We start from the raw sequence: 72089 nt of genomic DNA, 5'->3' as shown, positions 1-72089 counted from the left end.
TAAAAATGCAATAAATGTTATTTCTAAATTTTCAAAGAGTCACTATAGTCCTGTTCGCGTTCTTCCTGCTTAAGTGCAATTATTCATGTATTATAATAAAGTCTATGTTGGATGACCGAAACTTGCGGGAGTCCCCCCTCCCATAAACTATTTGAAATAAGAATTTTATCAGACAGTGAGCTGTATGTACGGAAACCTATTTTACGTCTCAACTTGCGCAATACTGAAACAAAGGGTAAACGACTACATACAATTGCGCATCTCGGAAATTGCGTTGTACGTTTATGTAAATCTTACAAAAGCGGTATGAGACCCATTACCGGTTAACGTATATGATGCAAAAAAATCGTCTAGCAATGTTGACCCATGGGTAGCTTCATAATTTGTTAATGTAGAATGCTAGATTGCTTTATGCACATTTTAAATACAAGATGTCTATTAGAGTCCATGATTGGAATAAAAGAGTAGTGCATCTTGAAAAACAATGGGTCGACTACGACTTTTATTACTAATGTCTCTTAGATATGAATAGCAAAAGGATACCGAGCATGAAAAAACAATTTGATGACGACCAGAATATTTCTAGATTGCCTACGATGGAATTTAAGACACGGGAAATAAATTGCAGAATTACTAACTTGATGAAATGGAATCCAATCCTCGATGGAGAAGACAATCCCATTGTATTTCAGTAATGTTACCGGCGATAAAAAACACCTTTAAATACAATAATTGAATAAGGTAATGTGCTATAGAATGGAGTAAATTCAAACAAATAGATTGGTTTGGAATGCAGACAAAGAAATTGCCACACAGCTTCACATTTAGGAACACAATCAAGGTCACTTAAGAAATACATTTCATTTTTGAAAATATATGAGAGCATGAACTGCTACAATTCACGCTAGCATACTTTAAAAAAACAAACCTTAACAACAGAGATACATTGCTGGATCCAGTAAATGTTCTACCAAGCCCCTGTCTCACAGAAATATTAATTGCTTTGAAGAAATACTTCAATATCACAACTTATGCGAGAAGTGGTTTATATCAATCTGGATTCTTAAAAAAAATTCCAACAAAGTTTTAGTAAATGAAATCACTACCCCCTTCCCCCCGCCCCCAAATCAACAGCATCAAAATGTATGACTTTTCTACAATTTACACGACCATTCTTTATAAACACTTTAAGGCTGTGCTTTTCGACATCATATACAGTTGCTTCGTTAATAAGAAACGGAACACGGAAATATTCATATCTTCTGATCAGTCGTTGAAAACATTACTTTCTTAAATACTACTCTGATTCTACGCACAGGTACTCTGAAGTTAATATCAAAACTGGAGCTCCTCACTGACAATATCTAAGTGGTGTTTGGAGATCATGTGTTCCAACAGTCTGTTGGAATTCCCATGGGCACAAATTGTGTTCTTTTATTAGTTGACCTGTTTTTATATTCTTATAAGGCAGGATTTATTCAATATCTTGCTATGGACTTCAACTCAACATTTAAAGAATAGATTTTATTTTTGAAACATACATGAGGTTATGAACTGTTACGCTTTACGCCTGCATACTTTATGTACGCGTGAAGCATTGCTGTTCATATCCTGATGTATTTTCAAGAGTGAAAGTTTCTGTTATATTTACATTCTATTTTCGTTTGTGTCGGATAATTAATGGCCATTAAGATAATGTACTAATGACTATCATTTCAATTGATAAAGATACAATTGGAAATGTAAATATTTATACGACGTTTTATCTAGTAACAATGTTCGTTTTCATTCATATGTTGAGTCGATTTATAGAGTGAACTCGAAATAAAATACACCACAGAATCTTCCATATTTGCATCATATTCAGATAATTTATTGATGATGCATGTTAGTGGTAAATTACCAGCTCGACTCTATGAAAACGAGATGATTTCAGCTTCTCCATCGGCAACTTCCCATATGTATGTACCAATATCTCATTATCACTTGCATATGGCGTTTATGACTCTCAATTGATTCAATGGGCGATAGTATGTTCTGTGAATGAACGATTTTTAATTCGAGGTAGGCTACTGACAAACAAGTTGATGTTGCAGGGGTTTCGTCAGTCTCGTTTGAAGTTAGCGTTTCACAAATTTTACATTCGTTATAATGATCTTGTTTGCAAATACAACCTCTCGTTAGGTTTAATGCCGTCTGACGTGTTTCATACCAATTGTTAGGCCGTTCTTTACATACTGATTTTGACTACGGATTACTCCGTTTATCTGATCAAGATATAGGACTCAAGCGGATGTTAATAATAATAATAAATTTATTTTGTAAAGTGTAAAATCCATATTGCTCTAAACGCTATTTAAATAACAATAGAATAAGTAAAATAAGTTGTTTAAGAACAAATGACTAGTAGGTGAAGATAAGGAGTCCGTTATGATTGCACAACATAGTAATCTTGACTTAGAGTTAATCTGCACAGACTAGTTGTAATGAATTGTAAACAGATGAGTCTTTAGTTTAGATTTAGATGTTACCGGTCACCAGGGGATGCTTACTCCTCCTAGGCATCTGATCCCACCTCTGCTGTGTCCAAGAATCAGTGTTTGCCCTTCTCTTGATTTTGTATTCTTTATGGGATTGATGAAATTGATCACTGTTCGTTATCGTCATTTTTTTTAATGAAATGTGATGGTGCTTCATGAACATTATGACGGTGTGAAGAGTTGCAATTCATGTTCTCGTATATTTTCGTAGATGAAAGTTATTTCTTCTATATTCATATTCTACTTTGATTTCATAACTTATATACAAATTTAACCGATTGGACTGAGGATGGGCACCTCACAAATAAACAAACGCAGAAGGTGGGGGGTGGCGAAGTTTGTAACGCTTATTTTCTTATTTATCATCCAATGCATTCAAAATTCGGCCCCGATTAATCTTCAGGAGGAAATTGAAATATTATTTCGTTTGGCGAAAATGAATCGGACAAAATGATAAGATCAATTAGCTGAATCTGGATACCAGCATATTTGACATAAGTTTTTTGAATGGATGTATGGTCTATATATGAAAATGTGAAGATAGCGAACAGTGATCAATCTCAGAACTCCTATAAAGAATACAAAATAGTGAGTTGGGCAAACACGGACCCCTGGATATACCAGAGGTAGAATCAGGTGCCTAGGAGGAGTAAGCATCCCCTGTCGACCGGTCACACCCACCATGAGCCCTTACCTTGATCAGGTATAGCAAAGATAATTGAATTTCAGCCATAACTTGAAAATAAAATTCCTTGACGTCAATAACAATAAAATACCTCGCGTCATCAGGTGAGTCCTTGCATATACAATATCATTGTATAACAATAAAACTTGGGACTTTTGTAGATGAGCACCTTGCACACATCATTAAATCCCCTGACGACATTAGCCGAGACCGTGCCAATATATTATCATTATAAACCTTGACCTCGCAGTATCATTCATAAAACAATAAAACCCCTGACCGGTCAGTATAATAAACCTTGAACTCACAGTATTATTGTAAAACACTAAAACCCCTGACGTCAGTATACGAGACCTTGACCTCACAGTATTATTATAAAACAATAAAACCTCTGGCTTCATTGTAATAAATCTTGACCTCACAGTATCATTGTAAAACACTAATTAAGACCCGTGACGTCATTATACGAGACCTTGACGTCACGAATAACTGACGAGTTTACACATTACCACACGTATTACCAGTAATGGCTCTAGAACTGTCGCTAGCCGATTTGACGATCTCCGATTTTCCATTAAATCTTATTTCGGACCGGGGTATGTGTGTGATTAACACTTAAATAATGTTGATTTCAAATCTTTCCTTGAAGTTTCTGCCAGAAAACAAGCATACCCCAATTCAAAAAACTGTAGATAGCGAATGTATTCAACAATACTCGACTTAGGATGAATTACCATATCTACCTGCGTCTGGTCAAACTGGAATCCCCGGCTTTGTTAATTCCATGGATTGTAGTGGAGGACACAAATTCATCCAATTGTTTTCTCATTGCTACTGCCAGAAAGAGAATACTCTCAAAGCATCACAATTCCATATTAATACCTGATATCGATGTGCATTAATGTATTGACTAAAGGTTAGCTCACCGTTGATCAAATAATAGTATCAAAAAGCATCCCCAGAGATGGACCTCATTCGTTAACCTGGAATGGTGACAGTTTTTAGGAACCCTTAGATGTCCCTTACCGCTAGTCAGACCATCACACCTGTATAGAGACAATCACACCTGTATAGAGACCATCACACCTGTATAGAGTCGATCACACCTGTATAGAGGCAATCACACCTGTATAGAGACCATCACAACTGTATAGAGACCATCACACCTGTATAGAGTCGATCACACCTGTATAGAGACAATCATACCTGTATAGAAACCATCACACCTATATACAGACAATCACACCTGTATAGAGACAATCACACCTGTATAGAGACAATCACACCTGTATAGAGACAATCACACCTGTATAGAAACAATCATACCTGTATAGAGACAATCACACCTGTATAGAGACCATCACACCTGTATAGAGACCATCACACCTGTATAGAGTCGATCACACCTGTATAGAGACAATCATACCTGTATAGAGTCAATCACACCTGTATACAGACAACCACACCTGTATAGAGATAATCACACCTAAGATGAACATCATTTTATATTAGTATGTCCTTTTTATAATGATTGTAGAAAACAGTATTTAAAGAAATATTATCATAAACACCCCTCCACTTTCAAGCTTATCCAACTATTATCAACTGGAAATATTACCGAATTATGTAAACTTGGTAAATACCTATATAAATGTTCATCTATTAGATCTCAGTTATTATAAGATTATCCTCAGTATCTATCCTGTCCATGTACATCAGTATGATATATTATGTTTTGTTATAATTTCATTGTGTAAGTTGTTGTATATACTGGTCTATGAATTGTATGGTTCTTGGTCAATAATCAATACAATACAATATAGACAACCACACCTGTATAGAGATCGTCACACCTGTATAGAGACAGTCTCACCTGTATAGAGACAATCACACCTGTATAGAGAACATCACACCTGTATAGAGACAGTCTCACCTGTATAGAGACAATCAGACCTGTATAGAGACAATCACACCTGTATAGAGTCAATCACACCTGTATAGAGACAATCAGACCTGTATAGAGAACATCACACCTGTATAGAGACAGTCTCACCTGTATAGAGACAGACCTGTATAGAGACAATCACACCTGTATAGAGTCAATCACACCTGTATAGAGTCAATCACACCTGTATAGAGACAATCAAACCTGTATAGAGTCAATCACACCTGTATAGAGACAATCACACCTGTATAGAGTCAATCACACCTGTATAGAGTCAATCACACCTGTATAGAGACAATCACACCTGTATAGGGACAATCACACCTGTATAGAGACAATCAGACCTGTATAGAGTCAATCACACCTGTATAGAGACAGTCTCACCTGTATAGAGACAATCACACCTGTATAGAGACAATCACACCTGTATAGGGACAATCACACCTGTGTAGAGACAATCACACCTGTATAGAGACAATCACACCTGTATAGAGTCGATCACACCTGTATAGAGACAATCACACCTGTATAGGGACAATCACACCTGTGTAGAGACAATCACACCTGTATAGAGACAATCACACCTGTATAGAGTCGATCACACCTGTATAGAGACAATCACACCTGTATAGGGACAATCACACCTGTATAGAGAACATCACACCTGTATAGAGACCATCACACCTGTATAGAGACAATCACACCTGTATAGGGACAATCACACCTGTATAGAGTCGATCACACCTGTATAGAGACAATCACACCTGTATAGAGACAATCACACCTGTATAGGGACAATCACACCTGTATAGATACAATCACACCTGTATAGAGATAATAACAGATATAAAGACAATCATACCTATAGAGATTATAGAGATAATTAAACCTGTATAAATATAATCACACCTGTATAGAGATGCATACACCTGTAAGAGATATACACACCTGTATAGAGATATACACACCTATATAGAGATATGCACAGCTGTATAGAGATATACACACCTATATAGAGATATGCACAGCTGTATCTCGTATGTTTCTTTTAAAATGAAACACCAATTTTTTCCCAAATGCGTTACATGAATAATTAATCTCCTATATCAGGAGCTTTATAAACATTTGGAGTAACTGCGTTTGGGTTGTGATTTCTCTTAAGTAACTGTGGTTTCTACGATCCTGTCCATCTGAAAAGGTACCTGTAAAGTGTCATTTGTAGATGAAAATATACCCCGGTATATTGAAGGTCAATGCCATTCCCGACCCACGTTGCCAACAAGCAATTTGCGCTGCATGGAATGTTTCCTTACCATCCAGTGTAGAATCACTAATGTCTATAACAGCAGCAGTGAAATGTGTGTAGAATCACTAATGTCTATATCAGCAGCAGTGAAATGTGTGTAGGATCACTTATGTCTATATCAGCAGCAGTGAAATGTGTGTAGAATCACTAATGTCTATATCAGTGAAATGTGTGTAGAATCACTAATGTCTATATCAGCAACAGTGAAGTGTGTGTAGAATCACTAATGTCTATATCAGCAGCAGTGAAGTGTGTGTAGAATCACTAATGTCTATATCAGCAGCAGTGAAGTGTGTGTAGAATGACTAATGTCTATATCAGCAGCAGTGAAATGTGTGTAGAATCACTAATGTCTATATCAGTAAAATGTGTGTAGAATCACTAATGTCTATATCAGTAAAATGTGTGTAGAATCACTAATGTCTATATCAGCAGCAGTCAAATGTGTGTAGAATAACTAATGTCTATATCAGCAGCAGTGAAATGTGTGTAGAATCACTAATGTCTATATCAGTAAAATGTGTGTAGGATCACTAATGTCTATATCAGCAGCAGTGAAATGTGTGTAGAATGACTAATGTCTATATCAGTGAAATGTGTGTAGGATCACTAATGTCTATATCAGCAGCAGTGAAATGTGTGTAGAATCACTAATGTCTATATCAGCAGCAGTGAAATGTGTGTAGAATCACTAATGTCTATATCAGCAGCAGTGAAATGTGTGTAGAATCAATAATGTCTATATCAGCAGCAGTGAAATGTGTGTAGAATCAATAATGTCTATATCAGCAGCAGTGAAATGTGCGTAGAATCACTATTGTCTATATCAGCAGCAGTGAAGTGTGTGTAGAATCACTAATGTCTATATCAGTAAAATGTGTGTAGGATCACTAATGTCTATCTCAGCAGCAGTGAAATGTGTGTAGAATCAATAATGTCTATATCAGCAGCAGTGAAATGTGTGTAGAATCACTATTGTCTATATCAGCAGCAGTGAAGTGTGTGTAGAATCACTAATGTCTATATCAGCAGCAGTGAAGTGTGTGTAGAATCACTAATGTCTATATCAGCAGCAGTGAAATGTGTGTAGAATCACTAATGTCTATATCAGCAGTAGTGAAATGTGTGTAGGATCACTAATGTCTATATCAGAAGCAGTGAAATGTGTGTAGAATCACTAATGTCTATATCAGCAGCAGTGAAATGTGTGTAGAATCACTAATGTCTATATCAGCAGCAGTGAAATGTGTGTAGAATCACTAATGTCTATATCAGCAGCAGTGAAGTGTGTGTAGACTTACTAATGTCTATATCAGTGAAATGTGTGTAGAATCACTAATGTCTATATCAGTGAAATGTGTGTAGGATCACTAATGTCTATATCAGTGAAATATGTGTAGAATCACTAATGTCTATATCAGTGAAATGTTTGTAGACTCACTAATGTCTATATCAGTGAAATGTGTGTAGGATCACTAATGTCTATATCAGTGAAATGTGTGTAGGATCACTAATGTCTATATCAGTGAAATGTGTGTAGGATCACTAATGTCTATATCAGTGAAATGTGTGTAGGATCACTAATGTCTATATCAGTGAAATATGTGTAGAATCACTAATGTCTATATCAGTGAAATGTTTGTAGACTCACTAATGTCTATATCAGTGAAATGTGTGTAGGATCACTAATGTCTATATCAGTGAAATGTGTGTAGGATCACTAATGTCTATATCAGTGAAATGTGTGTAGGATCACTAATGTCTATATCAGCAGCAGTGAAATGTGTGTAGAATCAATAATGTCTATATCAGCAGCAGTGAAATGTGTGTAGAATCACTAATGTCTATATCAATGAAATGTGTGTAGAACCACTAATGTCTATATCAGCAGCAGTGAAATGTCTGTAGAATCACTAATGTCTATATCAGTAGCAGTGAAATGTGTGTAGAATCACTAATGTCTATATCAGCAGCAGTGAAATGTGTGTAGGATCACTAATGTCTATATCAGTGAAATGTGTGTAGGATCACTAATGTCTATATCAGCAGCAGTGAAATGTGTGCAGAATCAATAATGTCTATATCAGCAGCAGTGAAATGTGTGTAGAATCACTAATGTCTATATCAGTGAAATGTGTGTAGGATCACTAATGTCTATATCAGTGAAATGTGTGTATGATCACTAATGTCTATATCAGCAGCAGTGAAATGTGTGTAGAATCAATAATGTCTATATCAGCAGCAGTGAAATGTGTGTAGGATCACTAATGTCTATATCAGCAGCAGTGAAGTGTGTGTAGAATCACTAATGTCTATATCAGCAGCAGTGAAGTGTGTGTAGAATCACTAATGTCTATATCAGCAGCAGTGAAATGTGTGTAGAATCACTAATGTCTATATCAGCAGCAGTGAAATGTGTGTAGAATCACTAATGTCTATATCAGCAGCAGTGAAATGTGTGTAGAATCACTAATGTCTATATCAGCAGCAGTGAAATGTGTATAAACATTGGGTTTTAGATTTAATGGTAACAATGACGACTTCTCTCATCCATAGACTGGAGGCTTCGTTCTGCTAGACTGATTTACAGCACATCCTTATAACCAAGCGTATGTCCGGCACTATTGAACAAGTTCAAGAACTGCTCTGATCTTGTAGTTTGGTGTAAAGTACAAGCTAGGCCAATATGCTTCGGAGTCCATATTTTCCACCACTAACCCCATAGACAATATCTTGAGCGACACTCAATACATGTACTTTCTTTTGTCTAGTGCATCCCGGACGCTCTTCACTGAAAGGACTTTCAAATAGCTCTTGTCCACCATAAAGAAGATTTAAAGTCATAAAAACATTATGTCTGGAACACAAGCAATGGCATCGTCATCATTAACGTTTAAACCTTCAGCATGTCCATTTCTATTTTGTAGTTATGATCTTAACTTCAACACAACATGTACAAGTTCGTGGATAGAGTTGTGTGTAGGCGTGTAACATGACATAGTGAAAAATTTATCATCTAGGATATCTTGCCCCTCGTGAAATATTTCTCCAAAGCGAGATTCAGACCAAGTATGTGGCACTAGAAGCGTTTCGCGTTCAGAGACTGATCTGTTGAGGGAACGAAGAAACTGAAAGATACTTAGCACCTTTAATCTGTAGGTTCTCTTTGAATGTTGATCTGAGAGTTATGTAAGACTGAGGTATCTCAGGTCCAATCTACACTATCTGTTCCGTAGATCAGAGAGCTGTAAAATTACCAACAATAAAAATCAAAGTTAGATCCTCACCTTTGAACTCTTTTCCTGTTTTTCACGTTTCATACTTGAATGTATTTAAAAAAAATTTAAAAGTGTTATTTACCCTCTGCTGCAATCAAATCGCTTACGTCTCCTAATTTAACACGCAATGTGTTGTCATATTTGGCATACTGTATTGAAAGACCATGTCACTAACAGAAAAGGTTGTAATATGTTGAATAACGTTTGTCGATTCTGTTTTTGACAAAGCATACATAACTCCCAATCAACAGGAGAAAATGACTTTCTCAAAGAACGGGTCGTTGAAGAAGAGCTAGGCGTTTTGGCTGAAGCTGTAGATAGTAAAGGTATTGCATCTGTATTCGGCCTTGGAGTATGTTCAAGGACACTAGTTTTAATTGTTTCTATTGCTTTGCTAGATTTTGAATGTATAAATTCAATGTGACATTTCCTGTGACACTGCCTTATCAGCTGAAATCAACTGCTCTATTCTACCAATAACGTAATAATTACTTTTATGTCTCATACTATTTCCTTTTCAAGAGGACAGCTCACCGAAGCTTGTTTTTGCTTTAAAAATCAACACTGTAAAACTGTATGAGAATGAAATATGTCATTTATTTTAGACAACAAATGACGAAGATAAAGGTTCATACAAAGAAGGGGGGAAATCAGCGATCCACGAACACTGTCATAATCTTGCACAATATCTCAACCCATCATTTCTGATTTCCCCCATATAGATAATTTCACAAATAAATATGGCACTGACCAGTTCAAACAGGGGAAAATCAGTAGATACCTACAATGTAATTACATAGGATTTCAACACATCTGTCCTGATTTTCCCCATACTTGATTATCACAAATAACAAACAATGACTAGTTAAAATACAGACCTTGGAAACTTGTTCCAAAGTGTACAACAAGCAAAAAGATGGCGAACAAAAAGGGCAACATAAGATGACGAATAATTAAGCTACATTTTTATATATAGGTGGGATGTAAGATGGGGAGGTGGTGGGTTACTGGATTTCTCAAATTTCAACACGCTTTCTACAAGTCCAAACAGTCAAAACTTTCTAATAGATATTTTGTACGACGAGATGCCCTCTTCATTAATGTTTGTATCGAATGTCTGCCTTATAGCTCTTTTAAAAACGTCTGGTTTTTGTCCTGACATATTGCTATACTCAAATCAGTATCGTATTGATGTTTTCGTTTACGTGCTAATAATTCAGTCATATTGAACTTCCATCAATCAGTCTCAAACACTGGTTAAACAACTTTCTTTCGCATGGAGAAGTCACCATAGGGGATAAAGGGCTGCAAAATTTAGGTCTATACTCGGTGCGCTCGCGGCCTTTGAGCACGGAGTGATCTTTATCGTGCCACACCTGTTGTGACATACAATACTGTACATATATCGATAATGCAATATTTAAAAGAGACTTAAACCTACTTAGTCTACTTTAAATGATTATTCATACAGACATAGATGTAAGGTGAAGATAATGAACAGTGATCAATCTCATAACTCCTATAAGCAATACAAAATAGATAGTTGGGCAAACACGGACCCTTGGACACACCAGAGGTGGGATGAGGTGGGATGAGGTGCCCAGGAGGAGTAAGCATCCCCTGTTGATATAAACAATAAACTAACTTTCTATGTTAAAAAATTGCATCACCCGCTTACGCGCTATGTATTGTTTCTGCAACAGCTGCAAACCTAATTCCTTTACAAACAACCAAAAAAAAAAGCATTTTATTGTTTAAGGTAGCTCCATCCTCATGTGACTTATCAATATTAATGGTTAAAAGTGGATTTTTTTTTTTTATCAATTTCCACTCAATATAGTTTAATTTAATTAATAACTAAAGAAAATGTATATGTTGTCACCTTTTTAAAGATATCACACATACAAAAACAGAAGTATACGTCAACATCAGAACATCACACATTTTCGTGAAACAGAATAATGAAAATAGATAAAAATTTGTTGAATTGACAAAATTTGAATATCAACAGTTTTAAACAAGAGGTACTGTGAGCAATACTCACTAAGAATAGCCCCCGCTTACCCCAATCTCCCAAAGGGTGTTGGTAATAGGTATAAACTACCTCTTTTCTGAGTGTAAAAAACAAATGACATGACAAACCGAACCATATAGCTACTTCGATGTCCAGTGTGTATAACCTTTGACCTTTTGACTCCAAAATCGATAGGGAATATCTTCATCCCATGGGTAGTCCATATGTATGATATGGTGACTGTAGGTGTAAAGGATAACGCTTTAGAGCCCGGAAACCATATTGCTACTTCAATGTCCAGTGCGCGTGACCTTTGACCTTTTGACCCCAAAATCGATAGGGAACATTTTCATCCCATGGGTAGTCCATATATATGATATGGTGATGGTAGGTGGAAAGGATAATGCTTTAGAGCCCGGAAACCATTGCGTCTACAGACGGACGGACGGACGGACAGACAGACGGACAACCCGATTCCAATATACCCCCCCCCCCCACAACTTGTTGCGGGGGGTATAAAAACTGCTAATTCCTAAATATGTATAGATTAATTGTGGATATTAGGGAAACCAATGTATAATAGACATCCAGTAGAGGAAATTCCAGCATAGGAGTTATTGCCCTTGACAACAATTTTTTAATCATAAATAATTGATTATCTATGGAAAATATAAACTTTTCAGTATTAATAGTTTACCAGATTTTTTAATATATCAAGTGAAAAAAATCTTCAGAAAAATATATTTCTATCATACGCAAAGTTTAATTTATTAATATTTTTGCAAAAACCTATGACATCATATGAGGATCGATCAACCTTAAATGAATTATTTTATTCATTTCATGACGCAAACAGTACTTTGTACTTTTTAAAACGACTCAGAATAAAACCGTTTGAGGAATTGGTGAAATTCAGGCCCGCCATTTTGACACAATTAACGCCATTTTCAATATGGCCAGCATATTATTTTGTCGGAATCAGCGTACTCTAACCATATTTTAAAAAGTATGCTGGATAAATAATAATTAATTGTCGTTAAAACGTATTTCTAGCCTTCATTTTGAAAATCAGGACCAGATTAATCTCCTAAACTGAATTTAAGAGATCATCCAATCTTTTATACCGAGTTTCAAATTAAATTTTGAGAGTAATAATTTCCCCACAATGATTTAAGTGATGAAAGCAATAACTGAATTGATGCGCGCATCAAATCAATCACTGAACTCATCAATTGAATTGATGCGCGCGCAATACTTGAATGCGTGCATCAATTCGATTAATGAAAGCAATGATTGAATTTATGATATCTTTAAATATTGAAAGATATCTTCAATTACTTGAGTTTATGTTAATTTGGCACTACATAGTCCAGACAGCGAAAAATGAATACATTATATTTAAAGGAGCATGGACACGATTTGAGCTAAAAATTTCAAATTTCATTTTTCCATTTTTAATGTTTAGAATGCTTAAGTAAGGTATTTCTAATGGTCAACAAAAAATTGAATGTCAGTTGTCAAGGTACATGGAAGATGCAGAGCTCACAATTCTTTATTATGTAAACAAAGCTCGTACCACGTTTTTTTTTTATGTAGGTTAAATATACTAGTAAAAGTTCGTTTAAAGTAGATTTTTCAATTTACAAGTTAATTCTGAATATAATTAAATATATTCCAGTATTTAGCACATCTCATTTTGTTTTAAACATGACATTTTCTATTAAGCAATTTATATGTAAACAAAGACATGGCACAAACCTTGTTTACATAACACTTGTGAGTGTTGTATCTCATATGAACTCAACAACTCAAAAAAAAAACCAACTGCTATTGAAATTCTGGTTGGCCATTATAAATACTTTAGTTGAACAGTGTAAACAATAAAAATGGAAAAATAGAATTTGAAACATTTCAGCTCAAATCGTGTCCATGCCCCTTTAAGGCATTAAAATATCCGACTGGTTGCGTTTTTGGTTGATGAAGTTTCAATTCATCTTCCTAGAATACTATAGCAATTACATTTAAATCTGCAGGATTCACTGGTTTCTTTGAAAACATCTCTCTCTCTCTCTCTCTCTCTCTCTCTCTCTCTCTCTCTCTCTCTCTCTCACACACACACACACACACACACACACACACACACACACAGCGACCATATATCTGCTTTTGGGAGGAATTGCCAAACAGATGATCTCCAAAAACAAAACCTGGTCATCGATCACTGGTACTTGGTGGGTATGAAAGAACCAACGAAAATGAAACATGAAACTTCTACATCCACGTGTCCCTGTGATTCTGTATCTTGTGACGTAGTTTTTGTTTCCTAGGGAACTCTGTTGAGAGAAGCGTAAAGTAGAAAAAATGTGCAGACCCTAGATGCCAATTTCGATGTTTTAAATTATTCAATTTTACATGTTTGATAAAACAATTACTGACATTTTTCGGTCAATATGGTGCTTTAACCATCCCTGATATACAATTATATTCACCTCACACATCGGGAATCGGTGAATATATTGCACTTCCCAGGGTAGCTAAAGCATTGCCGTAACCTCAACAATATCAATAATTGTATCTAGAAGTATTGGATTTTTAATTGTGCTGTTGAAGTAAGGAATGTTGTTGATGATTGATGAGTGTTCATTATAAAAAAAAAACAACAACTGCGAATGAAATAGATGGCTATCATCATAAGCAGACCGTGTAGAACTTTTTGTCAGGTAAATAGAAACATAAAACATTAGTATGAAAAATACATTAGATAATCAGATTCCTTTGAGATGTTTCTTTTAATGGCTATCATCTGTCTGTTTTTGAACTTACACTGCCCTGATAAATTCAACAACTCTTGAATTAATTATTCACTCTTATTTGTATTCAACAAACATTTATTACCTTTTCTCATATTCTCATTATTTACAAACGATTTGTATCGATATTCAAATCTTTAAAGATATATTTCGGGGGGGGGGGGGGGGGGGGGGGGGGGGCATGAATGGCGACTCTACTCCGACGAACTTTATTGAGCGCGTTAGGTGTAATGTATTTTCAAAAATGAAATTAGTTTAAATTCTTATATAAATTTACATTTTATTCATTCAAACGACGTATATTTATCAAGATTCACACGCGCAATTGTAAGGATACCAAAAGCAAACTGTAGGTCATGTAGATATTGATTACTTGTCATAATGCTATTCCGTACAACCACGAGTTTTTTAAGATATGTCTTTTGTGCATTTTCAAATGTGTAACACATTTCAATACCAAATGTATATTTAAAGATCAAGTACATGGATTCTCAAAGGAAATGTAATTTGAAATGTTACCATGTAGTATTCAGTAATGTCTTCAAAAATTATGAATTTTACGACAAAATAATGTAATTCTTTTCGTTTGTCCTGAAAAAGGGACAGGTCGTCCCGAAAATTTGACAATCTGGTTGTTCGTGTCGTTGGTCATTTTATAAGCATGAATTTGCTATAAGCATGAATTCGTTATAACCATGAATTTGTTATAAGCGTGGATTCTTTATAAGCGTGAATTCCTTATAAGCGTGAATTCTTTATAAGCGTGAATTCGTTATAAGCGTGGATTCTTTATAAGCGCGAATTCGTTATAAGCGTGAATTCGTTATAATCATGAATTCGGTATAAGCATGCTCTCTGTAACCCTGTTTTGTTTTGTTTATATACATGCTTTCTCTTTTCTCCAATAAAACTAAGAGCCAGCAATTGCGTTGAAAAATGTTTATTGATCAAAGGTTTAATAGCATAAAATAGTTACAAACATTGTTAGTATAAACTTACGCAAAAACGTCTTTCAGAAATAGGCACATGTAAGCGTCGTACAACAGAAAATATAAAATACATGTAACATAATATTATAACACGTTTTTGTTCATTACATCAAAATACACGTGTTTTATTTTCAATGTAAACACTTCTGAAATCCTAGAAATATATACAGTCAAGAGTGAATATGTTAGATGCATATACAGTCACATATACAGGTATACATGTATATTGTACCACAGGCAATTACATCACTTGGGTTCGAATTGACTATTAAAAAGTAAAGGTATAGAACTCTAAATATAGGGTACTCAAGTTTGCCGATGTTAAAATAATAAACCAAATGGTAGAAAATTCTAGTTTTAATTCCAATATATGGCATCGGTCAGCCGTTTTGACCGATGCCACTACAGGTAAATGTAACTTCCGAAATTAACATCATTGTTATAAATCGTCAAACACCTGTGTAGATGTGGATTGGATAAGAATAGACATAATAAGACATTTGTATCGTTATATATATAAAGACTGGTTATTATGTACTATAATGAATTAATATTGATAGAAATTAGTATTTGAGTCTCTAAATCGTTGTGGGTCCTTTCATCCTTTTGGGGTAATTAATTGTACCGGTCAAAATGGCTGTGATAAGTGCAAGTGTAGACAGTTTTACAATTTTCAGTCACTTGGAGCGATTACAAACTTCATTTTGTGAATTGGGGTAAGAAATTCAACTTAGAAATGATTAAGAATGCTGCACATTCTATGTAATAACTTGTTGCAATGCTCAAACATTCTACTTAGTCGTCTAGTGCCAGAGCCCAGCTAAAAGTCGACCAAAATATAACAGACATTTTTTTTCGAATTCATTTAAACATATCTTGGGAATTATACGGAATTTCAGGATGAACTTTGGTAGTAATGTAGATAGATTATGCATGAATATATTAGAATACAGAGTAGAATTTTATATCATTCGGTTTATTTTGGGGAAGGGGGGTACCCTATATTTAGAGTTTTGTACCTTTACTCTTTAATAGTAAATTCGAACCCAAGCGATATAATTGCCAGTATATTGTACTCATAAAACAAAGGTGATGTCTATACAGAAAGCCTATCAATAAAAAACACAACCATTTAAACAAGTCCACTACATAACTGGTCGAGAACAGACCCCCCCCCCCCCCCCCCCCCCCCCCCCCCGTCTCCCTCTTCACTGACACACGTGTACATGCGACTACTGCATATTCAAATTCCATAATGAAATATGTTCCATACAGAAAATGTAGAGAAATAAACCTTTAAATCTAATTACATTTTGGGTTTTAACATGAAATACATATAGTTTTTAAAATGCACTTTGTAGATAGTTATTGAAAAATAGGCAGAGTATCACCGGAGACAGAACGATAAAACTTAAGAAGTTGTTTCTTGTTCATTTAAGAGACAGAATTTTACGAAAGCCGGATAGGCTCATTCTTGAAAAAAAAAAAATCTAACTCGTTATAACGAGTTAGTATCTCGTTATAACGAGTTAATTATTTCGTTATAACAAGTCAGTTATCTCGTTATAACGAGTTAATTATCTCGTTATAACGAGATACTAACTCGTTATAACGAGATACTAACTCGTTATAGCGAGATATTAAATCATTATTACGAGATACTGCCTCGTTATAACGAGTTAAATTTTTTTTTTACTTTTTCAAATATGAGACTATCCGGCTTTCGTAGAATTTCTCACCGACATTAATTAAAAAAACAACCCATAACACATGAATCAAGATGAACAGATCGAACCACGTACCATTTTATCAATTATTCAGTAGATCGAACCACTAGTTTACGGATAAACCGGGCCACCAATTTATGGTTAATTTTATATTGTTTAAAGTCCCTTTCGAGAATATTTCACTCGTATGGAGACGTCGCCATTGCCGGTGAAGGGCTGCGAAATTTAGGCCAATGCTCGGCGGTTATAGCCACTGAGCAGGGAGGGATCTTTATCGTGCCACACCTGAGACACGGGACCTCGGTTTTTGCGGTCTCATCCGAAGGACCGCCCCAATTAGTCACCTTACGACAAGCAAGGGGTAGTAAGGACCTATTCTAATCTGGATCCCCACGGGGCCACCAGTTTATGAAGGGGCGATATGTCCTACATTGTACTATTTACATTCAGCAATGTTTTGTCTGCAATAACCCTTTGTTGTAACACTGTGTTTATTTCAACTCTACATTAAAGCTCAGCATCTTACAAATGTATATGAAAATAATTTTTATCACAAAATAGATATGTCTAGATTGTTTGTATTATGAGGAAAATAAAAGTGGGGCCACTTTCTGCAAATTCACTATTTCCTTCCATTCCACCATTTAAAAAAACCCAACTCTGTAGACATTTATTCCTTACTTTGAACGAGTGATACCATGAAATTAATGAAAATGAATACCAGCACGCGCTCGAGCGTTATGCTCTAGTCACAGATCTAAATCCTTTGATTTTAGAGGGATATCCTCCATATTGTCCACGGTCTCTTCTTGTCCAGCAGACGGTGTTTTTCTCTCGGACATTTGGGACTCAGTGTCTGAAACAGCATAAATAAGACGATCCCAGAACAGAAAGTCGTGTCGTTTCAGGTACGTGTGAGTTCTCAAAAAATGCTTCATTTCCGGCTCTACCGTGTCCATGTTAATATTGCTCATTAAGACAACAATCAAATGACGAGTTCTTTCCAGCAGGGTTTGATGGAAAGCCTTGCGGAATTCCAGTAGACACCACTCGCTCTGTAGAAAGTTTTCGGACAATACAATAATGGTGTGTCTGCTCCTCTCCACGCTTTCTATAATGTTGTCAGATATACAAGCTCCAAGAATAAAGTGCTTGTGGTGAAGACAGAGTCTCAGCGGGGGGCGGTGTTCCTCAAGGCGCTTACAAAGCGTCCCCAGCACCCAACTCTCGTCTAAAGTGCTGTACGAAACGAAAGCGTCATACTCCTTTGAAAGAAGGACGTCATTTCTTCGCATCCTCCACAGCCGAAGGCCGAGCCTTGTGTAGGTAAGAATCTTGATTTCCTTTCTAAACTTGATAACAATACAGATGATGGCTACCGAAGTGAGTACAATCAATATAATGAACGAGATCTTTGGATATTCCACAGACTTATCTGGACAAAGAAGCATGGAGTTGAGGGATTTCAGAGAGATTCCCCGCAATTTTGGAGGAGATGAACAAACTTCATTTGCAAGATAACCATAGGGACTTGCCCAGGGTTCTTCTAACTGGTTCTTGACGAAGCGAAGTATGGTGTCGAGTTCACTCTCACAGGTGCAGGAGAAATCATTCTGGGATATATCCACCAGCATGATATAAACCTGGCGAAGTTTATCTAGCAAGGTCGTGGTGATTCTAGATATTTCATTGTGTTGCAATATCATTTTTACTCCCCAGTGGTGTGGTCTCCGTAGATAAGGGACCTCTTTTATTCTGTTATAAGAAAGATCTATTATTTCTATTGATTTAAACCGACGAGACCAATTGTACTCTGTGAAATGGGACGGAATGAATTTCAAATTTGAATTCGAAAAATTCGCAATCCGCAAGTTCTTGAAATTTCCAGAGCGCAGAAAGTAAAATATTTCGTTTTCTGAATCTTCGCTAGCAGAACCAAACTTGGACCAAAACACTGACTTTTCGTACACTTCCAGACTATCATAATTACAAATGTTTCCGTCAGCCAATATTTGGAATCCTTCGAAATCTCCTTCAAATTTTGTTTTACTCTGTTTCAGAACACGAAGTCCTCGCGGAAAGACGGTCACACAACCATACATAGTCTGAAAATTTTCAGCCTGTTGCAAAATACTGGTTTCATTGTAGAGGTATGACGAATTAGTAATCTCCAGAACTTTTAATGTTGTGTACGCGACTGTCGGCGAGGGGTCTAGTTCCGAAAAGTTTGCAAACATTCCCTCTATTTTTACGCAGTTTGTTACCCTTAGTTGGGTCAGATTTCCGGCCTGTAACGGGTGGCTGAGGACCAGTGTCCCCCCATCACAGGAGATGTTCAGATGGATAGCTGATTGGTTTTGCTTTAGGGACCAGAGACGAAAATCGAAGAAATTCCACCTGGAGCGCGCCACACAGGCCACCTCAAGAACGGTGCCATTCTCTACAAACTTCTTCAGACAGGAATCATCTCCTCCAAAACCCACTGCTTTGGAATTACAAATAAAGAACAAGGTTGCCACGGTGATAAAAAGCATACTCGTCACGCCGGTGCACTTTCCTTTTCTAACAGCTGGAATTGCTCTGTGGAAAACAAAAAGTACCGGTATTCTAAAAAATTGCAGGAATATAAAAAAAATTTAATCGTTTTTTTCCCCTTAAAAATATATTTTCAAAACTGAAAATTTTTGATTTCTTCTATTTCTACAGTATATTTGCGGTGTAAATTCTTACCCATCAAACTCTTCGATTGCATTGGTTCAAATGTTTATTGCTGCATAATTACCTAAAATTTATTACAAAGTCCGGAACAGATCAATGCTCCTTTTTGTTGTAAACTGTTTATTATTTATTGGTTTTTTCTTTCGATTTGACAATATGAATAGAATTATTGCTGCTTTTATTGAGTTATTACCTAGCAACTAGTCAGAAACCAGGAAACTATATTTCTAGAAAAATTGCTAAGAATAATAGTTCATTGTTTTAATATAGCAATAGTTTTCAAAGTTTAATTATTGTTTTGTTATCTATAAATGTGGGGGAAAACAGAATACAATCATCCATCTTTAGATAGAGTGTGGTAGATCCAGGATTTGTTAGGGGTGCAATAGAGTGAAGATCGCCATAAGGCCCCCAGTGGGTCCAGGTCAAAACTCTGGTGGGGGCCCAGACCCCGAAAGCTCAAGGGTTTTGAGGCTTTTTAGGTTAGTTTTATGGGTTATTCTAGGTATACTTTATGCACGATCTTTAATCAATAAAAACAAATATTTAATGGTCACAAAAAGCCCCTCCCCTCTAAGGCTGCCACTAACGTAGGACTCGATATCCCTCTGTTGTACATGTATATCGGAATTTAATTTGAAAACAAATTTAAAACCCATATATTTAAAATATCAAAATAACTGCATCTACTTACGTTCGGCTGTATTCACCCAGAGCTGGGCAGACTCAGGAATTGGGACACATTTTGTTCCCATACAATTTACCTAAAAAAAAATAATTGACGAATATGCATTTGTGCAGCTGCATTTCTCTTCCGCTGATACCAGATCTTTTAACTCCGTCAATGCTATTCAACATAACCCGAGTTCGATTGTTATGCGGAGTGAGCAAGTCTGTAACCGCAGATTATACCAAATCACATCCAATTCTCTCTTTTAATATTTAATCAGGTGTCGAGAATGGCAACATATAAATCAGTAAAAATGTATACTTGAGAAGTTGTTCTACTCAGCAATTAGGATATAAACCCACCAAGTTATCTCCCCCATATCACTACCAACATACATGTTTTCTGGTGTTTTCCCCCTTTCCTTTGGGGGGTGGCAGGTGGTTTTTAAAAAAAAAAAATTATTATCATTATGATCAATATATTGGGAGCACCCCTGACGCCTACAAGATTTGCAAGACGCCTACAAACTTTGCAATCCCGTGATTCAAACACCTGGTAAACTGATACGAGTTAAAGTGAAATATTTTGAAAGGAGTGTTAACCCTGACCGGAGACGTACAGACTACGTATTGTAATTGTCATTCACGGTATCGAAGACAATGCTATTGTCATGTGTATGAAACACCAATGTTATGCCTTGTTATCAATATCATTACAGTTTACTTATGGACAATAACCATTACATATTGATGTGTTGCGCCAATAGACATATAAGCGGACTTGGAAATAACACGATCTTCCGATGACACGACTTGTTCTTATTATCATAGTCTATAGAAAAATAAGAGGAAATCAAATGAATTTACAATTCCAATGGTGTATCAGTGTCCCTTTATGTTAACTGAAACAAAATCCCATAACATAATGTTAGAATTCGGTGAAAATTAAAACAAAAACCCATTTATGATTGTTAAATTGAACACACGATGAAATAAAAGTAGAATTTCATATAAATTCGCTGGCTGTTATGCGTAGGACACAATACGTAGCATTAATTATTGAAAACGTTTATGCTTACATTATAAGACTAGATAAATTGTTGACTCCGATGTCCCTCCCTGGGGACGCGCAATACGAGCACAGCCATTTCATCCATACCCATGTCAAACATTTATTGTTCATTTGCCCGTCGTCGAAATAAATGTGAATATTCAATAATAAAAACATAATTTGATAGCAAGCCTTTGTGCTTGTTACGTCATGTAATTTGAGTAAGCATTAAATTTAACTCTCCTGCTATCCAGTCCTTGAATTTTATCAATGCATTCAAACTAATTGGGTTATTTGAACGGATATAAATCAACAATGGGGGATTTTGTGTACTCTCGGGTCTCAGGAGAGAGAGAGAGAGAGAGAGAGAGAGAGAGAGAGAGATTATAAAGAAGGTGTTGCACGTCTCATGTTAAATTCCCTAAAGGTGTTGCATGAAAGATCGAAAAATTTAAATTATTCAAATATATGATAAACTGGAACGTTTGTCTTGATTCAATATTTTTTAAAAATAAGTTTAAAAGACGTGTATTGACAAAATTAGCCAAAATATTTCGAGTTTAAATCAAGCAATAAGCGATTTATATGATTTTTAGCATTAAAATGGAGGGGTATCCCCGAATTTCAGAAAAAACTGCCTCCGTGAAACAAATTAAATTTAGCATAAACATGTTCTTCGAGTTTTCCTCTAAAAAACTGTCGCTTTGAAATTTTATTTCACGAGGGCATTTTTTGTAAATTTAAAAAAATCGAAACGACTTCACTGGTATTATTTTCAACTTATGGTCTACTGCGTGGTTCAGTGGATAAGGTCGTCGACTCTTATCTGAAGAGATGTTTTCTATTTTTAAAACGACCGGGTTCGACTCCCTCACGAACACATTTTTTTTTTCATATTGCGTTTTCCATCTAGATTTTTATTTTAATTGAAACATGCTTCTAGTTTTTTATAAATGTTTCATGTCAAATTTCTGTTTATTACTACAGGTAATCGGAGGCGTGGACATGTTACATTCTTGACCAATCAGCTGCATCCAACAGATCAATTTTAAAACTTCAACTGAATGTACCCATTGTACCCTAGGTTATGTAGAGCCACCTCATGTAATTCTTACTTTCAATTTCCATACGATTTGTGCTGTACCCTTTCTGTAACTTTTGTATGACGGAATATAGAGTATGTAACCTTGGATACAAAAGAATCATTTAAAAACAGAGTCCTTATTCCTTGCCATATATGTCAGAGCGCACGTGATTCTCGTCCGTGATATGTCCTGGAAACATAGGCGTGTTAAAATCTCCCAAATATAATCTAGCAATCTGTCCATTTCATATCATTGTCTGCAAACTCAAAACATGATGTTTAATATCATATATATTTATTTTTTAATTTACACACAATATAAACATTCAATGTAAGGCTAGTTATGACTTTTTCTTTGAGCCGTCCCTGTAGTCAATAAGTTCATTGTAATGTTTAATACCAGCACCTGATTTGTCACCAAAATACCGATATTCTTTACCGTCTTGATTTAATTTGTACACAGGATCGGCTGTGAAGAACTCTTCGTTCAGACTCCAGTCTCTTTTGATCTGTTCTGTATGTTTCTGTATCGTCTGGACGTCCATTTCCCACACGGACTCTGTTTTCGGCGCCACCGGTAACAGCTCCCGCTCATTCTTAGGTGTGACGTCACGCACTACCAGGAACTGGCCATTGTCATTAAGGTGACAATGCTCAAAATCCTCCTCACCCTGAGGAACTCCATAAGGAAATGTGATGGGAGTGATTCTCACCAGATGTTTGATGGCCATTAACTGACTGTTTACATCAGGGGTGTTCTTCACAATCACATACTTTGGCGCGTTCTTGGCATCTGGCTATAAATAAATTTGAATTTAAAGTGTGATTACATATTCATAGATTGTTAATTTTTGTTATTATGGCAACAATTCAGAGGATACCATTTCGTCATTTCAACCCCCCCCCCCTTTTTTTTAAAAAAAGTTTTCTTTAGATGCAATGCTCTCTTTCCTTAAAAGGTAATTAAAATGTGATCTTTGATCATCTCATAATCAAATTAACAATGATTATTTTTTAAGCTGTAAATTTTTATTTCACTAATACATGAAGTTTCCTATAGCATAAGATATTGCTACTTTTTCCAAATTTTGGTTATCTGCCCAAACCCTTATCCCAATATTGAGAGCACACCCCCCTCCATCTCCCCCTTCGTCTTGGTACCCTTGATATGTATTATACATACATGAATTTGCCTAATAAACGTTTAGTATGAAGTCGATTTTGGGAACTTATTAAAGGTGCAAATTGATTGATACATACATATACACTGTAGTAAAATGAGAAATTAAATGAAAGTTGTTACATTTAATCCATAACTTTTTTTCAATTTAAACAAAAGAGGGGGGGGGGGGGTATATAGTCATGCCCACGAGCACCTATGGCAGCAACAAGCTTAGTGTATACCCGAACACATTAAGCATACCCAAACGTTTGATGGGCCTGCGAGAACAATTGGATGACAATGCTTGCCAATTTCAGCAAAATATGCATAAATTTTCCACCTTTGATGTAAATCCCAGAGCCATTAAAACCTTGCGTTCCTGAGCTGATCTTCCATACACAGGTTTGATTTTGGTGACTAGGTGAAGTGGCTCGGGCTCGGGCTGCTTCGTAAGCACATTCTTCTGATAATTTAATAATTCCATGGCCCAAGACATGTCATTTTTCCTCCTTCTGTTTCGTCTAATTGCAACTTTGTTCGTGAATTTATAGCGAACACACGATTTCTGAGGTGCAAATTTGCTAAACAACTGACCTGACACCTACAATCAACGAAAAAAAAAGAGAAGACATCAAACATGTCAGCATGCAAATATTGCCATCAATAAAAATTATTGTACGAAGTAAAACCAATTTACATTCAATTTCTTTCGACTAAGTCCGCAATCTATCTTTCAAAAATTAAAATGACTTTATTTGTGAGGAGAAGATTATTACCACACATGCCTAAAACCTGTGGATATTGAATATCTCTACCGTGTTACTACATGTATAAAATAAACATAAATTTTTTTTCCTGCAATTATCTGATACTCGTTATGGTGATTGAAATTCACAGACATTAACAAAATTGTCAATTTACAACTTTAGTGTGTAAAGGAGGAAAACTTGCTTAAAGGTAAAAAAAAAAAATAATGTCTTTTCTTTGCAGTTTCAGGGCTTAATATCCTTGCATTAGGGTCCCATAAAAGGACTCAATCCCAATTGAAAATTGACTGTTTTTCCCAAATTCTGATTGAAAATTTCCCAAATTATGAGCTCACAAGCATAGTAAATATGGTATCAGTATGTGTTGTTGCGTAAAATCTGCAACACCTTAGGAATGATCGAGTTATCTAATACGATGCATAAAAATCGCTTATCTATAATTAATATAAACAGATAAAGTCTTAAAAGATATACGTTAAGCCCCTTATTATATTACAGAGTACTGTCAACTTGTATTTATACCTAACAAAATGTAAGTTAAATTTCCTAAAATATCAGTTTTTCAACGTAAAAAATTTCCCAATTGAAAAGGGTATCTCTGACCCAGTTTCTGATCACATTATCCACAGTTGCTAACGGTATAATTAATAGATCTACATCTTTTACTTCAGTAGTTTATGATTGTTGGCGGAATGATAAATATATTTTTTATTACAATAATTCATTACACACTCCAGGTATGTAAGATTGTGCATCACAAATGTGGTAATTTCCGAAGCACACTGCTAGGTGCAGATCATCTTGATGTTTAATCAGTTGCAGGGTACCTAGATTGATCGTGCTTATCATTGAATGTAGGGTCATCTACTGATCTAAAACATATACAGTTTATGTTTATATCATTGAATGTAGGGTCATCTACTGATCTAAAACATATACAGTTTATGTTTATATCATTGAATGTAGGGTCATCTACTGATCTAAAACATATACAGTTTATGTTTATATCATTGAATGTAGGGTCATCTACTGATCTAAAACATATACAGTTTATGTTTATATCATTGAATGTAGGGTCGTCTACTGATCTAAAACATATACAGTTTATGTTTATATCATTGAATGTAGGGTCGTCTACTGATCTAAAGCATATACAGTTTACTCCACATATAGTGAATTCACTTATATTGAACTAAGACTATCTGTTATATAGAAGTAAATATAAAACATCAGTAACATTATTCATGCAGTTCAACATCGGTTATATCGAACTTTAATATAATGAACAACTCAGGTCGGTACTCGGAATGTCAGTATGTCCGGTGTAGACAGTCAATTTACTCAGAGTAAACTGTAGATTTTTTATTGTCACAATTACGGTACTTACTGAAATTTATCTTTATAACAACATATACAGTTAAACACAGTTACAGAGAACATGCTTATACTAAATTCACACTTACAGTGAAGTGATTTTTATTCCCTGTAGTTTTCTAATATGAACTGACTGGATATAACAAATACATTTAAATTGTTTGTTCCCACTAATTCACTATAAGCATGTTTTATTGTAGTGCAGTCATTTTTTTTTAAAAAAGTCAAAATGGGGAGTGATGCGGAACAGCTTCAACTATCAGGGGTCAAAATTAACTTTTTCTACCACAGGCTAATTTTAGCCTGTGGGTAAAAAATCCACAGGCTAAAATGAAAACCTACAAGCTAAAATAAAAATAATGAAGCAGTGCTCTTTTTCATATATTTTTTTTTAAATCAATGATTTTCCCCATCATTATTGAGCCTAGTGGGCCAACAGGCAGCGTTTGGACAACACACTAAGTTACATAAGTCATATGGTGCAATGTCTAGGTCTCTTGATTATCGCACCTCTAACAGTCTAATCCACAACTTGTTTACCGCAGGTCTAGATCCAGACTTCCAATTTCCTCAATATGACAAGAAATTTAGATAGGACATTTTCATGATTCTGATAAAAATAACTACCAGAAGACTTGGTAAAACATAGACTCCGATATTTTTTGTACATATATGAATAACAAAAACATCATATTTGGAATTATTCAATTTAATCACCCCTATAGGTGAACAGGACTCGTGGCACATGTCGATATGCGATGTCTGACCTCTAAAGAATTTATTTGACTCCGAGTTTCTTTAAAAAAATCATAAAAGAAAAATCCGGATAGAAACGGTGATTGAAATCGGTCGTTCATGTAAACGTTTGTATGATTCAGAGTGCAAGTTTAAGAAAAGCAAATAGCGCATCACTGTATAAAACGGATACGATACGATCATAGTTTGTAAATCACCACTCGCTAAGATTTTCGAGTGTCCATTATTTTTACTCGCTATTTTTCAAATGTACTCGCATTTTGCGAGTATTTCTCGCTAATTTCGAGCCCTGACTATTGTCTTTTACCAGATCTATAATACATTCTGAATGAATAATTTTAACTAAAAGTTTACAAAAATTTATGCAGGGGAAAGTTAATATTTTAAGACAAAAGTTCAATGTGTTTTGCTGTGAGTCTTTATTCAATACAAATTTTACTGTTTCAAGTGCATGTTTGAATTTGGTAGACATGTGACAAATTGGCATCAGAAGGCTGACGATGGAGATTGATTGTGTATTAATGTCCCGCTTGAGAATTTTTTACTCAAATGGAGACGTCACCATTGCCGGTGAAGGGCTGCATAATTTAGGTCTTTGAGGCTTGCAGCTTTTCAACAAGGAGGGATCTTTGTCGTGCCGCACCGCTATGACACGGTGCCTTGGTTTTCGCGGTTTCATTCGAAGGATCGTCCTATTTAGTTGTTTTTGCAAACAGGTAAGGGGTACTGAGGATGTATTTAACCCGCATCCCTACGGCTGACGATGTAGAAAATTTTAACAATTCAAAGCACATGTAGTAATTAGGGCTATATGGACCGTGGATATCGGCCTGGATAGCTCAGTGGTTAGAGCACCTGACTAGTAATGCAGGGGTCCCGGGTTCGATTCCCGGTCCAGCCACAGATTTTCTCCTCTCTCCTATAATACTACATTTGGTGCCGTTGACCACCCCTGGTGGTGCAGGTTGGCCTGCCAGGGGCGAAATGAACCTGGGTTGAGTTTGAAAGACAATTATAAAATTATAATTGATCTTAAAGAGGGAGGAATGTAGTAATTAGGGCTATACGGACCGTGGATATCGGCCTGGATAGCTCAGTGGTTAGAGCACCTGACTAGTAATGCAGGGGTCCCGGGTTCAATTCCCGGTCCAGCCACAGATTTTCTCTCTCCTATACTACACACAAATGACCAACCACTGAATTGAGAGCTGAGAACAAATAATGACGTGAACAAAATTTACGATGTTGGCAAACTTGTATTTAATGTCAGGAGCTTCCAATTTCAGTTTTGAGAATGCACTACGGTATGAACTGAGATGCTAAGTTTATGCCAGATGAAAACTATGCTGTCGTGAAGAGTTCCACTTTTAATATCCCAGCGTGGCAAGCCACTTTTGGTCTAAAAAATATAGGATTATAGGAATTTTTTTACAGTTTATAGGGCAAAAATTTCCCTAATCAGTTTGTGTGACACTGGTCTGAGATTCGGAAGAATCTCGCTGAGATTATCTGATTATGGTGACCTTAAGAACTCCGCACGCAAAGTACAAAAACATAAGTACAAATCAAGTATAACAATATACGAATACCCATTGTTATGATATGAAGTATTCAAAAAGCCTTCATTCAAATGAAAGTACAATCGTAGTAACGATAAAAACACACAAGTCTGATTTTTACCTTCTGTAACTGCATGAGCAGCGCCATGATGAACATGTATTTGCTGAACGAGACGTGTGCTTTTCCGGATTAAAGGATCACATAATGTTTTCATGTTTGTAATTTCTATTAAAAAAAATTGAAACATACAAAAATATTGCAACTTGTAAATTCTATTATTCAGTATACATTATATATTCATACATGTACCATAAATATATATTTGGTATAAAAATCATTTCCGGAGAAAATGTTCTTTTCAATTCAGAGTATAGTTTTTGTCTTGGTTTTAGTAAAGTTTTGTATAGTAGCGCTTTGAATATAAGATGAAAGTGTATCACAAACTACGAGCAAACATGTGTTGAGAAGTTTTTGATGTTTTCACTTTCAGAAGAAGACAATGTTGCGGAGGAAAAAGAAATCGATTCTTCATTCATCTGAAGCCAAAATTACACAGAAAGAATCTCAAATAGCAAAAATTCCGTTAGGTAGCAAAAGAAAAGGGAAGGACGCAGAAGAAGCCCATTTAGAGAAACTTGTACTTGGTGGAGACAACGACGTCATACATACTTTGCAAGAGGCATCAGAAAAGGTGAACACTTAAATCGTGTAACAGCTGTCCTTGGTCGTTTGTAACTGCTTCTCTGTCTCCTTTTCACCGTTTATATGGTACAGGGTTGTGGTTAATCCGAGATTCCTCTGACTCTTACCCCCGCTTTTATATTTGACATGTGCGGGGGAGAGTCAGAGCGGACTCCATATTGAAAAGTGGGAATTCAGCGACACCAGCTGGTGTCGCTGCTTTACCTACCTCTTACAACTTTATTTCGCGGACCCATCTTCTAAGACGCGAGGATTCAGTTATCGGAAGGTTATTCTACAAATACATCATGATTAATACGATGCTATCGCCGTTTAAACGATGGAATTTTGTGTTTACATGTGCTGACGTCATGTGCAAAGAAATCAAATGGCGAGGCGGCGACCTAATTCAAGTGATGCTCCATTTGTCGGTGTTAGGGCCGTTTAAACGGCGATAGCATCGTATTAATCATGATCTATTTATCGATTTATCTTCTGTTAACTGATTTCTCACGTCTTGGAAGATAGATCTGCGAAATAAAGTTGTAAGAGGTAGGTAAAGCAGCGACACCAGCTGGTGTCGCTGAATTCCCACTTTTCAATATGGAGTCCGCTCTGACTCTCCCCCGCAGAAGTCACAAAATAAAAGCGGGGTTAAGAGTCAGAGGAATCTCGGATTAGGTTGTGGTTAACATTTGAAACCTTAGGGGCCATGTTAGTTTCTGTGGAAACGAGGGGGTTATTTATATTCGGTCTTTTCTATCCCCCTCGTTTCTGTCCAAGCCTTCATAAAGTATGTGGGAAATCAGTGACGCTTCGGTTTCAGCTTAAATTTGATGTGAATCGTTCGAAAACTTACATAAATCAATTCATGAATGATTTTGCCGCAAGGGAATACAATTGAAACCATTCAATTTCACACTAAAGCAACGATAATCGTCGTCATTTCAAACACTACATCCTTTTGCTATCAAATTCGCCCCCATGATAAACAATGACTTCAGCGCATAAGCGTCACTTCATTTTGTAAAACACCTAGAGGCCCAGAAGGGGTGAAATGACTTACTACTAGTAAATCGCACAAAAATCTAACTTTTTCAGTTTATTTCTCATCATACGCATTGCCCTTCATTTCTGTGAATGGACTTATATTATTCTTCTGAATATGAAAATGATGAATTACTGGAAACAAAATAAGTAAAAATGTAATTGTGAATAAAAAATATTAAAAGATCATTCAAAGTGCCAGTGTGTACTGCATTTCTGAAATGGGATTAGATATCATATTAAAGGAACCGCATATCGTGTGTCTATTTTCCCCCATTATATTCACTTTTATTTTCATATTTTATCATTATTCTTTTTATTCATTATACCTTCATTTGTTTTAGAGGAGGGGGGGGGGGGTATCTTCTTATAGGGAATTTCATACCATGAATTGAAAAACAACGAATCTATGACAGAACAACAAACCTGTGACATAAGAACTTTATCTGTTTATTCAGACTGTTAAACTGCAAATCAGTAAAGGTGATTAATTTCATTGGCGGATCTCAACGGGGGAGGGGGTTGCATTAATTCCCCCTTTTGATTTTGGAGAGAGAGAGAGTTTATGCAGGAAAACGACTTTCAATCGCCCACGTCTCTCCAACAAGAGGTCAGCGCTTGGAAACAGAAGTGGTCAGTCGTAGATCGAGTTGATGCCAAGTGGAATGCTTGTCGGAATTCAATAAAGATATTTTCCAACCCGCAATAATTGTAATTCTACCTCGGCTGCACCTTACCCGTTACCAACTGCAAAGCAGAAAGGTCCTTTTAATTTCAACACGTACTTGTAAAGATGTACTTACGTTCCACAATGGGCACGGGGAGATTTTCTGAAGTGGCATTAATGAATTATTACCCCCAATATCAAATTGGACATTAATTATCTAACAAAGAGATTCATTCACATGCATCCAAAAAGAATCAATTGAATTCGATTTTTAGGGAAAATGTCAAATGATCAATGCCGGATCAAAATTTAATTTTAAATATTCATGGGGGAGAGTTTCAAAACTCCTGCAAGTTTATGCAATCCGACGTTGATATTCATGTACACTGATTATTATTTTTAACATTATCAAATTTTGTCAGTAAAGTGGGGGTGGGGGTGTTGATGAAGACTAAGTAAATCTTTTTTTTTTTTTTTGTCAGACATTGAACATTTCTCCATGAACATTGTAAATACGTTTTTCATTTTAAATTCTTTTTTAAAGGATGTTTTGATCGGTAACTGACTTATAAAACTGCATGCATACGATAACATAAGTGCACTGTACAAAACACATATCATGGTACATTGTATATTAACAACATTCAACAAATCCTTTAGTTCACCTCTCTTTGAAAATCAAGATCCGCACCTGATATTATGATCGAGATCAATCAAATATTATTCAATTTCATATATTTCAACACTTCTTTTTTTAAAAAATTCTTTTTCTTCCATTTTGTTGTTGTTGTTGTTGTTGATTTTTTATTTAATACAGCAATGACATTTTCAAAACAAACAGCACAGCAAATACAATATGCGCATTTATTTCAGCCAATATCGAACATGCGATTACATTTAATTTAGATTTTCTTTTATTTTTCATTCCACCAAACACTTAGAATAATTTATGTAACTTCCTTTTATGTTTTCTGTATTTTCATATTCAGAAAAATATGTCCATTCACAAAAATACGATGCGTGTGATGAAAAAATAAACTGATAAAGTTAGATTTTTGTGCGTTTTACTGAAGTAGGTCATTTCACCCCTTCTTGGGCTTCTAGGTGTTTTACAAAATGAATTAAGTGACGCATGCGCTGAAGTCATTGTTTATCATGGAGGCGAATTTGATAGCGAAAGGATGTAGTGTTTGAAATGACGACGATTATCGTTGCTTTAGTGTGGAATTGAATGGTTTTAATTGTATTCCCTTGCGGCAAAATCATTCATGAATTGATTTATGTAAGTTTTCGAACGATTCACATCAAATTTAAGCTGAAATAAATTCAAACCGAAGCGCGACTGATTTCCCACATACTTTATGAAGGCTTGGACAGAAACGAGGGGGATAGAAAAGACCGAATATAAATAACCCCCTCGTTTCCACAGAAAATAGTGAGCCCCTGACATTTAAAAGTTTATGAGCCCACAATTTGATCCACGTGCCCACTTGTATACTAATTATTGGTAAAAAAGAAAAAAGCAAACAAACAAAAGAAGAGAAATTATTTGTTTAAAGGCTTTCTTATTGATTTAGCCTTACTGTCGTGTAAAATGCACCAGTGGCAAAGCATTCCGCTTGAAGTCTCTGACAGCCATGGCCGATTTATGATCCATTTCTTTGAAAATGATCTCGAACATTTGCTTTCGTATTCGTGGGAATACTGCTATCTGTCAGCATTCCCCTTCGAGATACCGCCACATTGTTTACATGTGGTCTTTATCATGTATATGCTTGATGTAACCTATTCATAGCATCTGCTTTGCACACGACACAAATACTCATGGTTAGTATAACATTTTATTGAAAAGGAAAGTACATCATAAAATGAAAATGTTCCGGAAATTTTTTTTAATATCTCATTGCCCACAGCAAATATTACTTGCATTGGCGAGTGATCGAGTGGTTATCCACAACCCTGTGGTAGCATAGAACTGACATGACAGATTGTTAATTTAGGCACAACATGAATCGCAGACTAAAAAGAAGAAAATTCCATCAAACCAGAAAACGCCAGCATGGCAGGATGACGACGATGTTAGAGGAAGGTGATTAATCCACAGTAACATTCATTCTATACTGTGATGTTTATTAACATGAATTTTATTGTTTAAACATGTCAAATTCATAACAATATCGTTGTAACATGTTAAAGCTTTATACATGTTTGGTTACAAGAAGAGATGGAATGTACTGACTGTTGAATTTTTAGCATAAAGATAACAAAAGAGAGAAGATTTGATTCAATCAGAAGAAGAGACGAAAGAAAGATGAAAGTCGATCAGTATACTTCCAGACTCAAGAACGAGTAAGAGGTTTATACTCTAGCATTAGTTTATACTCTAGTATTAGAGTTAGAGGTTTATACTCTAGCATTAGAGTAAGAGGTTTATACTCTAGCATTAGAGTAAGAGGTTTATACTCTAGCATTAGAGTAAGAGGTTTATACTCTAGCATTAGTTTATACTCTAGCATTAGAGTAAGAGGTTTATACTCTAGCATTGATTTACGAAAAAGGTAGACTTATTCGCTAGAATTGATGTAATAGTATAATAGACTTATATATTAAAATATGATTTAATGCATATTTTTATTTATTAAAAAAAGTATGTAAATATTATGCAATTGAAACGAAAGTCAGAATCAAAATTGGTTCATCCCATTCTGGAACCTTGGCAATAAGTACTTCCTGTTACACCCTTTTGATCCTCAAGGATCATATGCTAGTTTAGGATATCATATAGGCAGTGATATTGGAGTTCTTAGTCAGTTTAAGACTGAGTTGTCAAGAGCCAGTCCTGTATACTACTTAGAAAATTAAGTCTTACGTGTAAAGCTTTCAAGACGTTGTTGTTTTATTGTACGAGTTGATTAGTGTTTTTCTTACTTAGATAGGAAGCGCATGTGCTCCAGGACAGAATAGGATATTTGTGTATATATTTCTGATATAAATAATTGATTGAGAATTTTTATTATTATTTGATATATTCCTTTAATTGCTCAGACAGAACAGCTGAATATTAGAACACAGAAATGTTACACAATAATCCTATACAAAGAGAATCACACATGCAAATATCATGTAAAATTATTCACATGAAATTCATTTGAAAATCAAAAACGTTTTTTAACATAATATTTTTTAAAAAGAATTTTGGGATCATACAGTATTATCATGAAAATGTTGCAATATTTTACATTTCATTGAATTGTGACGAGATGAAGGAACAACAAAGTTTCTAAAACTTTTTTTGGTATATTTTCGACATGTTTTAAACACTTAAAACAGATAAGTAACGTTCCCTTACCAAAATATAAGCCCTCTGGCACACAGTTGCTGCAAATTTGCAGCGCATTTGCGGCAAGTTTGCTGCAACTAGTTGCGGCACATTTGCCGCAAGTATACTTTTCGTATGCAAATTTTTCCTCTGGCACACAGTTTGTGGCACAGTTGCGGCACACACTTGCTGCACACTTCTGGCACAGTGTGCGGCATATTTGCTGCAAGTATACTTTTCGTATGCAAATTTTTCCTCTGGCACACAGTTTGCAGCAAACTTGCGGCACACACTTGCTGCACACTTCTGGCACACAGTGTGCAGCATATTTGCCGCAAGTATACTTTTCGTATGCAAATTTTTCCTCTGGCACACAGTTTGCGGCAAACTTGCGGCACACTCTTGCTGCACACAGTTTGCGGCAAACTTGTGACACACTTCTGGCACTGTCTGCTCGAAATTAAGGGATCCTATATAAACTGTCATATTACAAAACAAAAACACAATAATAATTCAATTAATATAATTTCAAGAACAATGACATATCAAGTAATTAACATATTCAAAAATACTAATTAAAAAAAAGAGATTCAAAAACAGAAATGACCAGGTTCTTGTAAAATATGTTATCTATCATAGGAACAACAGTAGAAACATACTGGAAAAAGGACAAATTAAAGGTAGAATTTTTCAACAAAAAAAGAAAAAAAAAAGAGAAGCATTTTTAAAATGTTACATGTGTATCTTCAATGTTTTTATAACATCTATAATGTACAGGGTTTGGAAAATGTTAAGTAAAAGCTGAGTTGGTTACATAAAGTACCATGCTTAAAAAATGACTAAGTTCAACTTCACCATGCACATGTAAATTTTTCAAAGAATGTCTGATCACTTCCGAAAAGACACATGCACATTTACAATGCTTCCATAACAGCTGTTCAAGGTCTGAAGGATGTCAAATAAATGCTGTAAGAGGAGTTGATTACAAAAAATAGGTACCAACTATTCAGGAAATGCTTTAAAAAAATGACAAAGTTCAACTAAATGTAATTTTTTTGAAAAAAGTCTGATCACTTTCAAAAAGACACATGCACATCTTCAATGTGTCCATAACTACTGTACAAAGTTTGAGGAATATCAATTTAGATGTGCACGAGTTGATCACACAAAATAGGTACCATCTATTCAAGAAATGCATAAAAAATAACAAGTTCAACTACACGTAATAAAAAAAAAAAAAGTCTAATCATTTTCAAAAAGACGCATGCACATCTTCAATGTGTTCATAACAACTGTACAAAGTTTAAGGAATGTCAAGTTAGAGGTGCATGAGGATTTGATTACACAAAATAGTTACCATCTATTCAAGAAATGCTTTAAAATGACTTAAGTTCAACTACATGTACATTTTTCTTTTTAAATGTCTGATCACTTTCAAAAACACATATGCACATCTTCAATGTATTCATAACAACTGTACACAGTTTGAGGAATGTCAAATTAGAGGTATACGAGGAGTTGATTACACAAAATAGATACTGTCGATTAAAGAAATGCTTAAAAAATGACGAAGTTTAACTACATGTAAATTTTTCAAAAAATGTCTGATCACTTTCAAAAAGGTACACGCACATCTTCAATGTATCCCTAACAACTGTACAAAGTTTGAGGAACATCAAGTGAGAGGTGTGAAAGGAGTTGATTACACAAAGTAGGTACTATTACAGGGGCGCTATTGTCGCTTGCCCAGTCATTCAGCATTTTATAAACTGTTTGCACATTGTGCAACCCAACCAAAAATATAAAATATAATTATAACAAGATGTGAGAGAAAACTTAAAGAAACTGCAACAGCTTCTAATCCACAAATATTGCATTGTGCAATGTTAAAAAGTTCTCGGTGAAGTCCCACCCTGGCCATGAGAGTACATTTTATTTGGAAACTGCTGCATAAAGAATTTCTTTCAAGATCCAAGAGAAAAATATCAACCCACTGTGGCACTTTTCTGGCCTAAGGTCGGGTTGTGATTTAAATAGATTTGTGAATTTTGGCCGTTTTAGATCAATCATGTCAAATGAAAGTTTTTAAAAAATAAAATCCTTATTAAACTAGCAAGTGCTATACAAATGATGCTATACATGCTAGAACTGTATATACAATTAAGACAAAGGAGTTGACATGATCTTAAGGACATGTAATTAAAAAGGAGGTCTATCATTTGCATAACATGACTATGTGCATTGTGCATCAATAACAGGTTTCAGCAACATTTGCAGACAAGAATGAAATATATTCAAAATTCACACAATTGTAAACTATGCACTTTTCCTCAGAAAAATCTGGAGACAATCTACATGAATTTTAAAGTCAGTACTGTGAAGGACTCTATATTCTGATAAATTAATACAGACTTGTGGGCACTTATTAGGGAGAACACTGTAAACATTTACACAAGATTCTCCATCATAGATGAATGGGAGAATAATAGGACTATCTCCATGAGCTGTCTGCGCCTTAGAATCAAAAACATGATTGAATTCTGGACCTTCTTCTAATCTTCCACTTGTTCAGTACTTGGTCACATATTGTCCGCAACAACTCTACTGTCCCATCCATTTGTTGTGATAAACTGTAAATAGTTTTTCGGTTAAGACAGAGTGCCTTTACTCACAAATACATGTAGCAGTCTCATCAGATTCACTTGGCAAGTGTGTATAAATTGAAATGTCATTCTTTTTTTAAAAACTAAATAACACTAAGTAACTTCATTAGTGATTTATACACATTAATCCAGGCCTGCATGTTGGAACTCTCAGATATGGCAAGTTGAAGACACCCTATCAACACACCATCACAACTTCTGTATCTTCACGACTATCATGAAATATTTTCTGAAAAAGATATAAAATTGTAAATAATTACGAGATACCATTGGCCGTCATATATACAAGTTTGCAAGGCGTCTAACATAGGAGGAATCATTCAGGGGTGTGTACATGTAATTACCGTTGCCCGACACCTGGGGCCACCGATTTTCAAAGCCGAGATATAATCAATGTTGCGTTATAGCCCATTGGGCTAATAAATGCAATATTTGATGTACAACTGTTAATATCATGCTGACCAGACTTTACATACAAATTAACTTTATTGCCAAGACAAGATCTTCAATCCATTTTAATAACGAATATGCATTGATGGAGTGACAAAATTGAGATTCTGGAGGTCAAATCCTTGATCATAATGCAGTTTAACTTTTCTAACTGGACATCTGGGTTCAAATCATAAGCATTTGAATAAAAAAAATAATCAACCATTCATTAAAAAACACCATTTACTGAATAAACTATTCAGTTTTGCAAATATAACCCGAGTAGAAAGCAAACAAAAAATAGCATAATTATTACGGAAATAGGCCTAATTATTTGTTTGTTTTTCGGCCTTTTCCCCTCTCTCTCCATTTTTTTAAAGTGCCTATATGGTCCTGTCCAAATGTAAAAGAAAAAAAATCCGCGATGGCTACGATAATGCAACTAGAAGGCGTCTAATCTTTCTCATACAAAGGAAATTTAAAAAAAAATAAATTCCACATAATTTCAAAGAATTGAATGAAGAATGTAAATTTATAAACGTAAACACTGACTTAAGATTTGACGCAACAACATACAATGAGCGATGGTCAGTTTCGTTTTGAACAATATATTAGAGAGTTTATAACTATAAATACACAGTAAATCACTTACTCAATGATTGGAAGATTCTCCTCAGAATATCTGCATCAACTCCTGTTCTCGATTCATGTTCAAGATGTTTACCGGTATAACATCATGTCGTCTGTTGATATCAACTTTCCCGCTCAGCATATAATATTGAGTGAATCCCACACCCGACGCATTGAACCGGATCTCTATTTGCGATGCATAGAGCCGTAATGCCCCATGAAGACCTTAACTTTGGTATACAGCTTAGATTATTCTAACTTAGTATCAATTAGCATTCCACAAACCAGAATAACGTACCTGGATAAATTATACGATATAAAGGTGAATTTTTACCACTCTCATTTGATTAATTTCAACTCACAAACCCAGTATCTGAATTGTAATCAATGTTCAGATATACATGTAAATAAAGAAAAGAAAAGAAATCTCTCTCTCTCTCTCTCTCTCTCTCTCTCTCTCTCCATTTATTTAGATATAGATATTTTTTCTTCACTTTTTTTTCTAATTAGATTAAAATTCAGATACCTGTGCACTTACATCTTATTTTAAAGGGGCATTAGCTGTGAAAGTGATGACAACCATTTTCTTTTTTTCTTCTAAAAATTTCTCGATGATATTGAAATACATATTGATGACTAATAAGAACATTTATTTTTTATTATGTACAAAAACAAGAGAATTAACCCTAATAAAACTACGTTAGATAACCGCTTTTAATGTAAAGAAATATATACGAAAGATGTATTCACTGCACCCAAATCAAATCATTTCTCAAATAAAAACAAAAACAGCATTTACATTTTGCTGACAGCATGCAAAGGTAACTAGAGAATAATTATACTGTCTTGCAAGACAATAATATTCAATCACCAAAATCACATATTCATTTTCAAGAGGTTAAAAGGTGTTTGAAATAATTAAATACAAGTGCAATTATTACTTTAATATATAATAACTATTATAGGGCAACTTTCATTGAATTCAATATTTGGTGACAAAATGACCGCTAATTCCCATTAAGACAAGAAGATGGAAGGGGTACGCAAGAAATGTTGCATATATGTTCTATTATAGAAAATGTTGTGATGGATATATTGAAATGGCTCTTTTATTCTAAATATTCAAGAAAAGTCGTGAACTTTGGTGACCTTGCTGTTTCAGTTCTAAAATTTTAAGAAAAAAGTTGTGAACTTCTGGCACACGATTCTGAATACTAAAGAAAAAGTTGTGGTGCACTTCTGGCACACAGTTTTGATTCTGAATACCAAAGAAAAAGTTGTGGTGCACTTCTGGCACACAGTTTTGATTCTGAATACCAAAGAAAAAGTTGTGGTGCACTTCTGGCACACAGTTTTGATTCTGAATACCAAAGAAAAAGTTGTGGTGCACTTCTGGCACTCTGTTTCATTTAGGAAAAGTTGTGGTGCACTTCTGGCACACTGTGCCACTAGTGGCACACTGTATGCCGCTAGCGGCATTAGCTGCACACTTCTGGCAAACAGCTCTGGCACACTGATTTGTTTGCCGCAAACTTGCAGCAAACTTGCGGCAAATTTGCAGCAAACTTTACATTTTGGTAAGGGGTTATCTATAATATCAGTTTTCTGTTATTAAATTAATTTACTATCCTGTTCAAAATTACACATCAAGTCTTGAATTATCATCTGCATACATTTAAGAGTTTTAAAAAAATTAAAATTATCAAAATCCTCATTTGAACTTCAATACAAAAACAAATTAAACAGCCAGAAAGAGCATACCTGAAAATTGTTTACACTATAAGTGTAAACTAAAAAACCCAAGGTTGCCAACCAGAGAGCAATATCAAATTGAAATTTAAAGAAAATAATACAAAATATCTTACATCACTGTGAAAATATATAACGTCACAATCAAATGACATCGCAGCAGTGTGAGACAGAAAAATCTCACATGGCTGTCTCACATCCATAGGTAAAGTTGCATGATCTCACACTGGTGATAATGTGAGAAAAACAGATATTAACTCTAGAATTGATGTATGAGACAATCAGATATTTACTTTAGAATTGATGTATGAGACAATCAGATATTACTCTAGTATTGATGTACGAGACAAATAGATTTCTAGATTAGTGTGATTCGATTCGATGAAGGAGGCAAATAGTTTCATGCACTTGAACTGAAAACTATTGGACATTACTGTTTGTCAGATTTGAAGAATTTGATTTTTAAATTTTACATGCAGGTTTGAAAAAGTCTCCTCTGTTCCAAATTGGGCAAAGTTACCATCAGAGAAAACCCAGTCTTCAGATGGTAAGTCTAACAACAGTAAAAACTATATGGAGAAATATCTCAATTTATCAGATGGTGAGTCTAATAGCAGTAAAAACAATACCGAGAAATATTTCAATATATCAGATGGCAAGTCTAATAACAGTAAAAACAATACAGAGAAATATTTCAATTTATTTTGCTGTTTCAATCTTGTAAAAAGAGGGATTGCAGTTTTTTTTTCTTTTACATTTTTCTGAATTATTTTTTTTTCTATTGTGCAGTATTTATGACTTAGTATTATAATTTTTGGGTGATTAGGCAACATTTTATTATGTCTGACCTGTTTGTCCAAACTCCATATTGTGTGGATGCAGTCACCAATAAAGTTTAATTTACCATATAGTTACATGTACATTGTACAATGCATGGTAAAAATAGCAGAGTCATATACAATTGCACAATTCATGGTAAAAATAGCAGTCATATATACATGGTACAATGCATGGTAAAAATAGCAGAGTCATATACATTGTGCAGAGTCATATAAATGTACTTTGTACAATGCATGATAGAAATAGTAGAGTCATTTCATATATTTATGACTAAAAAGCCTATGTTTAGGTAAAAATTATTGGCTGTTGTTTACATGTATTTTTTCTGGTAAAGATTTAAATCAAGAATTATGTAAAGAAAATATAATTTTAAATGAGTCTTGGAGTAATCTCTTATCATTCTTTTTGAAATTGAATTGGTATGAAAAACAAAGTATTAAACATTTTTTTTTCAAAAGAGTGCCACCTTGCACAGAGAATATGTCTGTCAAAGCACTTTGTAGTTTGTTCTCTGATATAATTATAGTTATAATCTTATAGATGACAGTGATGTAGGGTTAAGTCTGTTTTATGATGAAATAATGATAATCTTGTAGATGACAGTGATGTAGATGATTTACTTCAGAAGACAGGGAATTATCTAGCAACGTCCTCCGCACTACCTAGAGGCCTCATAGACCTCAAACAATGCACGGACGCCAACAAGGAGCAGCCCTCCGAGGTAAGACATCAAGTTACGACGGAAACAAGCATTATACAATGAAGATAGGAGAAGGTAATCCCAGGGGGGGGGGGGGGGGGGGGGGGGAGAGAGAGAGAGAGAGAGAGGTTTTCAAAGAAACCAATGATGGTTAGGCAGTGATTCAGGTGCAAATTTTTAAATGGGAGTGTATGTACATGTATAAGTAAAATAAAGCTTATAAGAAATCTTGAAATATCTTCTCTGGAGAACAACCATAGATGTCCTGCACAAATCCTCTCTCCAATAGTGGGTAAATGCAAAAATTGTCAAAATGATAATGAATCATCTCAGAGACATAGAGTGATTTATGAGCAGCTGTTTAAGAAAGATCAAGGTCACTAGGTTGGATAACAATAAAGGTTTATTTTCATTTGATTACAGAGCAAGTTAAAGTCCGTCGAGTTTCATCCGACAGCTCAAGTGATTCTAACTGCTGGGATGAACTGCACTTTGAATCTATTTCAGGTAAAGGAAAATAAATTAGATAAAAAATAATATAAGTCTGATGATTGGTGAATTGCTGAATGGGAATTATTTAAACCTTTTCTGGGTGCAGGTGGATGGTAAACAAAACCCTAAAATCCAAAGCGTGTTTATTGATGGGTTTCCAATCCACACCGCACACTTCAGCACGGAGGGGCACGAAGTGATAATGGGATCTAGATACAAAAACATTCAGTATTACGACATGATGGCTGGAAAAATTGTCAATGTTCCCAAGATTAAAGGTATTTGTAAAAGATGTCTGATAATTTGATAGATAATACGTTCATTGTCCGTAAAGTGAACCACATTGTAAGGGTGACTAGTGGGGATTTTGTAATATTATGGAGTACATTTTTATAGGACTTGAAGAGAAAATGATGAAAAAGTTTAAGGTATCACCGGACGGGAGATTTCTGGTGTTTCTTGGAAAGACTGGAGGAATGCATCTTTTGTCTGCAAAAGTAAGTGTAATTTAAAAGTTGCATGAACAATTGAATTCAAATTGTTAAACTTTTATATAATCAAAGTACCAAAAGAAGTAAAATTTCAACGATCTTATAAACCCCGTGTATTAAATTGATATGCAAGCATTCTCCTGTAGTGTAGATTCCATGTTTTATGGTGTCTGACTTTACTTATTGCTCAATGCAGTTGAAACTTGAGTGAGCTTTTCTGATGAATTGTCAGATTTTCATCTTGTTTTGGAACATTTACTTTAAAAATTTCCCACAAAACATCCTGGGTAGGGGAGGGGGGTGTAGATTCCAGTATTTTTCAATGATTCAGTGAAAAATACTTTGATTTAGAGCCACCGTGTCAGATAGAGTGATAGTTATGTTCTAGCTTTCTTATGTAGTGTAGATAAAAGTTCATGACCCCTGTTTGTTTAATAGTTGTTTTACGTCCCATTCATAAAAATTCCAACCTATGGCAATTGTAGTATAAATGAAGGCCGTAGTAATGAGAGTTCTCTTATCATGTCAACGCTTACCATGCTACAGTACGGGCAATGTGGATCCCGTATTAGACCGCGCTCCCCCACAGTATGTTAATCCTTCCCGCGGTATCCCTCCACGGGATTTCATCACAGGGCAGATTTACACCGCTGTGGTGTGAAGTACCGTTATTTACCTGTTAGGACAAACTAACTGTACAATAGCTATTTCATTCGTCGGCAGAAAATTAGTGCTTATGGACTGCTATCTCGCATTACATACCGGTATATTAATGAAATCATTTAAGAAAAAATGAAAAATAAAATCAGGGACCAACTAAAACCAAATATACTTATAATTTAGCATATTTAATACACCTCCTATTTTTTTATTCTAAAAATTTAAAACAAAAAAAAGGGGCTTTTAATTTTGTTTTTTAATAGTATTTTATGCTACATTTAATGATATGGATTAGGAGCTGTGTCCTAATAATTTTTACAGTGAAAAAATAATACAAATAGATCTACAAATGACCGTATATGAGTGCAAGATTAATATGTTCTGTTTGTTTTAATGGCGTTTGTGTAGACTTCGAGAATTGGTTAAAATATTTATTAATAACAAAATATTATTTTGTATGTTTTAAGAATAAAAAATGTAAATTTTATATTATGCTAAAAGAAGAATTTTTGTTTTCCCATTTCAATCGAACATCGTTTATATGTACACCTGTTGGGTCCCTGCTGCACGTGTTCTTAAAACAAAACACACAGGGGAGAAGACCCTGTGTGTATATGTTCAACGCGTCGAATACAGGATGTCAAAATGGTAATGTCCCTACTCCAGGGCATGCAATCTGCTTATCAGCTTACAATTACAGTGTACCTATACCCAACAAATTTTATCAGTAATTAAACTAGGGTGTTTTTTAATTCCTTCATCAAGTGCTGGTTTCCTCGCTTACAACTTACTAATTCCTTTCATTACGGTACATATGAGTGTCAGCATCATCAAAATTACTCTCTAATTGCATGTTGAATCAAAATTTATCATACTTTGTAGAGTAAGGCCACACATATATACGACGGGGGTGGCGTACAAATGTATACCCCAAAACTGCGTTTTACTTGTTATTTACTTTTTAGTATTATATTACCTTCCTTAAAATATGCATTGCATTTTTTCCCCTCTCTCTTACATATTCAAAGCCCCAAAAATGTAATCAAAATTTGAGAATTTGGATCCGATTAAATATTTCATTTTAATTAGATTGATGCTTTATTTGTATTGATTACCAAGTGGTGTTCATGTGGCTAGTCTAATGTTGTCTTAGCAGTTTCACGGGTAGAGCGTGCGCTGATCGAGCGAGGTCTGGGGCGTTGAAGCAGACAGGAAGTATTATGTAACAGATATACACATACCCGAGACCATTCTCTAGACAATGAAACCTGTTAAGTTAGGACGTCATCACAATGTCTAGAAGAGAATACACACGTTATTGTAAAGGCAAAAATGTAATGTGTTCGGTATAGCTATAGGGACACCTATCTTTCGAATAGGGGAAAAATGGCTTTGGGAGAATATTAATTAGAACATGTCCTCACATTACATGTCCCCTCTAATCTAATATTTTGTATCTACATCTTTCGTATGCTGTGGGTCACGTTTATGGAGATGTAACTGGGCAATATTTTGTCAAATGGTTAAAAATTGTCCTCGCTTTACACGTTTTATCCCCCCCCTCTCTCTCTCAAATTTTATGGCATAATTATGTTATTCGATCTGCGGACTTTACGATAGCATTTATTCCGTAAATGTGACTTAAAAACGGAATAAATAGCATGATTAGTTAACATGAGTAAAATATATAAGCATTAGTAACTATTTAGTCTGTGTGCCGACCATCTACAATTATTATATCTTTATAACTATGATAACGGTATTGTTAAGTCCGTGGATCAAATAACATGATTATGCTGGGATAATCAGTTTTCGTGAAGTTACTTTGCTGTTTCACGGGTAAAGCGTGGGCCGATCGATGTCTGGGGCGTTGAAGCAGACAGGGAGTGTTATGTAACAGATATATATATTATTACTACAGTAACTTGATCCGAAGACACGGATCACGTCGAGTTGACAGGCGCGGATCATCAGATCTCACGAGACGCGAAGCATCGAGTTTGATCTGATGATCCGCGCCTGTCAACGAGACGTGATCCAACTCTTCGGATCAAGTTACTGTAGTAATGATAAATTTATTATATACCCCCTTCTGCATTTTAAATCCACATTTCTAAGATAATAAATGTAATCCAAATTATCAAAAACACAGACATACCATGGCTTTATGTTTTGTGTACGCAGTTTTGTTTGTGACGCGGTCAATATTTTCCACAAATAACCTTGCGTTGATGCATTGTGACGTCATCAGTTTCAGAGGATACTGATACGGAATCAGAAAACCACAGTGTGGTGATCCGGAAAACCGGATCACACGCTGTGAAATCCACAGTATCAACAAACGATACATTGATGGGTATATAATAAATACACATACTTGTCATCATCATTGTTATTATCATTACAAAACACAAGTATTGTTTGGGTAAGTTCTGAATGAGAGAAAAATGCAAGAAGCTTCAGTTATGAATTTAACCCTGATACATGTGCATATAACGAAGAACGAGCAACGAGCGCTGGTGCATGTACGAAAATGAGGCAGTTTCAGTTTATAAATACCTTGCCTCCACCCGAATTATCATTTTAATATTTTCAAGTATGGACAAAAGCACAATCTGTTATATTTTATTTTGTCTCACTTGACAAGAATTCTATATAATTTAAGTTTATCATTTTCTTAACACCCCCCTCTCTCTTACTTAAAAAACCTATGCTACACTGTATATATGTTTCAATGCACATTCATGCTCCAATATCAAATTGATTTGACAAATATTTCTGATTATATTTTACGCCTATCTTTATGAGAGACATTGTCAATAAATATATTTACTCCTTTCCCCAAATTCAAAAGTTTTGAACCGTTTGTCTCTAATATAAAGAGGAAATAGCTCTCATACATTTCTGCCCCACACATGATATACATATAGTTCAGTACAATAAACAGTTTTATCCACATCAAAAATATACAAATATTGCACTATCTAAATGTAAATTCATGGTCACACTATTTATTTTGTACGTACGTACATTAATTAATTATTTCCTCAGTTCGATATACTATATCTGTATTTATAGTAAAGTCAATTACACAAAATCTACCTGGGAATAAACCTTTTATACTATTTAGAAGTGTTCAGGTGTGAACACGAGGTACACAATATACCTATTCTACCCGTGCTGGTTGTTCAATGCATTTATCTCGACTCCTTTCGGGGATGTTTTTTTTTTTTTAATTGCGTGTAATCCAAACGACCGTGCTCGTAAATTTTGAAGTCTTGCATGTGCATCTGTAAATTCGTGGCGCTAATTACTAGACTATCTTTAATTCACATGATCATTTATACTCTTGTATTAAGAAATATAGCACTATGCATCTTAAGTCAAAATATATAATTACTTGTAGCATACCGAGATAAAGCACCAATATTCATGATTTATGAAAACGTCAAGAATTCTACGTATAAAATATATGTTTCTAGTTTTCATGTTATGATGTATCTGTACAGAATATGCAATACTGTAAACAATGAACATATGGAATTTTCTTTTGTTTGTCCATCCTTGTTCCATGCATTGATGTGAAATTTACGATTGTTTTCATCAGAAGTATACATCCAGTATTTGCACAAAAATGAACAAACAGATATATTCATATATATATTCTCTACCTGATTATAAAGTAAGTACAATCCAAGGGAAAAATCCGAAATATACTGAATGAATAGACCATTTTGCGTTCACCGTTCGCTCTGCATGCGTTCACCGTTCGTTCACTGTTCGCTCTGCGTGCATTCACCGTTCGCTCATCGTGCGTTCACCGTTCAAGTGGGAAAGTAGAACATTTCAGGGATTGTATCAAACTTGTAAATTTCATGATCCTAGGGGGTAAGGGTTTGGTTTCTGGATGGAGCCTAGATGATCATGTTGATTATTGTCTCTAGTATGATTTGAAGGACTTCTTAAAGTTTGCTGATACAGTAACTGCATTTATTTATGTATACATATATAGGAATAGCAGGAAAGGTGGTACGAAAAAAATGTGCATTTTGCAACCTCAAGGTTTTGACTCTAGGATGGGTCCAAATCGTTTAATACATATATAATGATTATGTAAAGCCTTTCATCAGTGCATGCACTTGAGGACATTGAAGTTTTAAGAACACATCTTGTTTTATACTGGTGCTGAATATTAGAATTTAACTTAGATATATTTTGAACAGGAAATGTTTTTCTAGATTGCATTCCTTGGGACTAGTGCTACTTTTAACTAGTACTCAGGTGACCGATAAGGCCTGTGGGCCTTTTCATTTTCTATTAAGTTAAGTTTTCATTATATTAAACTTCAACTTTCAGCATATTGTTATACTGTCAATTCGTTTCTTGCTTACTTAATTGTCATTAAATTTTTGGTAAGGATTACACTCAAGACGCTCTTCATAACAAACAGTGTCATGTGTACAACTCGAGACGCTCTTCTTAACAAACAGTGTCATATGTACAACTCGAGACGCTCTTCTTAACAGTGTCATGTGTACAACTCGAGACGCTCTTCTTAACAAACAATGTAATGTGTACAACTTGAGACTCTCTAATGCCTGATATCAAATGTACTGACTGTGCATACATGTAGAACAATACACAGATATCAAATGAAATGACTGTATATACATGTAGAACAATACACAGATATCAAATGTAATGACTGTATATACATGTAGAACAATACACAGATATCAAATGTACTGACTGTATATACATGTAGAACAATTAATACACAGATATCAAATGTAATGACTGTATATACATGTAGAACAATTAATACACAGATATCAAATGTACTGACTGTATATACATGTAGAACAATACACAGATATCAAATGTAATGACTGTATATACATGTAGAACAATTAATACACAGATATCAAATGTACTGACTGTATATACATGTAGAACAATTAATACACATATATCAAATGTACTGACTGTATATACATGTAGAACAATACACAGATATCAAATGTACTGACTGTATATACATGTAGAACAATACACAGATATCAAATGTACTGACTGTGTATACATGTAGAACAATACACAGATATCAAATGTAGTGACTGTATATACATGTAGAACAATACACAGATATCAAATGTAAATGAAGGATTTCAGTTTGTAGAATATTTTATTGCTTTCAGTCCAAAGAGTGGATTCACACCCTGCAGATGAATGGGGAAGTAAAGGATGTGGCATTTTCTCAAGATGGACATCTTATGTACTCACATGGAGGTAAGAAAACATTTGTTTTGATCACATCACTTCCACATGATGCGGAAAGATGTTGCAGTTCTAAATTTACTTGATTTTCAATTTTCTACGTTATTGTGTTTTCCATATTATTGTAGTTAATCATCTCCCATACCTGGCATTCACGGAAAGTTAAGGCTTTCCCCATAAATACCAGTGCTGTAAAAAATGTACTTTACCGTACTGGCACATTACATGACGTCACAATGAAAAATACAATATATATATCTACAGTCCTTTCGCAGTTGGAAATGTCAAAATATTTTTTCGTTATTTACCACCGCTGTCAAACGATAAACCTCAATTGTGTAAAAGTTTCTGTCAAATAGGTTTTATTAATTCTCTTTGAAATTGAAATAGTTTCAATTTCTTCTTTATATAACATACATACTGAAGTAATATCCATGCACGTATAGTGACTTTCACAATGGACTCATTTGCATAAACAGGGTTTCCATACATAAAAATGTCATCATCGTCACGACACCCCGAGGTTTTTGAGTGAAAGATGTTTGATTTATGTGACATGTGAACTTCAGTGCAAAAGGAAAGTTAGGGGAGCAAGTTGAAACATGTTTTTCAGGCTAGATTCAACTTCGTATATGCAAAAATTAGACATGTTACAAGTCACTATAAACTTGCTCCTATCACTTTTCAAATTTAGAAATTAATACGCTTTGAAGTTATATAAATTAGCTTCAACTTGCATTGATATCTGGATATCATGCCAATGGAAGAATTTATACATACACGGTACGATTTTATCTTGATATTTTATCACGTGATATACAGTCAGCTGATGTAGAGACTGTCGGTCTGGTGAAAAATGTATGGGAGGTCAATATGCACTTAATCATATATACATATTGTTTTTATATAAAAGGGTTGTGTTTACAGAATTTGTCAAAAATTGATCTGTTTATTAATGCTTTATTCCCGACATATTTCTATGGCCCTACTTAACACAACTGCATTCCTTATATAAACGTTAATGTTACTTCCCTGAACACTACAGCTTAAAAGCTGCTGATGTCTCACATCAGTGAATTTTTAGCTCTTCTGAGCCGAAGGCTCAAAGAGCTAATGCTATGGCCATTTGTGCGGTGTGCGTAAACTTTTTAGAAAAAGGGCTATAACGCAAGAACCCCTTGGCCAATTTTTTTCAAATTTGTTACAGGGTATCATTGGCCCAAGGGCTTTCATACATACTAAGTAGAGGGATGTGACCCTTTAACAAGGGGAGATAATCAGTAAAATACAAACAAAAGTAGTGGTTGCTAAAAAATCTTCTCAAGAACCACTGGATAGATTATCACCAAACTTACACATAAGGATGAGGATATGTTATAGATTAAAAATTGTTCAAGGCATTACCCTGGGGCAAAGGGCGTGGTCTCAAGGTCACTTCAAAGTTGACCTAAATTTATATTTCCTTAAATCTTTGATATTTTAGTCATTATAAGGACTAGGATCATCAAATTTTGACAGTTGATGCATCTTAGGACCTTGTGTCAAGTTGTCTCAAAAGTAGGTCACGGTGACCTACTTTTTGAATTTTGCACGTATTTATTTTAAAATTAATTTTGATGCATATCTTGGACACTTTGAAGCCTATGATCATCAAAACTTGTCAGTTGGTGGATCATGGGACCTTGAAATGTGTCAACTGAAAAATAGGTCACCATGACCTACTTTCTGAATTTTATGGCTTATCATTTATAGATATATTTTAAGTTGTTATTTCAAATACCGAGAGGTTTAGAATCATCAAATCTTGTAAGTTGATGCATCTTGAGGCCTTGAAACATATTTATAAAAAAGTAGGTCACAGTGACCTACTTTTTGAATTTTGCAGATATTCAAATTTCACATTTTCAATTTTAGATGCATATTTTGGGCACTGTAAAACCTAGGATCATTAAACTTTGTCAGTTGATGCATCTTCAGTCTTCGGTTTGTGTCGACCAAAAAGTAGGTCACCGTGACCTACTTTTGGTATTTGACAGCTAAATTACTATATTTCAGACACTATTTGACCTACAATCATCAAACTTTGTCAGTTGATGCATCTTGAGTCTTCGGAGTGTATCGACCAAAAAGTAGGTCACTGTGATCTACTTTTGGCATTTGACAGTTATATTTATATATTTCAGTCACTAATTGACCTACAATCATCAAACTTTGACAGTTGATGCATCTTGAGTCTACGGAGTGTGTCGACCAAAAAGTAGGTCACCTTGACCTACTTTTGGAATTTGACGGCTATATTTATATATTTCAGATACTATTTGACCTACAGTCATCAAGCTTTGTCAGTTGATGGGTCTTGCATGTTCGAAGAGTTTCGACCAAAAAGTAGGTCACCTTGACCTACTTTTGGAATTGGACGGCTATATTTATATATTTCAGATACTATTTGACCTACAGTCATCAAACTTTGTCAGTTGTTGGGTCTTGCATGTTCGAAGGGTTTCGACCAAAAAGTAGGTCAACTTGACCTACTTTTGGAATTGGACAGCTATATTTATATATTTCAGATACTATTTGACCTACAGTCATCAAACTTTGTCAGTTGATGCGTCTTGCATGTTCAAAGGGTGTCGACCAAAAATTAGGTCACCTTGACCTACTTTTGGAATTGGACTGCTATATTTATATAATTCAGATACTATTTGACCTACAGTCATCAAACTTTGTCAGTTGTTGGGTCTTGCATGTTTGAAGGGTGTTGACGAAAAAGTAGGTCACCTTGACCTACTTTTGGAATTTGACGGCTATATTTATATATTTCAGATACTATTTGACCTACAGTCATCAAACTTTGTCAGTTGATGGGTCTTGCATGTTTGGAGTTCGCTGACCAAAAAGTAGGTCACCATGACCTACGATTGGAATTTGACAGCTATATTTCAATATTCAGATACTAATTGGCTTAAAATCATCAAACTTTGTCAGTTGATATTTCTTGGGTTCTCAAAATGTGTAAACCAAAAAGTAGGTCACATTGATCTACTTTTTTTGAATTCTTAGGATTTAACTAAAGATTTAGAATACTAAGAGGCTAAGAATAGAAATGGTGGGGTTGTACAATTTATCAGAAAAGCAATTTTAGGCCCTTGGGCCTCTTGTTTTTAAAATGTTGGCTTCATTTGACAAGGATTTAGAGCTGCTCTTAATTTCCATTTAGATAACAAAGAAAGGTAAACACTAAGAAAATAATAATGGATCCATTTAGTCAAGATAATCTTTCTGACATAAAATTATCGTTTTCAGTTGAGGGTGATGTGTATGTATGGGATCTTGATAGACGGGACTGTATACACCGTTTCTATGATGATGGCTGTACACATGGAACGTCTATTGCAATTTCTCCAAATGGCCAATACTTGGCCTGTGGGTAAGTTGTGAAACAAATCTCTCCTACATACATGTATATTTGTGGGTAAGTTGTAAAACAAATCTCTCCTATCGTTATTGCTTCTTTTCGTAATGTTTGCTTGTAAAAGTTATTATTTGAGTGGAACGGTATATATAAACTTCTGTTGGGGTGTGTGTATCTGAATGTATAGGAAAAATCTTCTGCAGAATCATCGGGCCAGAAAAGTTTACATTTACATCAAAGCTTCCTGACACAGTGCATATTCAAGTTTGTTATAATCATGACCCCCAGGGGAAGGGTGGGGCCACGATAGGGGATCAAAGTTTTACATACAAATATATAGAGAAAATCTTTAAAAATATTCTTCTCAAGAACCATTAAGCCAGAGAAGTTTACATTTACATGAAAGCTTCCTGACATAGTGCAGATTCATGTTTGTAAAAATTGTGGCCCTTGGGTGTAGGTTTGGGCCACAATAGGGATCAAAGTTTTACATGCGAATATAATGGGGAAATCTTTGAAAATGGGCAAAGTTGACTCAGGTGAGCGATGTGGCCCATGGGCCTCTCGTTGTCTTAAACTTTGTCTGAATCACAAAATCTGAAAAATTGGTTTCCACTGATTTTCAGTGAATGATGTATTTTATTACTGAGTACTATAAAATTTAGTATTGATTATTAAGTATTGAAATGGGGTCGTTATTTGATGCTTAAGTAGTTCTGATGTTTATGTGCAGGTCATTAAATGTTGTGATTGATGTTTGACACAGGTCGTACAGTGGCGTAGTCAATATTTACGACTCTGGATCCATACTAAACTCGAGATCACCTAAACCAGTGAAAGCCGTCATGAACCTCACTACGCCTTGTACAAATGCTGTGTTCAACTCCTCCTCAGAAATTTTGGCCATATCTTCCAATTATGCAGAAAAAGCCGTCAAACTTGTGAGTTCTTCAATTTTTTTGTCTCGGATGTAAATAGATGTCCAAACTTGGGTTAAAGTCTGCTAACCTTGGTGCATTACAATGTACTTGACAAAATTATATTTAATTAGTAAACTATAATGACTAAATACTTAAAAACACAATTACAGTGAACACCAATATAATGAATTCACACTTACAGTAAACCACGGTTACAGTGAACACACTTATAATGAATTCACACTTACAGTAAAACACGGTTACACTGAACACACTTATAATGAATTCACACTTACAGTAAAACATGGTTACAGTGAACACACTTAATATAATAAATTCATGCTTACATTAAAACACGGTTACAGTGAACACACTTATAATGAATTCATGCTTACAGTAAAACAGAGTTACAGTGAACACACTTATAATGAATTCATGCTTACAGTAACACACGGTTACAGAGAATACACTTATAATGAATTCATGCTTACAGTAAAACAGAGTTACAGTGTACACATTTATGATAAATTCATACTTACAGTAAATTACAGTTACTGGGAGTGCACTTATAATGAATTGAAGTGATTTTTATCTATAATTGTAAAACATATGATATTATGAACTTACTTGGATATGACAAATTATACTTATAACAAATAAAGATTCTGTATCCCCAGCTCTTCACTATAAGAGTCAGTTTATTTAGAATATAAATGATTTATTTTTCAATCTTATTCCAAATCTCTCTCAGGTCCACGCCCCCTCTATGACGGTTTTTTCAAACTTCCCGGAGCGGAAAGTGGACAGTTTACGGATACCTACCTGTATGGACTTCTCCCTGAATGGTGGTTATTTCTCCATAGGCACACATAGGGGGTGTGCTCTCCTCTACAGGTCTGTATCGAGTCTACCGACACACATAGGGAGTGTGCTCTATTCACACACATAGGGGGTGTGCTCTATTGACACACATAGGGGGTGTGCTCTATTGACACACATAGGGGGTGTGCTCTATTGACACACATAGGGGGTGTGCTCTATTGACACACATAGGGGGTGTGCTCTATTGACACACATTGGGGGTGTGCTCTATAGACACACATAGGGGGTGTGCTCTCCTCAACAGGTCTGTATTGAGTCTGTTGACACACATAGGGGGTGTGCTCTTCTCTACAGGTCTACATATATCTCGCTTCTATATATAAACAATCTTACCGTAGGTTGTTGTCAGGAGATTCTTCTGATATAATATTTTTGTCTTGATCACAAATGATAATAATATCCCAGCTCTTCTTTAATATAGACTCACATCTAGGTCAATCTCATTGTAGAGTAAAGCATTATGGGAACTACTGATGTTTGGTGACATCTCGAGGTGGAAAGTTTTCCACGGCATTTACAGGAGGGTCCAAATGAAGACGCAAAATAAATTTACTTCTACCAGTGGCCTGATCCATGGACTTTAAACCATATCAATGGTGAATTTTCTTGTGACATCATAAAACTTCATTCACACATCACAAAATCATGTGCATTGTGAAGAGATCTTCAAGATGTCTAGAATGTTGTTCAGGTTTTTAAGTAAAATCTTTACGTAGTGAATGACATTACGTGTTGCTGTGTAGGACACAGTCTATGGGCTTAATTATGTTATACTGTTATCCATGTTTTTAAGAATAAACTCAATGTATGAATATATCACATCTCGTTTCCTTTATTTAGGTCACCAAGTTTCTTGTCACTCAGGGTGACTTGATGCTCTGCCCATCTGTAAGAGTGTTCAAGTCATCATGTATTACAAGGTTAACATTGAACATTTTTTTACTTATTGCTAGAAACTGCTTGGCCAATTTTTACCAAAATTGCTGCATAGCATCTTTCTAAAGTTGGGGAACTTCAAATTTAAACGTCATTGTTCTATTCTTTTGGGGCCCCCTAATGGTAGGACTAAAACTTGACATTAGAAAGTAGTGTAATCTTTAAATGTCTATAAAACAAACTAGATGCAGAATGATATTGAGCAAGGTGACCTGTAGTTCAGTGGTTCTGGCTCCAGGGAGAAGCCATTAAGTAGAATTGAAACCCACTCTCTAACAAGCTACTGTTCTCTGTCATTACTGACGTCTCGTTGGCAACTCCTTCTGTCTACTAATTTACATACCATTTAAAGAACTTGAGTCGGACAGATGACTTTGACTGCTGAGGAACACCTATGTATTTCCAGTGTGTAGTGTATCGAGATTCCTGAGTGTGTCCATTCCGGTGATATTATTAATACAGAGCTGCCCAACCACGGAATGGACAGGCAGGTCACATGATTTCCCCATGTTAATTAGTTTACAGTCTATCCAAGCAAATTGGTAGGAAGTACTTCAACTGGTTAGTATTACTAGTGTACTCTTGTCATTATTATATTGCACATTAAAGAAATATCTTTTAATATTTATTACGAAGCCGACTTTCCTTGCTCAGGAAAGGGGTGTTATTACGAAGCCGACTTTCCTAGTTCAGGATAGGGGTGTTATTTATTACAAAGCCGACTTTCCTAGCTCAGGATAGGGGTGTTATTTATTACGAAACCGACTTTCCTAGCTCAGGAAAGGGGTGTTTTTGGGGTGGGGTTACTCGATATATCCTTTTTATATGCCCGTCTTTAAACGGGAGGTAGAATTATGGTATGGCAATCGTGTCTGTCCCAATTATTTGGTCTAGAATCGTCAAACTTGGTCAGTTAATGCATCATAAGAAGGTGTTGCACGCCCCAAATCAAGGTCACTGTGACCTATAGTTACGATATGGCATAACCCTGTTTTGGCTCATTTAGATTTGAGTTGTAGAATCAACAAACTTTGTCAAATTGTGTAAAAAAAGGGCACTGCTAAACCAGTACATGATACGCCTGCATACATTATTGACCCAGGAATTTGAACAAGTAAGAAAGGATTATCCACAAAAGGATTTTGTCGGATTTGAAAATAGTGGGACAGCATTCCCCATGTAATATGCACATCTACACATTGTGATCTGCTTTTGTACTAAGTTTCCATATGAGTGAAATATTCTCAGGAGGGACGTTAAACAATATCCAATCAATCCATGTACTGAATTTCATTGAAATCCCGTAAAGGGTTTAAGAGGAGTTGCAAAGACAAGGTACTTGCATAAACTAAATCTAAGTCCAAGGGCCCTAACACCTTAAAAAATAGTGGTACAGCATTCCCCTTGTAATATGCACATCTCCACATTGTGATCTTTCTTTGAACCAAGTTTCATCAAAATCCCCAAAAGGGTTTAGGAGGAGTTGCAAAGACAAAGTATTTTGAATAGAAAAAAAAACCAAGTCCAAGAACTGTAACTCCTTTAAAAACATTGGACAGTATTCCCCTTGCAGTATGTGTAATAGTGTGGATTGTATAGGTATATAAACAACTCAACACCAATGGTAGGGTTCTATCAGAGTTTGTATTCTTTTCTAAGTAACTCTGAAATATATAACAAGAATATCACATATAATATCATGAATTAAAACATATAGTATGAAAATATCAACAACAAAAACTCATTTGTTCAGCACAGTTTACAACCAAGAGTTATTCCCCTTAATAGTGCTTATAAAGATATATTTGACTATTGATTGCTATATGGTATAAATAATAAATAGATTTATCTGACTCGACTATTGCACTTAATTAATCATAGACTAAATAATCAACTTGATAAGAATATTCAGAACTTATCATAATGCAAAGAATATACAAAAAAATGCAATGTCATACCTATGTGTGACACAGAGCCAAATTTCTGGTCAGGTCCAAAATATTCTATATGCTGGTAATAAATCTATATAGAAATAATGAAATATCAAATACTTGTGTGAAACTAATGTTACATTACTTATTCACACAAGGAAATCATAAAAAGTAAAAATAGCTGAATACTACTCGAACACTCTTGACATTCACACATAACATATTTAAACTACTACATTTGATTCAATCATGATTTATAGTTTTAATATACATTCATACTGATATACATTTTACTCTTTAGTTGTAATTGATAACTTAAAGATAATGTAGAAATGCATATGATCACTCTTACTCAATTACCATCATAGAAAATGCATAAAATCTAACTATTCAGCAAAATGTATTAATTCAAAGTAAGCACATGTACTTTGAATTATATATGATCATAAAAACTCAAAAGAAAGTCATATTTACTTACAGTCAAATTGTGCTAGGAAAATCTTCTGGAAAACACTTCTATATTCTTAGAAGACAATTCAAAATGTGAACAATAGTAAAGAGAGGGAACTTAGACAACCAATGAAATTGGAGAGTTCTATATTCTATAAATATTTACATGGTGCTATTACTGACCATTATGATCTCATAATCTATAAATAACTTTAGAGATATTTGCATATACTATTAAGTTGTACATAAAATAAATTAAAAGTAAAGACAACTTTTGTCATGTACTAATCTTCATAATCTAAATAATGAAATAATATATTTACTTTAGAAAAATATCACCCTGTCACATATGCACACCTCCACATTGTGATATTTCTTTGTACCAAAATTCATTAAAATCCCCAAAGGTTTTAGGAGGAGTTGCAAAGATATTGTTAAAGGGACAGACGGACGACAGCGGCATAGCATAATACGCCTGCATTTTTATGCGGGAGTATAAAAACCCAATGTTTTAAGGGAGGTAATCCCTACATATGCTAGAGAGTAATGATGTAACATTGTTCAATAATCGTTGCGTAAAAAATACTTTTTTTCTTCGCAAAATGTAGCTACATAACAATTGATATGAATAATTATTATGTTTCCAACATTAACGATATAAATATATGCAGTATTGTGCTAAGACTTAACAACCACATCACAGATAGAGGAATTGTTTCCTAGGAATGATTTAATCTTTCTGTCCAATTAAGTTACCATTAGCCCCTTGGGAGTAAGCCATATGATACAAGTATTTCAGAGTTCAGCTGGAGATTCAAAGATTATTTGGTCCAGTGGGGATCCGGGTTAGAATAGGTCCTCAGTACCCACTTGCTTGTCGTAAGATTGGATAGATTTGAAACTTTGTACAATGCTTCATTGCCATTTGTAGATGTGCATATTGTTGGGACAGGATGATCCAATTATTTTATTAAAAGTTATAGTGGATCTATTAGGGGTGGAGGATGTAAAATAGCTTGTGAACACTTCTCCTCCTATGTGGCTTATTGGATAGACTTGAAACTTTGTACAATGCTTCATTGCCATTTGTAGATGTGCATATTGTCAAGACAGGAGGATCCAATCATTTTCCTAAAAGTCAAAGTGGATCTAAGAGGGGTGGGGGGTGTTAAAATAGCTTGTGAACGCTTTTCCTATATGGCTTATCTGATAGACTTGAAATTTTGTACGATACTTCAATGCCATTTGCAGATGTGCATTTTGCAGGGGCAGGGGGATCTATTTGTTGTCCTAAAAGTTATAGTGGATCTGAGGGGTGGAGCCAGGAGGATGTAAAATTGTTTGTGAACACTTCTCTTATGTGGCTTATTGGAGTTCATATTGTTTATGTTCCTGCTCACGCTTTCTCCTCCATACCATGCAGTACATTAAAGGGAGGAGGTTTCATTTGGAGCACTACTAATTTGGGGAGATGGGGAGTCATTTGCTTTTCATAAAAACAATCTCTAGTTAAGGTCGACATGATTTTGAGTCATGCACTTTTATCCGTTTATAATGAATAAACATCTGACGGGTTTATTGTGCTGTTGCGGTGCACTTTATCAATCTCCAGTTCGTTTTCAGACCCAGAACATTTGACTAGAACACATATTGCTGGAATCATGTTTCTGTGCCACATGTCCATTCTATGTCAATAAGAAATTCAACAACCACTTACAGAAAAAAAATAATCATACAATTTCAAATTTCTTCAGGATGGTATTGATTGTCCTCCTAGATTGGATTCCCAAGCAATTTCAACCTAGTAATGAATACTTCCCTTACTTCAGTTGTGTCATGATTCAAAATGGAATTCAGTAATGATAATATTGATAAAGCATTCATGATACGTTAGAAATATATTTCAGGTAAAGGGAGAAAATATCAACTTTTGAATTAATACCACAAAATTCTTCAATGATCATAGCACTCGTTCTCCAATTAAAATCCTTTGATTTGCTTCTGTGTATATACATGTATATCACTACCCAATGAACCTCATCCAAATCTGTGTATTGTCACTAAGGGTAAGGGAAATTTTGAAGCAGTAAAATATAAAAGATCACACGTAATAATCTACCTTTTGTAATAAAATATATTTAAAAAATCCCATGTAGATATTATAAATAATATTGATCATATAAATATCCTGTTGAATAACAGGTGCGTAAATAAATATGAAGAATATCCACACGATCTAATGCATGGTCTTCTGTGATGGTGGCCAAAACGGAATAACATCAGTCTGAAGTCAGAATCTGATTGGACGGAATCCACCGTCTCTCCAGTTTGTGGGGACGTGAAGTTACAGGCCAATTGGAAAGAATATCCACCGATCAATCCAACTGCTGATCTTCTGTACAAACTGAATAGAGAAATTTATATAATCAAGTCTTCTCAACCAGAAACAATTACACAGAAATAACTTCACTGACCATGGCTAGACAACGTACCTTATATTTTGGACAGATATCATTGGAAATCCAACCATTTAAATCGGAATATACTTGTCTTTGTAAAACAGGCTGATGTAGTTTTCTACATAATCCACAAAATGAGTGAAAATGGGACGTGACAACATCCAAAGTCTTCCTCCACGTTAAGTAACTGTTGTACAACGTTTCATTGGCTGCCACTGATTTCAGGTAGTCTGCTAAATCTTTAATCGTCCTAAAATCATAGAGATTGATCATGTGACTTGTGTTGACTCTGGTCTCCTCTTGCCCTCTGACCCAATTCACTACAGGTATCACACCTTGTTGAAGGGGAAACCAAAGTTTCTCTGTCACGTAATCCCGACAGTGTGAATTTTCAAAGGAGAATCTGAATAGGTAGTCCTGTGCATGATTAGTGGATAGGCACCCCTGTGATTTAGTATCACACTTAAATGACCCACATGAACCGTATATATCTATGTCTATATATTTCTGCAATTCCTTAATGACCCGATAACGTTTCCCAATGTCATTACAACGGCTAAAAACTGCATAAGCAAACTTTTTCCTCTTTGAAAATGGCCTGATATCATTCATGACTTGTCTTTCTATGAAGGATCCGTACGGTGCAAAAACGGTGGAATCTCTTCTATAGGACATCGTCCAATTAAAAATGCCATTCAATTCTGCTGTGTTTCTCTCTATATATACTGTTGGCTCTAGTATATAAATCACCCAGATTTGGTCGGGGTTTCTTTTCTTTGGCAGGTTTGCTATTTGGAGATCGTAACGTTGATAATGGAACAGTACCGCATCGCTATGGAAGACACCATTTCCCCCAACAGCCTGGCACTTAAAAGGACAAGTAAACAAGGCTGAATTAATACTACTCAACCACGACATGGACTTGAAGAAAGACGTCCACACTGCAATGGTTTTCTCCTTCTGCTTTGGAATAGTCATGTTAGAAAATCTAGTCACGTACGGAATGTCACTATTAGAAATCTTAAAATCATAGACCTGTAGGGAACTGGAATAGTCCTCATAGAAAAGCAACACATACAGTAGGCACACCACTACGCTGTTCACTACACAAATATACGCAAACTTTTTCAGCAGACCGTATCCACAGGCTGGGGTCACCCATTTCTTCTTTTCATGTGTCATCTGAAGATACAAGGTCGAGTAGTTAGGTACGCAAGACGATATTCCATTTTCTGCTTGATATAAATGTCATACTGATATTTTTTCTGATGGATGTAAAAATCCATTAGAAACGAGCAGTATGCTAGATAAAACCAGACATGTCAGTGTGAAAGGAATGCCCCATGCCGACATTCAAGTTTAAAGTGTGTGTGAAAATTCAAGAATGTGAAAATAACATTAGATGCACATGAAACGAAAATAGAGAATTGGTTATAATGGCCTTGTCATTAGGTTAAATGCTGTCCGAGGTGTTTCATAGCAATTGTAAGGCAATTTCTGACTTATAAAAAAGAGAAACACACCAATGAAAATAAAATGACAAAGTTTTTCTCAAGGAGAACTTGTAATCAGATTTTTATTACAAAACTGACTAAGTTTTTATCTCTTGGAGAACTTGTACCCAAATTTATATGATAAAATGACCAAGTTATATCTGCTGGAAAACTCATACCCAAATTCATATGATAAAATGATGAAGTGTTTTTTCCTCCAGGAGAACTTGTACCTAGATTTTTCATCAGACAACGAAATTATGGAAAATACTCGCGAAATGAAATTGCCAATGAAAAATTACAAGTGGTCGCAGTTTTTTGCAAGTGAAAAAACCTGATCTTTTTACGGATTTCCTCGGTTTATTAGCTTCAAAGTTTACAATGATTTCATCTTGTGCATAGAAACGCTTTACAGAATGATTATAAACGCATTGATATAGGAAACTTGGATCGAATAATTTTAAATAACTAATGCCAATGCCATCTCAGTCAGTGATTTCAAAGTACTTCAAGCGTACTTCGGGTGTCTCAGAGACGTCTGATTTAAATAACAATCATGATGACCTCGTCTGTGTTTACTCAACACACAAAGGTGTTAGTATCATGACCACTTCAGGCGGTGTTTATCTTTGCTAGCCAAGGGTTTACGATCCACTCCGGTTCTCTACAACCCTTGGCTGTGTTAGCACGATTTTCATGTCAACAATTCCCTTCATATGATTGGATGCAGGCCAAGTCCCCTGCATCTAATCAAATAGCGTGTTACGTTACACCACGTGCAAGACAATGGAATGTGTAAATAATTAGTCATTGTCTTCAAAACACTTCGGATCCATTTAATCAAATTTTCATAGTCTCTATACAACATGGCAGTGTGTAGGCTGTGCCACGAGGCTTTCCTTATATCATCATGTAACTCACATGGGTGCTGCCATTTTCATCTTAACATCACACAAGGTGTAGTTGAAAAACGCATTTTCATTGGTTGAACATGATGTAATCCAAACAGTTTGTTTTCTCCATCCGATAGAGGACGCGCGCCACTCAAAGCTACGAAAACCGTGCTAACACAACCAAGGGTTGTAGAGAAGTGGAGCAGATCGTAAACCCTTGGCTAGCAAAGATGGGCGGTGTCCTGCTGTCTGATATCTATAGTCAAACAATTTGAGTTATTTCTAGCGTGTTTTTCAACTAAAATTTTTAAAAACAAATGAAATCTCCAAATGTTTTGAATACATATTATATATTTTGAATTGACAATAACAGTCTTCTAGATTTTAAACCATGTGATGTTGTAAATAGTTGGTAGATCTTTGGACAGCGAGTATGCCACTCAAATGTACCCTATGCCCCTCGATCACCATGCATCAAAGATATGTTGTCTGATAATTCATTCAATGAATGAACTCTCAATCTTATTTTTACTATTGCACTTTATTTTTATGTAATTTGATGTAGAGGCATGCTTGTTTTAAATTCCTGTAAAAAGCAATCGATTGAAAAATGCTAGTAAAAGCTCAATTTTGCTAGTTGGAAAAAAATTCACAAACTAAAATTTGCAAGTAGTGAAAAAGTTAATTTTGATCCCTGTTTCATGACAGAAATGACAAAGTTTTTCTCCTAAAGAACTTGTGGGTGGGTGTAAATGTAGTCCGGGACATATCATGTCCCACGATGTCCGATATTGATATTCGCTGATTTATCGTTTTATGTTACTTTCTCTTTAAACATCTTACTATGTTTTAAGACAATCACAAAGTGTCTTCAATGTGAATTTGTTGTATGAAAATTGTCTAATCCTTTAATAAATGGCTTTTATTTATTCTTTTGGGTGTAAAAGTAAGTAGTCCTGAAAATTTTAGGAAGAAAACGCATTTCCGGTCTTTGTTTTCGCCTCGTTTATGCATAAATCAGTTATAAACTTTATGTATTGTTCCCTGTTGATAATCATAAGTCACCTTTATTTCTAGTTATATTGTCTGATTAAACAAATTAATCTAATAAACGCTTTTTAACCCCTTTTTAAATCCCTCGGGACATCACAGCTAATTGAGATATTAATAAAAGAACCAGACTGAGATGAAAACATTAAATCTGCATTCGAGTAAGGGCTAGTATTTATTATCAATATTTATAATTAGTGTTGAAAAATCAGGAAAATTTCATAAGCGATCATAATCGAAAGAACTGTTTCGATCAATGATCGATATAATCGGTATTTACATGTAGTTAATAATGTTTATTATTTTTGGAGTTATTTCTATTTAGTTTTATGGATGTGTGCAGCTAGTATACACACTAGCTGGTGTCACTGAATTCCCAAATTTCAATGTAGAGTCCACTCTGACTCTTCCCTTCACATGTCTCAATATAAAAGTGGGATTTACAGTCAGATGAATCTCAGATTAGATATTAATTAGTGTACAAGCGACAATCGATTATGAAAAATAGAATCGATGAGCCAAAAAACGATCGACAATCGATCATCACTATTTATAATATTAATATATCACTTAAAATAATCTAATAGCAATATTGATGTATTTCATAGAAGTTAAATGTAATGTTAATTTACATATAATCAATGGAAGGATCATTAAAATTGATATTGCATGGAAAGTGTTAGCCGTAAGTTAATAAGACATATATAGAATGTATTTAATTACGTTGTCTAGTTCTTGCTACACGGAGACCACCCCTCTAAAAAGCCATAATCTTATTACTTGATATATGTTTTGCTAAATCTTTACTTGATTTTAAATTTGAATTCATTAAAGCTCCATACGACCTGAAAACTTGGAGTTTTCAGATCGTATGGGGCTTTAATGAATATTTGAAGGTATGTTTAGACACAAGTATAGTAGGAAAATATGTTAAGAATTTCTTGATATTAAATTTATGAGACAGCAACTCAAGAATACAACGATATAAGGCCTAAACCGTGCGCAGCTTTTTGTGCGCCGTAAATCGAAGGTTTTTATAAGGGGTGGCTCTGTAGCTCTCTGTTATGTTAAAATATTTTTTCAGAGAGCTACAGTTCTGCAGCTAACGGAAACGCAGCAATGCACAGGATCAAACCAGAAACATTCAGTGACCATCTAACACTTGTGTAATAACAACAAGAAAGAGGTCATATCAAATAGCAATGTCTAGGCCTACATTACGCCTAGTACATATCATCATGATTTACGGCATCATCATGTTATTCGCACCGCAGTTTATTCCGTAATGTCCCCCACCATCCCCCAACCACAAGGTTGTTTTAATTTATACTTCTTTCACCGGTGCCATATTTGAATGTTTTGAAAATTTGCATATTCCTATAGTAAATTTAACGGAATAAACCAAATTTAAAGAGCAAATAACTCTTACTAAAGGAAAAATAAATCTTACACTTTATCGCGCGGTGCGAATAACATGATTATGCCTGATTTACCTTACCTACCCCGAGTATATTGATGCCAAATTGATTTCCGAGCCCGATTTATTTTGAGACATTTAAACCCGACGTATTGATAGAAAACAATTGCAATACTTATTTCATATTTTTATCATTAATTATGTTCCCCAAACGAAGTTTGGGAACATATTGGTTTTACTCTGTTTCTTCTTATTATTATTAGGGTCTTCCGTCTTCAGCGGAAGACCCTTCTATTATTCTATTGTTGATTTTTCACTTTTCTTATTATTAAGGTCTTCCGTCTCCTGCGGAAGACCTTACTAGTATTGTTCGCGTTCTTCTTCTTCATTATTATTATTATTTTCCTTGGTAGTACACGCGTTTTTATCAGCCATTTCTCGATCGATTTTCACGAAATTTTCAGGAAAGATGTCTTTTGGTGACGAGACTTTGCTTGCAAAATTTGGTGCTTGACGTCACTTCCGGTCAGGAGTTATCTCTCTTTTAGTGACTTTTTGAAGGGCCTTGTTGTCCACACATCTCCTCCGTTAGTTTTGAAGCTAGAGTCTTGAAATTTCTATACAAGATAGAGTAAACATTTTAGAAGATTTGTGGGGGATTCGATTTTACCGGAGGCGATTTGCCTAAACGCTCGCCTGGACCTGAAAAAATGGATGCCAAAATTTTTCGCCGATTTCGGCGATTTTTGACCTTTGATCTCCAATATCTTTTTTCTTGCAAATATTTTGTTAAGACATGTAGAACAAAAGTTGTGCACATTTACGAGATCTTTTCGAAAATATCAAGATTTAGGGGCTAGCCCCTTAAATTAGGGATCTAGAAGGGCTCAAAGTCTAGATCAAATATCTCAAAAATCGTTAATATTTTGGTATAAGTCAAAGAACAAAGAATGTTCATCTCAACAATCCAAATCTATTCATATAAAAATTTAGGTCATATGTTACGTAATAAGGGATTTTAAGGGCCAAAACCATAAATATTTTACCCCTTGTATCTCGAAAACGACAAATATTTTGAAAAGCAATAAAGAACAAAAGTTGTTCAGAATGATGATCTGAACAATATGCATATTTCGTTTTTACCCTATGTGGCCCCGTTAGGGAGCTACAGTTTGGCCCCTAAAAATTACTTCTAGAAATAACTCGAGAATGGTAAAGAATTTCTAAATACTTGTTGAACAAAAAATGTTTGAAATGTCATGACCTTTCTTACGATATCAAGCAAAAGGGGCTGACCCTTTAAATTAGGGGCCCAGAAGGGTCCAAAGGTTTTTGAGAATATCTCAGAAACTATTCATATTTTGTGATAAGTCATTGAAGCGGAAATGTTCATCTAAACGAGCTTGTTCTTATCAAATCAAAAAGTAGGTCATATGTTACGTAATAAGGGATTTTAAGGGCCAAAATCATAAATAATTGACGCCTCATATCTTGAAAACGACAAATATTTTGAAAAGCATTATTGAACAAAAGTTGTTCAGAATGATAATCTAAACAATATGTACATTTCGTTTTTTCCCTATGTGGCCCCGTTAGGGAGCTACAGTTTGGCCCCTAAATATTTCTTGTAGAGATAACTCGAGAACGGTAAAGAATTTCTAAATACTTGTTGAGCAAAAAATGTTTAAAATGACAAGGCCTTTCTTACGATATCAAGCAAAACGGGCTGGCCCTTTAAATTAGGGGTTCAGAAGGGTCCAAATGTTTTTGAGAATATCTCAGAAACTATTAATATTTTATAATAAGTTGTAGAAGCGGAAATGTTCATGTCAACGAGCTTGATCTTATCAAATCAAAAATAGGTCATATGTTACGTAATTGGAGATTTTAAGGGCCAAAATCGTAAATATTTGACGCCTCATATTTTGAAAACGACATATTTTTTGAAAAGCATTATTGAACAAAAGTTGTTCAATGTGTCATAACCTATCCATCAATATCAAAAAATGGGTCTGTGGGCCTCATTGCTCGCCTGTAGAGTCGATTTTTGTCGATATCAGTCGATTTCAAAAACTTGTAACTGGTAAATATTTTGTAAGGACATATTGAACAAAAGTTGTTCAGTTTATCGAGATCTATCGATTGATATCAAGAAATAGGCCTATGGTCCTAATGGCTCGCCTGTAGAGTCGATTTTTTGTCGATATCGGTCGATCTCAATAACTTTTTACAGGTAAATATTTTGTAAAGACATATAGAACTAAAGTTGTTGAGTCTATAGAGGGCTAACAAATGACATCAAGAAATAGGCCCGCGGGCCTTATGGCTCGCCTGGAGAGTCGAATTTCAAACGAATTTCACCGCAACTTTGCTTCAGAAGCTTATGATATGAAAAATTGATTATATCTAAAGTGTCTTAAAGGCGGAAACTAAATTGGGACTCATTTGTCTTTTTTTTTTTTTTTTTAAACTCCGAGTGCATCAACAAATCGGACGGAAGACCTACTCGTTGCTCGCAACGAGATCAAATCTAGTTATTATTATTATTATTTTCCTTGGTAGTACACGCGTTTTTATCAGCCATTTCTCGATCGATTTTCACGAAATTTTCAGGAAAGATGTCTTTTGGTGACGAGACTTTGCTTGCAAAATTTGGTGCTTGACGTCACTTCCGGTCAGGAGTTATCTCTCTTTTAGTGACTTTTTGAAGGGCCTTGTTTTCCACACATCTCCTCCGTTAGTTTTGAAGCTAGAGTCTTGAAATTTCTACACAAGATAGAGTAAACATTTTAGAAGATTTGTGGGGGATTCGATTTTACCGGAGGCGATTTGCCTAAACGCTCGCCTGGACCTGAAAAAATGGATGCCAAAATTTTTCGCCGATTTCGGCGATTTTTGACCTTTGATCTCCAATATCTTTTTTCTTGCAAATATTTTGTTAAGACATGTAGAACAAAAGTTGTGCACATTTACGAGATCTTTTCGAAAATATCAAGATTTAGGGGCTAGCCCCTTAAATTAGGGATCTAGAAGGGCTCAAAGTCTAGATCAAATATCTCAAAAATCGTTAATATTTTGGTATAAGTCAAAGAACAAAGAATGTTCATCTCAACAATCCAAATCTATTCATATAAAAATTTAGGTCATATGTTACGTAATAAGGGATTTTAAGGGCCAAAACCATAAATATTTTACCCCTTGTATCTCGAAAACGACAAATATTTTGAAAAGCAATAAAGAACAAAAGTTGTTCAGAATGATGATCTGAACAATATGCATATTTCGTTTTTACCCTATGTGGCCCCGTTAGGGAGCTACAGTTTGGCCCCTAAAAATTACTTCTAGAAATAACTCGAGAACGGTAAAGAATTTCTAAATACTTGTTGAACAAAAAATGTTTGAAATGTCATGACCTTTCTTACGATATCAAGCAAAAGGGGCTGACCCTTTAAATTAGGGGCCCAGAAGGGTCCAAAGGTTTATGAGAATATCTCAGAAACTATTCATATTTTGTAATAAGTCATTGAAGCGGAAATGTTCATCTAAACGAGCTTGTTCTTATCAAATCAAAAAGTAGGTCATATGTTACGTAATAAGGGATTTTAAGGGCCAAAATCATAAATAATTGACGTCTCATATCTTGAAAACGACAAATATTTTGAAAAGCATTATTGAACAAAAGTTGTTCAGAATGATAATCTAAACAATATGTACATTTCGTTTTTTCCCTATGTGGCCCCGTTAGGGAGCTACAGTTTGGCCCCTAAATATTTCTTGTAGAGATAACTCGAGAACGGTAAAGAATTTCTAAATACTTGTTGAGCAAAAAATGTTTAAAATGACAAGGCCTTTCTTACGATATCAAGCAAAACGGGCTGGCCCTTTAAATTAGGGGTTCAGAAGGGTCCAAATGTTTTTGAGAATATCTCAGAAACTATTAATATTTTATAATAAGTTGTAGAAGCGGAAATGTTCATCTCAACGAGCTTGATCTTATCAAATCAAAAAGTAGGTCATATGTTACGTAATTAGAGATTTTAAGGGCCAAAATCGTAAATATTTGACGCCTCATATCTTGAAAACGACATATTGTTTGAAAAGCATTATTGAACAAAAGTTGTTCAATGTGTCATAACCTATCCATCAATATCAAAAAATGGGTCTGTGGGCCTCATGGCTCGCCTGTAGAGTCGATTTTTGTCGATATCAGTCGATTTCAAAAACTTGTAACTGGTAAATATTTTGTAAGGACATATTGAACAAAAGTTGTTCAGTTTATCGAGATCTATCGATTGATATCAAGAAATAGGCCTATGGTCCTAATGGCTCGCCTGTAGAGTCGATTTTTTGTCGATATCGGTCGATCTCAATAACTTTTTACAGGTAAATATTTTGTAAAGACATATAGAACTAAAGTTGTTGAGTCTATAGAGGGCTAACAAATGACATCAAGAAATAGGCCCGCGGGCCTTATGGCTCGCCTGGAGAGTCGAATTTCAAACGAATTTCACCGCAACTTTGCTTCAGAAGCTTATGATATGAAAAATTGATTATATCTAAAGTGTCTTAAAGGCGGAAACTAAATTGGGACTCATTTGTCTTTTTTTTTTTTTTTTTAAACTCCGAGTGCATCAACAAATCGGACGGAAGACCTACTCGTTGCTCGCAACGAGATCAAATCTAGTTATTATTATTATTATTTTCCTTGGTAGTACACGCGTTTTTATCAGCCATTTCTCGATCGATTTTCACGAAATTTTCAGGAAAGATGTCTTTTGGTGACGAGACTTTGCTTGCAAAATTTGGTGCTTGACGTCACTTCCGGTCAGGAGTTATCTCTCTTTTAGTGACTTTTTGAAGGGCCTTGTTTTCCACACATCTCCTCCGTTAGTTTTGAAGCTAGAGTCTTGAAATTTCTACACAAGATAGAGTAAACATTTTAGAAGATTTGTGGGGGATTCGATTTTACCGGAGGCGATTTGCCTAAACGCTCGCCTGGACCTGAAAAAATGGATGCCAAAATTTTTCGCCGATTTCGGCGATTTTTGACCTTTGATCTCCAATATCTTTTTTCTTGCAAATATTTTGTTAAGACATGTAGAACAAAAGTTGTGCACATTTACGAGATCTTTTCGAAAATATCAAGATTTAGGGGCTAGCCCCTTAAATTAGGGATCTAGAAGGGCTCAAAGTCTAGATCAAATATCTCAAAAATCGTTAATATTTTGGTATAAGTCAAAGAACAAAGAATGTTCATCTCAACAATCCAAATCTATTCATATAAAAATTTAGGTCATATGTTACGTAATAAGGGATTTTAAGGGCCAAAACCATAAATATTTTACCCCTTGTATCTCGAAAACGACAAATATTTTGAAAAGCAATAAAGAACAAAAGTTGTTCAGAATGATGATCTGAACAATATGCATATTTCGTTTTTACCCTATGTGGCCCCGTTAGGGAGCTACAGTTTGGCCCCTAAAAATTACTTCTAGAAATAACTCGAGAACGGTAAAGAATTTCTAAATACTTGTTGAACAAAAAATGTTTGAAATGTCATGACCTTTCTTACGATATCAAGCAAAAGGGGCTGACCCTTTAAATTAGGGGCCCAGAAGGGTCCAAAGGTTTATGAGAATATCTCAGAAACTATTCATATTTTGTAATAAGTCATTGAAGTGGAAATGTTCATCTAAACGAGCTTGTTCTTATCAAATCAAAAAGTAGGTCATATGTTACGTAATAAGGGATTTTAAGGGCCAAAATCATAAATAATTGACGTCTCATATCTTGAAAACGACAAATATTTTGAAAAGCATTATTGAACAAAAGTTGTTCAGAATGATAATCTAAACAATATGTACATTTCGTTTTTTCCCTATGTGGCCCCGTTAGGGAGCTACAGTTTGGCCCCTAAATATTTCTTGTAGAGATAACTCGAGAACGGTAAAGAATTTCTAAATACTTGTTGAGCAAAAAATGTTTAAAATGACAAGGCCTTTCTTACGATATCAAGCAAAACGGGCTGGCCCTTTAAATTAGGGGTTCAGAAGGGTCCAAATGTTTTTGAGAATATCTCAGAAACTATTAATATTTTATAATAAGTTGTAGAAGCGGAAATGTTCATCTCAACGAGCTTGATCTTATCAAATCAAAAAGTAGGTCATATGTTACGTAATTAGAGATTTTAAGGGCCAAAATCGTAAATATTTGACGCCTCATATCTTGAAAACGACATATTGTTTGAAAAGCATTATTGAACAAAAGTTGTTCAATGTGTCATAACCTATCCATCAATATCAAAAAATGGGTCTGTGGGCCTCATGGCTCGCCTGTAGAGTCGATTTTTGTCGATATCAGTCGATTTCAAAAACTTGTAACTGGTAAATATTTTGTAAGGACATATTGAACAAAAGTTGTTCAGTTTATCGAGATCTATCGATTGATATCAAGAAATAGGCCTATGGTCCTAATGGCTCGCCTGTAGAGTCGATTATTTGTCGATATCGGTCGATCTCAATAACTTTTTACAGGTAAATATTTTGTAAAGACATATAGAACTAAAGTTGTTGAGTCTATAGAGGGCTAACAAATGACATCAAGAAATAGGCCCGCGGGCCTTATGGCTCGCCTGGAGAGTCGAATTTCAAACGAATTTCACCGCAACTTTGCTTCAGAAGCTTATGATATGAAAAATTGATTATATCTAAAGTGTCTTAAAGTCGGAAACTAAATTGGGACTCATTTGTCTTTTTTTTTTTTTTTTAACTCCGAGTGCATCAACAAATCGGACGGAAGACCTACTCGTTGCTCGCAACGAGATCGTGTCTAGTTATTATTATTATTCTTTCTTTCTTCTTGGGACTTTTTTGTCCACGAGTGTTCTCAGAAACTACTCAAGGGATCAATCTGAAACCTTTTTAGGATGATAGTATAGCATATGTAGATGTGCGGAACGAATGTCATTTTGTCTGAAAATGCATGCATGTGCATGCACGTGCATTGAATTTTTTGTTTACCAACTTTGGAATCAGTCTAACTTTTTTATTTTTCAATGAAATCGTTTGATATTTATATCGTAGGTATAACAAGGGACCCTTAACTGTTTGGCATCGTCAAAATTTCAATTCTGCACGCGCATGCACGTGTGCTTCAATTTGATTGGATAATACAAAACCGTTTATATCATTCATGCCAATCAAGGAAATTTAATGATATTTACAGAATAGGTAGACATGTCAAATATCTACAGATCGATGTAATAAAAATTGCAAACGTGCATGCGCACGCACGTGCATTGTCTTTCGAAGGTTCAATTCTTTCAATGACCCTAACTTTTTTGTTTTTTGTCAAAATCTTTTCAAACTTGTATTGTATATGTATCTTGATATTCTTAACAAAAGTGTATAGTCATAATTACCATCCGGCACGTGCATGCACGTGTGCTAAATTCTGATTGGACGATTTTCAAATCGCCATAACTTTCTTATAAATGATGGAAACAATATGAAATTTATACTGTAAGTATATCTATCAAATGTCTATTGAATGACATCAACATTGATGCTGAGTCATACTCACGTGCCCGTGTATGCACGTGCATAGCTTTTCTTTCATTTTTCGGGTACTAAAATGGTCATAACTATTGAATTAAAAACTGAAATGAATTCAAATTTACCCTGAGGATCTATGATATGAATGTCTGTGAAATGGTGTCAACAAATTTTCCATTATCAAAATCGCGTGCGCGTGAATGCGCGTGCATTGTAATTTTTGACGTCTAAATTTGAGTATTGGTCTATAACATTTTGAGATTGCAATGAATAGGTTTGAAAATTAGGTTGCAGGTATGTTTTGGGCCTGTCAATTTATTAATAGTCTCAAAATCACTTCCCTGCACGCACATGCACGTGCGCTTAATTCTGATTGGACGATTTTGAAATCCCAATAACTTTCTTAAGAGTGAAGCGATCGATACCAAATTCATATAGTAAGTATATTGTTCAAATGTCTATTGAATAGCATCAACAAAATTGTTTTGTGGTACTCACGCGCACGTGTATGCACGTGCATTGATCTCGGTCTTTGTAGTTTTGAGTTGTTGTTAATTTCTCGATTTTCATTGAACTGTTGTGAAACTTCTCTTGTACTCATATGGTAAGACTT

At 35.1% G+C, this 72089-nt stretch overlaps 4 protein-coding genes and 1 non-coding gene across 8 annotated transcripts; 2 read left to right on the top strand and 3 right to left on the bottom strand.

Annotated features, from left to right (window-relative positions):
• Positions 1 to 17770: 17770 nt before the first annotated feature.
• On the bottom strand, positions 17771 to 21871 carry LOC125680232 (toll-like receptor Tollo). 3 transcript variants are annotated; one of them, XM_056154802.1, is made up of 4 exons: positions 21761 to 21868; positions 20707 to 20776; positions 20025 to 20076; positions 17771 to 19874 (listed from the first exon to the last, which is right to left on the bottom strand). In XM_056154802.1, the coding sequence occupies exon 4, from the start codon at positions 19826 to 19828 to the stop codon at positions 18044 to 18046; it is 1785 nt and encodes a 594-aa protein (XP_056010777.1). In that variant the 5' UTR covers positions 19829 to 19874; positions 20025 to 20076; positions 20707 to 20776; positions 21761 to 21868; the 3' UTR covers positions 17771 to 18043. The 3 variants fall into 3 exon arrangements, with proteins under 3 accessions (XP_056010777.1, XP_056010776.1, XP_056010775.1); XM_056154801.1 differs by lacking the exon at positions 20025 to 20076; XM_056154800.1 differs by lacking the exons at positions 20025 to 20076; positions 20707 to 20776 and having other exon boundaries at positions 21761 to 21871.
• A 1223-nt stretch (positions 21872 to 23094) lies between these two features.
• Positions 23095 to 28647, bottom strand: LOC125680729 (uncharacterized). The gene is made up of 3 exons (XM_048920490.1): positions 28556 to 28647; positions 24319 to 24579; positions 23095 to 23613 (listed from the first exon to the last, which is right to left on the bottom strand). The coding sequence occupies exons 1-3, from the start codon at positions 28589 to 28591 to the stop codon at positions 23158 to 23160; spliced, it is 753 nt and encodes a 250-aa protein (XP_048776447.1). The 5' UTR covers positions 28592 to 28647; the 3' UTR covers positions 23095 to 23157.
• Trnat-agu (transfer RNA threonine (anticodon AGU)) lies at positions 27703 to 27776 on the top strand. Its single transcript has one exon. It is a non-coding gene; the product is annotated as a tRNA-Thr (tRNA).
• Positions 28648 to 28816: 169 nt separating the features above from the next.
• LOC125680719 (U3 small nucleolar RNA-associated protein 18 homolog) lies at positions 28817 to 54110 on the top strand. The gene is made up of 13 exons (XM_056154805.1): positions 28817 to 29126; positions 32831 to 32919; positions 33084 to 33179; positions 40100 to 40167; positions 41057 to 41181; positions 41584 to 41667; positions 41759 to 41930; positions 42049 to 42149; positions 48002 to 48092; positions 51384 to 51507; positions 52259 to 52433; positions 53164 to 53306; positions 53744 to 54110. The coding sequence occupies exons 1-13, from the start codon at positions 28935 to 28937 to the stop codon at positions 53766 to 53768; spliced, it is 1485 nt and encodes a 494-aa protein (XP_056010780.1). The 5' UTR covers positions 28817 to 28934; the 3' UTR covers positions 53769 to 54110.
• A 1741-nt stretch (positions 54111 to 55851) lies between these two features.
• Positions 55852 to 64128, bottom strand: LOC125680727 (alpha-(1,3)-fucosyltransferase C-like). Of its 2 annotated transcripts, none has more exons than XM_048920486.2 (3): positions 64009 to 64128; positions 59104 to 60252; positions 55852 to 59015 (listed from the first exon to the last, which is right to left on the bottom strand). In XM_048920486.2, the coding sequence occupies exons 2-3, from the start codon at positions 60250 to 60252 to the stop codon at positions 58956 to 58958; spliced, it is 1209 nt and encodes a 402-aa protein (XP_048776443.2). In that variant the 5' UTR covers positions 64009 to 64128; the 3' UTR covers positions 55852 to 58955. The 2 variants fall into 2 exon arrangements, with proteins under 2 accessions (XP_048776443.2, XP_048776444.2); XM_048920487.2 differs by lacking the exon at positions 64009 to 64128 and having other exon boundaries at positions 59104 to 59937; positions 60106 to 61756.
• Positions 64129 to 72089: the final 7961 nt, after the last annotated feature.

Source organism: Ostrea edulis, chromosome 2 (genome assembly GCF_947568905.1).
Source record: "Ostrea edulis chromosome 2, xbOstEdul1.1, whole genome shotgun sequence".
Lineage (NCBI taxonomy): Eukaryota > Metazoa > Mollusca > Bivalvia > Ostreida > Ostreidae > Ostrea > Ostrea edulis.
The sequence above is the reverse complement of the archived record's forward strand: the minus strand, read 5'-3'. Positions and strand labels throughout refer to the sequence as shown.

What these genes read in the sequence shown, in the direction of transcription:
- LOC125680232 (XM_056154800.1), bottom strand. Translation starts at nt 21,864, where the DNA reads ATGAACAATAAATGTTTGACATGGGTATGGATGAAATGGCTGTGCTCG. An exon ending in AATTTATCTAGTCTTATAAT is followed by an intron (nt 19,875 to 21,760) that starts GTAAGCATAAAC and finishes TGTTTTCCACAG; the next exon opens with AGCAATTCCAGCTGTTAGAA.
- LOC125680729 (XM_048920490.1), bottom strand. Translation starts at nt 28,591, where the DNA reads ATGTTCATCATGGCGCTGCTCATGCAGTTACAGAAG. An exon ending in TGCTCATGCAGTTACAGAAG is followed by an intron (nt 24,580 to 28,555) that starts GTAAAAATCAGA and finishes CGTTGATTGTAG; the next exon opens with GTGTCAGGTCAGTTGTTTAG. An exon ending in CTCTGGGATTTACATCAAAG is followed by an intron (nt 23,614 to 24,318) that starts GTGGAAAATTTA and finishes ATTTATTTATAG; the next exon opens with CCAGATGCCAAGAACGCGCC.
- LOC125680719 (XM_056154805.1), top strand. Translation starts at nt 28,935, where the DNA reads ATGTTGCGGAGGAAAAAGAAATCGATTCTTCATTCATCTGAAGCCAAA. An exon ending in TCTTATGTACTCACATGGAG is followed by an intron (nt 48,093 to 51,383) that starts GTAAGAAAACAT and finishes TATCGTTTTCAG; the next exon opens with TTGAGGGTGATGTGTATGTA. An exon ending in GGGTGTGCTCTCCTCTACAG is followed by an intron (nt 53,307 to 53,743) that starts GTCTGTATCGAG and finishes ATCTCATTGTAG; the next exon opens with AGTAAAGCATTATGGGAACT.
- LOC125680727 (XM_048920486.2), bottom strand. Translation starts at nt 60,252, where the DNA reads ATGACACATGAAAAGAAGAAATGGGTGACCCCAGCCTGTGGATACGGT. An exon ending in ATATCTGTCCAAAATATAAG is followed by an intron (nt 59,016 to 59,103) that starts GTACGTTGTCTA and finishes TTCTCTATTCAG; the next exon opens with TTTGTACAGAAGATCAGCAG.